General features: G+C 45.2%; 2 protein-coding genes across 2 annotated transcripts; one reads left to right on the top strand and one right to left on the bottom strand.

Moving 5' to 3' along the window:
- Positions 1-23,058: 23,058 nt before the first annotated feature.
- On the top strand, positions 23,059-27,614 carry CAPSL (calcyphosine like). The gene is made up of 4 exons (XM_068423718.1): positions 23,059-23,195; positions 24,046-24,223; positions 25,052-25,261; positions 27,513-27,614. The coding sequence occupies exons 1-4, from the start codon at positions 23,059-23,061 to the stop codon at positions 27,612-27,614; spliced, it is 627 nt and encodes a 208-aa protein (XP_068279819.1).
- Positions 27,615-38,287: 10,673 nt separating this feature from the next.
- IL7R (interleukin 7 receptor) lies at positions 38,288-53,437 on the bottom strand. The gene is made up of 8 exons (XM_068423917.1): positions 53,338-53,437; positions 47,623-47,761; positions 46,128-46,282; positions 44,390-44,544; positions 43,108-43,285; positions 42,165-42,255; positions 40,179-40,254; positions 38,288-38,791 (listed from the first exon to the last, which is right to left on the bottom strand). Exons 1-8 carry the CDS (start codon positions 53,435-53,437, stop codon positions 38,288-38,290), a joined length of 1,398 nt encoding a protein of 465 aa, XP_068280018.1.
- Between the last annotated feature and the right edge of the window lie 2,340 nt (positions 53,438-55,777).

The raw sequence follows: 55,777 nt of genomic DNA, 5'->3' as shown, positions 1-55,777 counted from the left end.
AAAAGGAAAGAGTGAGCTGGGGGGAGAGATTGAGAATGTGAGTAAGCATGGTGCAATTCAGAGCACCAAAATAAAACAAAGATGCATCTTGTGTTATTGTTTCCGAGAGACAGTTCAGTGGTGGGTTGGGAAGACGTAGACAGTTGGAGTCAGGCTTTCTGGACTAATGTTTAAAACATATCAGCTGAATCTTGTCAGCTCTGAACCATAAACATTGCAGAGACAGGCTGCAGGCTTGAGCAGGTTTGAACGCTGATGTGTACTGTAGAGCGATAGCCAAGCTGATGCAGAACAGCACAACCAGAGTCTGCAGGCTCAGGGGAGCGGGTGGGTAGGCAGGGTCTGTCCCAGGTACCCACAGAGCTGGGAGACCCCTGCTAAAGCGGGCAACAGCATGAACTTTGGTCAGTATCCCCTCCTGTGGTTTCTGAGTGATTTGGAACAAATTTAGAGCTAGAAACCTTAAAAACACTTCCAGAAAATGGTATGGACTTGCTTGCTGTTTAAGCAGGCATCTGTTGAAATGCTACAGCAATGTAATCAGAAGTTCAGTCATCATTTGTCAGGAACAATAATTACTGTTGAGCCTTAGGAGTTAAGAGCTTTATTCTACTCTCATTGACATGAAGACAACCTTTGTCACTAGCAGTACCAGACCATGGCTGGTAATCACCAGACCATGGTTATTTCTCTGGGAACTGTTACAGAGATTGTCTGAATGCACTAGTGTATTTGAATGAAGAATATGAAACCAGTCTTTAGATTAGCTATATATTCTAGCTATTGGGAGTCCAGAGCCAGTCGATCCTCCTGGGGGATCCAAGCTGTAATTTTCACAGTGTGGTAACTTGAGCTCATCAACCACAGGGCAAAGTGACACTTTCTTTTACTTCGGGCTAGATAAGCCAAACCAGTATTCTTCCAGAAGAGTATGTTCAGCAACAAGGCTGAGAGTAACTGGCCCAATGTCATGGTTAAAAAACCTGAGCTTTTGATTTTTGCTATGAAGTCTTTTACCACCGGCAGAGAGCAATAAAACATGTCAGTGAAACAATTCTTTGCTTCTAACCGCACCAATGTTGGATTCAAGTTATTTCCTTGGATGTTTACACTCTTGGGGTATTTTTTCATATGTCTATTACTTTGAAAACAAGAGCTCCAAAAGCCTCTGCTATCTGCCACTTTGACTTCTGTCACACAGTCAAGAAGGACAGGGTAGCAAGCGTTACCCTACTTAAGATTCAGAGGATTTTTAATGCCTTTTTAGAAAAAAAAAATAGAAAATCAGATTTGCATTGGATTTTATTTTGCTTCTTTGCTGATACTCCCAAATTTGATCTGTTCCCAACTTTCTACTATTACTGATCAGAAAGGCACAAAACTCTTCTTGACATGAATCCAGAAGCGCACAGCTAAGTGGGAGTGAAATACTGAGACATGAGACACAGGGCTGTCCATCCCAGCTTGTGGCCTGCTAGCCTAATTTTTCTACAGCAGAGCAGGAAGCATTAAAAGCATCAGCCATGGTATGCCAAACTTCAAGGAATTGAGGTCTTTGCATATAATATTGGTATGCCAGTTGATTCATAAAACTCAGGTAAGGGCTGAACATCATCTATTTGTATGGGAGGAAAAGCAAGACTCTTTAACTGGATGCTATTGTTTTTGAGCATTTTAATTGCTACTTCCTCATCAGGACTACAGATGGTGAATTCTTTAAATTTTAATGGTTTAGAAGTTCACAAATTTGGTTAACTTTTCAATTAATCCAGTTGAAAAGAATAACAAAGTGTATTAAAAAATCAACCACACGTTAATACTTCTGGATTGAAAAAAATCCTCGATGCTTGTCACTACTGAAATCCATACTTGTAAGACTGGCTTACTTTCAGAGCATCCTTAAAAAGAAGGAGCATGTACCTTGTTTCAGCAGCATCCGTGTCAGCTATATGTATGACTGTCCCACTGGAAAGCTGCCTCTTCCCATCCTGCACCACAGCATGCTCTTCTGGACTGCTTGCTGCTTTGCTCATGAGGACAGGAAACCATGGGTTGCTTTTCAAGAGACCAGAGTTAAGATAAGCATTGCAGTGCCTGAAGTAGCCTCAGCATTTGAGTGAGGCCAAGTCCTGCTGCCCAGGAAACCATGAGCAGTGTCAAAAAAATGTAGACAACAAATTATGCCAGTAGGCAAAACCTATTTAAGTATCTATGTAGCTAGCTAGCTAGCTATCCACACCAGCCAAAAACACGTAATGACACGATTGTTCATCGTAGCTCCAAACTCATCAAATCACTGAGCTCGGTGTAATGATCCTTTCATCCTCCTCATCAACTGAAGAGCATGTCCCCAGAGTAATCTCCTGGGTTTTACACTGACTCTGGAACAAGGTTTGGGGAGGACTAGAGCAGAATTCATCAAGAGGATTCCCCCCCTCTCCCCTTACCTTGCAACAGTGAAGGACTGGATTGAGCTCTTAGTGTGGGCAGGAGTTCAGTGTTTGTTCTTATTTGGGTCCGAGTTGTGACAGTTCAGAAGAGCCAGACATCAGGAAACCCTGACTCAACACTTCATCTCTTTCCAGGAAACTTCTCTGCTGGGAAAGTCCCTGGGCTAAAGTTGATGAATTTAAGTGCTCTTTAAACTTTGCAAAGGAAACCTTGTACCACCCAAGACTTCCTCCAGTGCACTCTCTGACTTCTCAGTTGAACATTAAGGTAGGGAACTGATGCCTTACCCACACCACCCACAGAAGATTTCTGACACTGATGACCAGAGATGTCCCAACCAAAAATGCAAAACATTGAGAGAAAATGTCACACCGCCTAAATAAGAGATGCATTGTGTTTTGTGCTTCCTTTTGTTTCCACATGCCTCAGTTTGGGCAACAGCCCTATGTTGTAGTGTTGGTGGCAAATAGAGAACTACACTGACCTGAGTTTCGTGCCTAGAAGTGTTTTGTATTTTATTCAAAGCACAAGATCCACTAGGGAAATCTCTGGACCTGAAACTGCAGGACTTAGTTCTATGAATGTGTTTATCTAAAGACTGTTTTATCTCGCAGCATTAACTTTGCCTAGGTATAACGTGGTAAAGAACTGTACGTGCATGGGGAAGGGAGAGAGAACTTCCACTGAATGACTTTTTCAGCCTTACGTCATTATCTAAAGCCTAGTATTTAAGAAGCCACTCTCTGGGACTGAGGAATGCTGATGGGCTTTGCAGATAATGCAAGCTGCTTAAGGAACTGTACACAGAAATCACCAAGAGTGTGTACCTGCCCTGCTCAAACCTGTCTGTTGCTGGCAAACCCTTCTTTATATTAATCAGTGCAGTCCTGGCCACCAGAGTACTTGGTACCTTGGTAGGGATTGGACTACTCCTATTTTAACACACGTTATTTCCAGTATGTTCAAAGTAAAGACATTTTAACATACTGCCTTTAACTCAGCCTCCGTTTCTTTTTGCTTTGGGCTCTTCCGAGGTCAAAATTAACCTTTTCTTCAAAAATGAGGAATGAGTAACACTTGCTTTTTTCACAGCTCTGGGACAGGAGATGACAAAGAGTTCACAGTTTATTCTGATTTGGATCCCAGTTGTGACGATGACAGAGAACAGCTAGATGTCAGGCACCAAACCTCTCGGAAAGATAAATGTGTCCTCATCCTCCCAATTTACCCACTCTGTCCCCAACTAAGAAACAGGCACTTATTTGTGCCATGTAATGACAAATCCTCCAAGATAAGCTTGGAGCCCCAAATTTTCCAAAGGTCCAGTGCCCTCTGTTTTTCTTTTGTCTAGAGCAGGTCTGGTTCCTTATCAGTGTCCGGGCATTGGGGTGATAGTGCAGTTAGGAGTGTTTACTTGACATTTGTGTAAAAACATTGCTGAAAGCAGCCTAAGCAGCCTCAGGACTCTGTTCCTGCCTTCTTTCTTGATGCTATGTGCCATGTTGGTGATGGCTGGACAGGGCTGTGCCAGGTCAGGCAGTGCAGGCAGGGAGTGACACCGGGCAATGTCAAATGAAGATCTGGACTTGCCTGCTGAAGGTGCTGCTCAGCAGAGCCTCTTATGGTCAAGGAAGCTGCAGTGAGTAACATGCCATGGACTGCAGCATAGCACTGCAGCCTCTGTCCTTGGCAGAGGCAACTGATGGTGGACTAAACATACCATTATTAGAGCTTACATAATATTTACAGTAGTAGTATAATTAGGATTCACATTATTCTTGTAATATTCTAAGAAAAGTTTTGTTACTTTTTGTTGTTACTATGTGAACTGGTGGGGGTTTTTTTGTTTTTGTTTTTGGTTTTTTTTTTTGCTTAGCATCATCAAAACAGCCATCTTTGGTGACATCTGGATTGTTTGACTGTTTGTACAAAAACTTGTGATAGTGACTTCCTCCTGTAGATAGCAAACATGTCAGATTATGCAATTTCTGGGTAGATAATTTTAACAAATTCTTGTTAGCATTGTCTGGCCTCAAATGCAGGAATGGTCTATGAGAAACATGGCAGTATTTGTAGTCTAGTTGCTTGTTCATATGGCTGAGCTACATTTTTCAGTAGCATAAGTCCATTTGAGACAATTTGACCAACTTGGTTTTATAAAGGACAAGTCTTCAGGCAGAAATACTAGTTTACAAACATTTAAATGCTGACTCGTGCCAGTATCCTAGCCTTGATGCTGTGTAAATGACTGGTTCCTGCTAGTGGTTTGTACTGTGGCAGGGTCCCCATCAACATCAGTGTCCGTAGTGGAGCTACACAGTGAGACACAAGAGTAAGAATATTAGCTAGTGTAAATGGTCATGGCCCAGATGACTAACTTCAGAGAGAAGTATCAATACTGGATGCTTCATCTGTATTGCATCAGGTGTAACTGCACGTGTTAGATGCCGCAGTTCTAAAATCAGCAGGAACGGTGCTAGGGAGTGAATTTATGACTAGTGGAGAAGGTCTCGAAACTAAGGAGGGTCTGTAACACGTTGTAACTTGTCCTGTGGAGCTCAAGAAGTTTTGGGAATCCTGCTGCCATTTCTGCAGCATTGTGCTGGCCTACTTCTCTGCATTTCCCTGTTGGGTGTCCTCTCCAACATGTGCCCGCAGAACTGTGCCACCATGCAATGCTTCTCGGTCCCTTTCTGCACAAGCCACGTAGATCTCTACTGCACTGTGCAAGGTGGGGTCGTGAATGCTGCCTGGGAGCTGTGGTCTCCTGCTCCTGGTGGCACTCCCACCTAACCTGCAGCCGGGCAAAAGCACCTGGGTTACAGAAGAAAAGCTTGTGTGTGTTTTGGGGGAGTTTAACATAGATTTTTTTCCCAGCAGGAGGGCAGACAGAAGGAGAACAAATCTTGCTGGTGTGAAGGAAAGAGCATGTCGCAGCCGGGGCATATTTCTTCCCAAGTTGGACAGGAGGATCTTTGCTGGAAGATCTGAATAACTGATGCCAAATCTGCTGGGCATAACCAACACATGTTTTCACCTCTATTTAAAATCGTTCTTAATCATATGCTAAACAGGGATCAAGAGTCAAGTGAGTGACATGCACAAAGACAACACTACCCTGCAGCCAGTGAGAGACATCACCTGCTTAACTTCCCAGCTAAGAAAAAACCCACCATCTCATTCCAAGCGAAATACTCAGAAAGGGGCAAAGCAATCTCACTGCTGGGGCAGACCTCAGCTCTGTGGGTGTGAAAATAACCACACAGAACATACCAGTAAAACTTCCCATTAATGCAGTTCGCAGCTAGTAACATGCATAACATACCTCGGAAAGAACAGGAGTGATGTTACGGAGTGCCTTTTTGCTCCTTGCTAGGAGCTGAATTTGAAAAAGCCCCCATGATCATCTTTCCTCCCTTCTGTTATTCTCAAGGTCTTGTGTATGGGCAAAAAGAAAGAACACCTTACATCTAAGTAAAGCCAAGAATGTATTGTTAATTGAAATCTGAAGGGTCTATTATTGCTAGTCCAAAACTAATTGTTATAGAAAAGGATTAATAATAATGCAGTTAAAATACTTCAATACAGGCAAAAGTGTCAGTAATAATACAATTACAATTTTAACACACACGTCCTAGTTTTTAATCAATTTTCTGAGCTGACAGCGGCGGCAGCAGCGAAAGCGGTGGCAGCGACTTGAGGTTAGTGCGGGGGCGAGGGCGACATCGGGCTTAACCGGGCGGTTTTTCGTACTCTGGGCCCCCCCTGAGCCTCCCGCGAGCATCAGCCCCGAGCTGCTTCCCTGTGACCCCGGACCCGGACCCGGAGGTTCCCGGCAACGAATCAGGAGAGGAGGGGGCGTAGCCGGAGGCACCGCGGAGGCACCGCAGGCGATTTAAACGCTCCACCCCCTGTTATCGTTGATAAAGAGCCTCCTGGAGGGCAGGGACTAGTCCCTGGCCAGAGGGGAGAGGGAGATTCAGCTGTGACTGTGTGAGTCAGCAGTGACTGGGTGTGTCCCAGGGCAGGAGAGGCTGCAGTTGTTTGCAGCTCGTTGGGGAGGGCGCTGACTCCCTCCCAGTGCACAAGGCGAGGAAGGTGCCAAGGAGCTGTGAACCAGGGGTGTCACCAACAGGTATTTCCCAGTTCAGTGAAAGAACAATGGTATCTACCCGGTGGAAGAAGACCAAAATGGATGTGGGAACCCAGACAGAGCTCCCACGGAAGGAGGCGATGGTGCAGGTTGCGGGCTGCAGGGAATGCTATACCGTCTCTGTGGTATCAGGGGGCTGTGTGCGCTGTGAGCAAGTAGATGATCTGCTCGGCCGAGCGGCACAGCTGCAAAGCCAGGTTGAAAGGCTTCAAGCCGAAGTAGAAAGGCTTAGGAGCATTCGGGAGGCTGAAATGGAGATAGACTGGTGGAGCCAGGCTCTGCCCTCCCTGCAACAAAAATGGGAGCACCTGCCGGAGAGCTCCCAGGATCGAGGGACCCCTGTACTCTGCCCCTCTCAGGTGGAAAACAATAACCTAGAGGAGAGGAGTGAGTGGAGGCAAGTCTATGGCCGTGGCAAAAGACGAGTGTCCTCCTTGCCTGCCTCGCCTCCACAGGTGCCTCTGAGCAATAGATATGAAGCCCTAGTGGAATACAGCCGGTCCAATGGGGATGTGGTGGAGAGGCAACCTATATCAGAGGTCCCACCACAGTCAGAAAAACCTGACAGGCGTATAGCTACCTCCTCCACAAGGAAGAAGAGAAGAGTTTTAGTGGTTGGAGACTCCTTCCTAAAGGGATCTGAGGGCCCAATATGCAGAGCTGACCCCCACCACAGGGAGGTCTGCAGCCTGCCTGGAGCCTGAATCAGGGATATCACCAGGCAACTCCCCAACCTGGTGCAGGCCACAGACTACTACCCCCTGCTGATCTTCCAGACAGGTGGGGAAGAAGCTGCATCCCGTAGTCTGAGGGGGATGAAGAAAGACTACAAGGCCCTAGGGCGGTTGGTGAAAGAGTCTGGAGCACAAGTTGTTTTCTCCTCCCTCCTTCCATTTTCAGGTGATGACGTTGTTTGGAATAGTAGGATTCTCTCTATTAACGCCTGGCTACGAGACTGGTGCTACAGGCAGGGCTTTGGGTTCTTTGATAATGGCTGGTTTTATAAGACAACAGGCGTGACAGTGATACATGGGAAAGGTTTATGTCATAGGGGCAAAAGTGTTCTGGGACAGGAATTAGCAGGGCTCATTCGGAGAGCTTTAAACTAGATTCGAAGGGGGATGGGGTGGTAGCTGGGCTTGCACCACTGGGGCAACGCTCTAGTGTTGAGGTAGACCAGGAGGCCTCCCATCCCCCTGGGGTGAAATCAGGGGGTGAATCTGGGATGAAATCGGTGTGCCCAGCTCGCTCCCTGAAATGCCTGTACACCAATGCACGCAGCATGGGGAATAAGCAGGAGGAGTTAGAAATCCGTGTTCGGTCAGGGGGCTATGATCTAGTGGCAATTACAGAGACTTGGTGGGACGCCTCGCATGACTGGAATGTGGTCATGGATGGCTATGTCCTGTTCAGGAAAGACAGGCCGCTAAGGAGAGGTGGTGGAGTTGCTCTTTATGTGAGTGAGCAGCTAGAATGTATTGAGTTCTGTCCAGAGGCGGATCAGGAGCGAGTTGAGAGTTTGTGGGTGCGAATTAAGGGGCAGGCTGGCAGGGGTGATACTGTTGTGGGTGTCTATTACAGGCCACCGGATCAGGATGAGGACGGTGATGAGGCCTTCTACAGGCAGCTGAGAGCAGTCTCGCAATTACAGGGCCTGGTTGTTGTGGGGGATTTCAACTACCCTGATATTTGCTGGGAGGCCTACTCAGCCAGCCATCCCCAGTCCAGGAGGTTCCTCCAGTGCGTTGATGATAACTTTCTGATGCAAATGGTGGATGAGCCAACTAGGAGAGGAGCGCTGCTGGATCTGATCCTCACTAACAAGGAGGGTCTGGTTGAAGAGGTGAAGGTTGAGGGCAGCCTTGGTTGTAGCGACCATGAGATGGTAGAGTTCAGGATCTCATGTGGCAGGAACAGAATAGCTAGCAGAATCACAACCCTGAACTTCAGGAGGGCCAACTTTGGCCTTTTGAAGCAATTGCTAGGGGAAATCCCATGGGACAGGGTACTAGAAGGTAAGGGGGCCCAAGATAGTTGGTTAGCATTCAAGGACTGCTTGTTCCGAGCTCAAGATCAGAGCATCCCAGCAGGCAGGAAGTCAAGGAAGAGTACTGGGAGACCTGCATGGTTAAACAGGGAACTGCTGGGCAAACTCAAGTGGAAGAAGAGGGTGTACAGATCGTGGAAGGAGGGGCTGGCCACTTGGGAGGAATATAAGTCTGTTGTCAGAGGATGTAGGGAGGCAACTAGGAAAGCTAAGGCCTCCTTGGAATTAAACCTTGCGAGAGAGGTCAAGGACAACAGAAAGGGCTTCTTCAAATACATTGCAGATAAAGCCAACACTAGAGGCAATGTAGGCCCACTGATGAATGAGGTGGGGGCCCTGGAGACAGAGGATAAAAAGAAGGCGGAGTTACTGAATGCCTTCTTTGCCTCTGTCTATACTGCTGGAGGCTGTCCTGAGGAGCCCCGGACCCCTGCGGCCTCAGAAGAAGTCAGGATAGAGGAGGAATCTGTCTTGGTTGATGAGGGCTGGGTCAGGGACCAATTAAGCAACCTGGACATCCATAAATCCATGGGCCCTGATGGGATGCACCCGCGGGTGTTGAGGGAGCTGGCGGAAGTCATTGCTAGGCCACTCTCCATCATCTTTGCTAAGTCGTGGGCAATGGGAGAGGTGCCTGAGGACTGGAGAAAAGCGAATGTCACTCCAGTCTTCAAAAAGGGCAAGAAGGAGGACGCGGGTAACTATAGACCAGTCAGCCTCACCTCCATCCCCAGAAAGGTGATGGAGCAACTTGTTCTTGGTGCTGTCTCTAGGCACATCAAGGATAGGGGGATCATTAGGGGCACTCAGCATGGCTTCACCAACGGGAAGTCTTGCTCAACCAACTTGATAGCCTTTTATGAGGATGTTACCCGGTGGATAGATGATGGTAAAGCTGTGGATGTGGTCTATCTCGATTTCAGTAAAGCGTTTGACACAATCTCCCACAGCATCCTCGCAGCTAAACTGGGGAAGTGTGGTCTGGATGATCGGGTAGTGAGGTGGATTGTAAACTGGCTGAAGGAAAGAAGCCAGAGAGTAGTGGTCAGCGGGACAGAGTCCAGTTGGAGGTCTGTGTCTAGCGGAGTTCCGCAAGGGTCGGTTCTGGGACCAGTTCTATTCAATATATTCATTAATGACTTGGATGAGGGATTAGAGTGCGCTGTCAGCAAGTTCGCTGATGACACAAAACTGGGAGGAGTGGCTGATGTGCCGGAAGGCTGCACAGCCATTCAGAGAGGCCTAGACAGGCTGGAGAGTTGGGCGGGGAGAAATTTAATGAAATATAACAAGGGCAAGTGTAGAGTCCTGCATCTGGGCAAGAACAACCCCATGTACCAGTACAAGTTGGGGACAGAGCTGTTGGAGACCAGCGTAGGGAAAAGGGACCTGGGGGTCCTAGTGGACAATAGGATGACCATGAGCCAGCAGTGTGCCCTTGTGGCCAAGAAGGCCAATGGCATCCTGGGGTGGATTAGAAGGGGTGTGGTCAGCAGGTCAAGAGAGGTTCTCCTCCCCCTCTACTCTGGCCTGGTGAGGCCGCATCTGGAGTATTGTGTCCAGTTCTGGGCCCCTCAGTTCAAGAACGACAGGGAACTGCTAGAGAGAGTCCAGCGCAGAGCCACGAAGATGATTAAGGGAGTGGAACATCTCCCTTATGAGGAGAGGCTGAGGGAGCTGGGTCTCTTTAGCTTAGAGAAGAGGAGACTGAGGGGTGACCTCATTAATGTTTATAAATATGTAAAGGGCAAGTGTCGTGAGGATGGAGCCAGGCTCTTCTCAGTGACATCCCTTGACAGGACAAGGGGCAATGGGTGCAAGCTGGAACACAGGAGGTTCTGCATAAATATGAGGAAAAACTTCTTTACGGTGAGGGTGACCGAACACTGGAACAGGCTGCCCAGAGAGGTTGTGGAGTCTCCTTCTCTGGAGACATTCAAAACCCGCCTGGACGCGTTCCTGTGTGATATGGTCTAGGCAATCCTGCCCCGGCAGGGGGATTGGACTAGATGATCTTTCGAGGTCCCTTCCAATCCCTAACATTCTGTGATTCTGTGATTCTGTGATTCTGTGATTCTGGGGATTACGTTGTTCCCTTCTGTTGTTGCTCTGGGTCTTAAAGTCAGCATCTTCAGCGTGCAGAATGACTTAACACTGTAAATCTTCAGCTTCTGATGTCCTTTGTTGGGAATATTATCACGCTGATGTCCTAGGATCTACTTGAAGTAATTTACCTGTGTTTCCTAACATGTATCTACACTTTTTCTCTTTTTTCACTGGTCTGCAGCTCCATGTTACAGCTGAATTTACTGTACGTGGCATATTTCACCTACGTCAGAGACTATTTCTTTGTTCTCTTTTCTACCACTAAATTGAGTTTTGTCCAGGTCAGCATTTCTCTAACTGACCGTTGATGAAGGTCTGTGGGGTCTCCAACACCAAGCCTGTGCCCAGCTTTTATCATTTCATGCCTGTACTTGTCTATGCTGCATGCTGGGTCTCCACTTCTCAAGGCCTCTGCAGTGGTACAAGTATTTCTCAACCCTGTATTGTGTTAGTCATAAACATCTCATTATGCATAGAATTAATATTTTTAACTGCTATCTATCTGTATAAAACTGCACCATACAAAGATAAACAAAATTAAAACAAATTACCATGGGCAGCTGGTCAGTTAGAGAAATTGCTGTCACAGGAAGAAACGAAAGAAAGTTACAGGTAGAGCAAGAAACGCTCAGACAGAGCATCCCTGGTTAGGCTGTCATTCTGAAGCTCTACAAACTCACTACAAAGCTGGTGGCCTGTTGACGGCAATGGCAACGCCAGGTCACAGGGCTACACTGCTGCACTTCCCCGCGTTTGTTGCCTGCCTCTCAGGGAATAAGGCATGCTATGGTGTTGAGTCCTCCTTTAAATTTTTATGATGCAGTGCATCTTCGGCAAGTCCATACCTCTCTAGCTGAGTGTTTACTGATAGAAGAGATTATGCAGATTTTGGAAATTTTAAAGATCAGGAACAGCTCTTGGTTTTTTTTAACCTCCCATATCATCCTGCGCCAGATCAAGCTTCCAGTGCACAAATATATATTTCAGGACCTTTCCTACCACTAGTACTGTGCTGCCTATCTGAATTGTTTGTGTCAAAGGCATGAGAAAATCTTGCTTGTAAAATAATGCTGGAGCCTTTAATGCCGTCATAACAGAAAGAGACAGAACAGCATAGAAAGACAACTCTAATTTGGTTCCCAAAACTGCTGTGTGGGAGAAAGGAGTCTGTAAGATTGAGAACATGTGCACTGCTGAAAGGAATTATCTGTGTTTCATTCAATGTTAAGAAGCATGAAAAAAACCCAGAATTTTAAAACTAAGGTAGATGTTTTGTTTTGTTTTTAATTTTGCATATCAAAACCTAGAGGGAAAAGAGAAGCACCCTTGTGTTTCATCATTTTAACAATGGCTGGCTGGTGATGTACGGTAAGATCCACGCCAGAACCAAAGCACTTCAGGTTTATCAGAACTGAACATTACGATTTACCTGAAACTGTGTTGCAGAAAGCTTTTTCACCAAAAATTTCAAATGTGTTTTTGCCTTAATTTACAGTGAAACGCAAACACAGGATTGCCTTTGAAAGGGAAATTCCATGATACGCTTCTCCTCACATGCCAGCAGACATGCTGCCCCCCGTCACCTCGAAGTGGCAGTCATAAGGATGTGATTTTTGCTTATACGGAAATGAGCTCCGAGTTACAAGGGCTGCAGCATCTGAGCCTGTTATTTAGGTCTTGCTGATATCTGACAAGCACTAGTTTTGCTGCCAAACCCCAGAGAAACTGGGGTTTGGCAGTTTCTCCTAGTCAGCGTTTACAAAGCCGCAGAAGTTCACAAGCTGTAGCTGGAGTCTCCTGTCCCAGTGATCTGCTTCCTCCAGTAATGAAGAGCATGCCCAGACTGGATGCTGGAGGTTGATACTGGAAAAAACAATCCAAAAACCAAACTATAGGAGCCAGGAGATAGTGGAGAAGGAATCTGTTCTCATCTTTATCCCATATACATGCCCTGTGACAGCTGTGGGCTCTGGGCAGGACTCCAGGCTGTGATAGCAGATCCCCTATCTCTCTGCTGAGTGAAGACTTTCGCTTGGTTGAGGAGGATCAAGTTAGAGATCATTTAGGCAAACTGGACACCCACAAATCCATGGGCCCCGGTGGGATGCACCCACAAATGCTGAGGGAACTGGCAGATGTTATTGCCGAGCCACTCTCCATCATCTTTGAAAGGTCATGGAGAACAGGAGAGGTGCCTGAGGACTGGAGGAAAGTGAATGTCACTCCAGTCTTCCAAAAGGGTAAGAAGGAGGATGTAGGAAACTACAGGCCAGTCAGCCTCACCTACATCCCTGGAAAGGTGATGGAACAGCTCAGTCTGGATGTCATGTTTAAGCATGTGGAGAAAAAGGAGGTTATCAGGAGTAGTCAACGTGGATTCACCAAGGGGAAATCATGCTTGACCAATCTGATGGCCTTCTATGATGGCATAACTGGCTGGGTAGATGAGGGGAGAGCAGTGGATGTTGTCTACCTTGACTTCAGCAAGGCTTTTGACACTGTCTCCCATAACATCCTCATAGGAAAGCTCAGGAAATGTGTGTTAGGTGAGTGGACAGTGAGGTGGATTGAGAACTGGCTGAATGGCAGAGCTCAGAGGGTTGTGAACAGCGGTGCTGAGTCTAGTTGGAGGCCTGTAGCTAGTGGTGTTCCCCAGGGGTCAGTACTGAGTCCAGTCCTGTTCAACTTATTCATCAATGATCTGGATGAAAGGACAGAGTGCACCCTCAGCAAGTTTGCTGATGACACAAAACTGGGAGGAGTGGCTGATACACGAGAAGGCTGTGCTGCCATTCAGCGAGACCTGGACAGGCTGGAGAGTTGGGCGGAGAGAAACATAATGAAGTTAAACAAAGGCAAGTGTAGGGTCCTGCACCTAGGGAGGAATAACCCCATGCGCCAGTACAGGCTGGGGGTTGACCTACTGGGAAACAGCTCTGCAGAGAAAGACCTGGGAGTCCTGGTGGACAAGTTCACCATGAGCCAGCATGTGCCCTTGTGACCGAGGCCAATGGTATCCTGGGGTGCATTAGGTAGAGTGTGGCCAGCAGGTCAAGGGAGGTTATCCTCCCCCTCTACACTGCCCTAGTGAGGCCGCACCTGGAGTACTGTGTCCAGTTCTGCCTCCCCCAGTTCAAGAAAGACAAGGAACTACTGGAGAGAGTCCAGCGGAGGGCTACAAAGATGATGAGGGGACTGGAGCATCTCTCTTATAAGGAAAGGGTGAGGGAGCTGGGTCTGTTTAGCCTGGAGAAGAGAAGACCGAGGGGGGATCTTATCAATGCTAACAAATACCGTAAGAGTGGGTGTTAAGAGGATGGGGCCAGACTCTTCTCAGTGGTGCCCGGTGACAGGACAAGGGGCAATGGGCATAAACTGAAACATGGGAAGTTTCACCAGAATATGAGGAAAAGCTTCTTTGCTTTGAGGGTGACAGAGCATTGGAACAGGCTGCCCAGGGAGGGTGGGGAATCTCCCTCTCTGGAGATATTCAAAACCCACCTGGACATGACCCCGTGCAATGTGCTCTAGGTGAACCTGCTTTGGTAGGGGATTGGACTAGATGATCTCCAGAGGTCCCTTCCAACCCCAACTATTCTGTGGTTCTGTGATTCTGTGAGTATGTTGCCAGAAGTGCTGCTTTCAGCTGGAAGGCATTAGGGCCACCACATGCCTGTCCTTCTCCTCAGGCTTTGGTCACGAGTCCCAGCAAACCTGCATTAAAGCCCTCATCACAAGTCTGGCGAGCCTGTTCGCAGAGACACTCTTGCTGGACTTTACCAACCATGTCACCTCTTGCCTTCCAGTCCTCATTCATCCGTGAGGGAGGGAAGATGCGGAAGGAGAACTCTACAGGCATGTCCAGTGCTTATACCCTAACAGTGGCAGCTGGCCACTGTGGGGATTAAGAAATTGGGCCAGACCTTTGGGCTGACCCAAACAAACTGTTTTTTAACTTCAAATGTTCTTACCATGCTGTAATTCCATAGCAGGGGCAGCTAGAGGGTGATTCAGTCGTCCAAATGCCAGCATCTGGTACCATTGGGTGTTCTGCCATCCCTTCAGCTTCTCTCCTAGGAGACCTCAAGTAAGTCCTGTGTAGCTCTATGCAGATACCAGGGGTGTCCTTGATGGCTAAAATGGCCCTAAGTACATATGGTTGGACTCTCCCTGTTTCTGGAACCAGGGCAGAATTTTGGGAGGACCCTCTCTGAACAGTGGTACTTTTGAAGGATTTGAATGTTCAGGTTCTGGTGGTCACAAGACATGAGATTATGGGCACTGCAGCATCAGGAGAGGGTAAATGCCAGTACTTGGCATTAGTCTGTTTTGAGATCTGGCCCTGGGACTTTAGTCTGCTGACTCATCCCTGTAAGAATCTGCTCTTCGCAGCCAGAGAAACGAGATGTAGCTGAGGCTACAGCAGCTCATATGCTAAGGTGGCACCATCTCAGGGCTCAGCATGTGCAGAGGAGCCCAACAATAGCTAATCCTTCGGGGTGTTAAAAGTCAATTCTAAAGTGAGCCAGCCATGGAGAGAAGGGAATCTGGGACATCACTAAGCTCGCTAGACCTATGGTGTATCACCAGTGTGTTGATGAGTAGAGCGAATGAGAAGGTGGCTGTTGGGGTAGGTAGGCCTGTGCTGAATCGTGCTGCCGTGTCAAGTGTGCCCTGATAGGGAAAAGCATCTGACTCACATGCCACCAGCAAGTTTCTGGAGACAGGAACCAAAACAGTCCCTGGTTATTTGGAGAGGAATCTCCAGAGAACAAGAAATAAAAACACATCCTATTTGTTGTTATTTTAGGAATGGTACCGCACAGACTGAAGTAATAGCTGCAGCCAGACAGGATCCATGGGCTGACAAGCGAAGCACTCCCCTCACTGACAGCTAATACAGCTTCTCCTCACCGCAGCCTCCAGCTACTCCTGCAGCCAATGCTTTGCCCGTGTCCTAGAAGAAAGAGCCTCTGCCCTCTCCTGTACAACTACCGAGATTGCTTCCTTAGCACCTTTTCCCCTCTCCTCTAATAGTGACTGCATGATCCCATATACCTGTAAAAATCCACATTTCAGAGGACTGGGACATCAAAAAATGATCAAGACCTCCCCTTTTGTCATGTGCCTGTGCCAAAAGCAGAGCCTTCACAACCACTCTTCTTTCTCCAGCCTGTTCCACCACTTTGTTACAATGGTCTTTAGGGAGCCTCTTTGAGGAGCAGCTAACCAGCTAACCAAAATCTCCTCTCCCATTTTGTCTCCCTTCTCAAATTTAAATAAAAAGATTTTTTTTTCCACCTTGCATAAAATCTTTTAAACTTAAAGTTTTATTATTTCAAGATGCATGACAAAAATAATTGATTTTTGATAAACATTTGTTGCTGAACTTCTTAAAAAGCTGAAGCATCTAGTGTTTTCCTTTTTCATTCTCCAACTGAAAACAGATTTGTGGTAGATCCCTTTTAGCCCAACCAGCAGGCAGGTTGGGTGTGACCACCCTCTTTGGAAGGAGTTCGGTAACATGGGCATGGTTTGCCCTATGCTGGCTGATCTCAGATTTGGAGAACAATCATAAGCACAATTGATTTCAGCTGGATAACTCAAACCACACAGGGAGACAGCATTTTTGAATGTAAAATCATTTTATTAGGATCAGGAGTTCAATTTAATTGGATTATAGCTTGGTTTAAAATGGGAATACTTTTCCCTTGACAATATTACTTACTGTCAGGGTTTCTTTTTTGGTGTATGTGAAAAGATCTCGGTTTTAATGGCAGGAAAAAACCCAAAGGTTTAGCCTGTAAAATTAGTCTTCTTTGGTGTATGGTGTTCTGATACATCATGCTTTTTTTTTTTTTAAAGCCTGCTAATTTAATTGTATTGACAATTAAACATCATGCTGATTCCCCTACCAAGTGTGAGTGGACATGTTCGTACCTGCATTTCTCACTGCTGGAGACCTTCTCGACAGTGGTGGTCACAGGTAGCACATTAAGAAACAATGCTAGTGCATGCAGACAATGGCAAAATACACGGTGGCTTCTCTCTTTTCTTTGAGTCGCTGTGCATTTCTTTTAACTTCCCTCCTGCCTAAATTCAATAAGATATCAGAATTTTTGGAAACTGAAATTGACAAGATCTCAGTCTCTGTTGTGGGTGTATAGATCATGTTAGATCTCACCGGTTTCTTTTTCTTAGTAGATTCAGTCCAGTGCTGAACCACCAGTTGAACAGACAGTTCGGGATGTTCAGTCTGAACAAAACCAAAAGTAAAACAGGTGTGTATTCAGAGCTAGTTAGAAAATGAGGAGGAAAAACTCCAGAGTTCTGATGAAATCTCTGTCTTCTTTCTGATAAATTCTGAATTCACTGGGCTCTGCTTACAGCCTTGTGCACAGTAACAGAGCAGGTACAATCAAATAAATGTAATCACAGCCTGTTGCAATCTGAGACACCTGAAAGCACATTAATAATTGTTCAGATTCGTAAGTCATTAACCAGCTCAGACATGGCACGGTCCATTTTTCAGAGGAGGTTGCTAAAGGCGGACTGAACACCCGCACGCATAGGTGTGTGCGTGGGCTCACTGGCAGAGGGCACGAAAGGCAGCAGAAGGCAGCCGAGTATCCAGACGTTAAATTAACTTATTCTTTTGCTTTCAAGAGCCTGTCCTTGCTGTTCCGACCTACATGCACCCCTCTGAAAGTGAATGCAAATCCTGCATCTGAAGAATTGCTTTACTCAGCTGGGATGCTCAGTTTCCAGCACCAAGTTGTGGTTTAGTGAAAATTATTTCTCCAGTCTCAGTGTCTCGTTTTTGCCTTTGCAGTGTGTGGTGGCAGGCGGCAGGGGCTGCTCCTCCTGCGCCGGCAGCCCAGGTCACATTCGGAGCCCCTTATCTCTTCTGGATTCCCAGGAGGCCTCTGGAGATTGATTCACAAAACAAAGACAGCAGATGGGGGACGTCTCGTCGTCACAAAGTCAATATTTTTCAATCACTGAATGATTAAATAAGCTTTGTTTCCTGCTTGTGCATTAATGTACAGTCAGTTGCCAGATGGGAGTTATAAAGCACATACAAAGTCTTGCACAAGCTACGGTTTGGTACCAGGAAGTACCTGTCGATGAAAGATAAGCAGCCCGCCAGGATGCAAATGTTATTACTCTAGTAATTGCCTAAAATAATCTTCTGCTCTTGTCAGGAAACGATGCACTTATTCATTCTTGCTCAGTGTCTTATCCACAGGCAGAACCGGGCTCTCCCTCCATTTCCCGTGCGCTCTCTTGTAGGAGCTGCCGTTGCCATCAGCCCTGATCCCGTGTGCTCAACTTGCTGCTACCGGAGGGGGCCAGGGAGCGTCAGGCAGGCTATTTTTTATCCCTAAGGAGTCTATCAATACACCGATTACTTCTCCAAGTGTTACACTATGTCACTGATAATGCTCGTGACCTTCTGCAGACAGAGTTGTTAATAACTGTGTCTAGACAGAGAGCAATTTTTCCTCATCATATGGGTGTTTAACCTTTTCAGTTTTCTTCTTGCTGCAAATGAACACAATCTCAGCCTCTCCGCAGAGGTTCTCGCTACCAGCAGGTCTTCAAAATGGCGATTAATCAGCAGGAAAAAAAAGTACAGCAGCACTTTTTTTTTTTGTGAAACACAATCGACAGGCTTTTATATATTTTCTCCTATTGTGTTTTGAGTAAAGGATTGAACCAGCAAGTTTTTTCAACCCTAACAACTATGGAGCAGAGAAACGTGTTATCAAAACATAGCCATGCCCAACGCTGGCACAGCGATGTTGCACCCTCCTGCAGGCATCCCTGGGGCATCTCGGTAAGGGGCAGTGTGAGACGTCTCCCACTCTCCCCCACGCAGCCCATGTGGGCAGAGAGGAGAAGACATTGATTTAAAAAGAGGTTAAATAAAAGGACTCTTGCAACCCAGTGGCAATCACCCAGAGAAGCAGTGTAATAGCAGGTTGGGCCAGCCACAGCCGCCCGTGTCACCTTGGAGATCAGCTGGTAAACTCCAGGCCTCCCAAAAAAGGGGGGGCCAAGACAGCCGGGTGTGTAAACAAGTAAAACGAGATGAACAAGGAAGCTCTGCAGTGAGCCCACGGCCCTGCATCCCCTCCGCTTCCCGCCTGAGCCCGGCGAGAGCCTGGGAGCGGGGAGACAGGTGGGGCACGACGCTGTGCCAGCCCCCGACACCTCCCAAGTCCTGGGTGGAAACCCCAGGTGCAGGAGAGCGTTGCAGGTAAAGGACTTTCTCTCGTTTTGCTAGCTCGCAGTGAGCTTCTCTCATCAGTTGAGCTTGCAGCTCATCCAGGAGTAGGGTTTTTTTCATATACATATATCATTACATATATGTTTTGCAATATATATATATGCAAAATGTAGATATGTGCAAAGCAGCAAGAGCCATAATGCCCCACCTGCCAGATGATGGGAGCTGGATGATGCTGGGGATGGTGGAGAGGCAGAGGGGAGGCTGCAGACTGCTACAGAGGGGTCAGCGGGGCTGGGAAACCAGATTTTTAGGGAGGTGTTTAGGTGGTTGTCAAATACTGATGCATTTTTCATACTTTTAATAATTTAATGAAATTATTAGGGAAAAAAAAAAAGGTGGCATGCAATTGGTTTAGGCCACTTAATCAATTCCCGGACTCTCAGATCTTCTGTGTAAGGGTGGTGGATGACACGTGTGTGTGGCCAGGACAGGGGCTTTCAGGAGCCTACGGTAATCCAGAGGGTAGTGTGGGTTTCCATCAGCCTCATTGGGGTGTTTTTCAGGGTTTTCTTGGGCTCGGCTGAAGGATAATATGTAAACAAATGGTGCTGAGCAGTAACATGGCTTAGATTAAATCTGGCTCTTTCCAGGTTTAAGCCTCAGGCTTAAAGGGATGTAAAGGGATCTGGTTGCTGAACTGCCTAAGGTTTTTTTTTCTGGAAAAACCCAACCCAAAATTTCAGGTTTTATATTTGTTAAGAAGAAATGCAATCATTTCTCTTCAACCTGCACAACACAACATTGCCCACAGAAACAAACAATCATGAGAACGTGGGGTATTGGATTGCTTATAGCCTAGGCTGTTACGCAAAACAAAACTCTCTAGTGTTCAGAATTAAATTAACCAGCCCCTTTTTCATTTCACTGTGGGAGACATCTGATGATCTCAGAAGAGGTATAAGAATTAAAACCATACAAAATTATACTTATGACCTTTTCTTGTTTTGCTAATGATTATTAATACATAACAACTTCGTAAGGTATGCAGAGAACTGTTACATTCAGCAAACTCTGCTGTAACTCTAATTACTTCACATTATCCAAAAATGGGCAAAAGCAAAATGAAAGGAGAGAAGAGAGTAAGTGAATCACTGTGATTCCTCCATCATTGCTCTGATTCAGAATCTGTTTTCTTACAGATATTTTCTTACAGTACAGTATAGTCTTTTACAGCCTGGGAAGGGTTTACCTCTAGCTTAAACTAGCAGCCAACAGAAATAGGGAAGTGGTAGATATGTTACTATGGACCAGTCTCACATGTACTGGGGTTTATATTTAATTGGTTTCCTGTACTTATTGAATGTATAGAAAGGACTCTCAAATGCCTGCTGCTGTGTGACACAGGAACCCAGGTCATGTTTAAGAGGATTTAGTGTAATGTGTCATTTAAGTGCAATCTCTTTACAAACAAACTTTAATTGCTCAGTTTTGTGTAACACCATGGTGTTGGTATTTTATTATTGAACATTTTAGAGAATGTAGATTTGCAAAGAGCAGCAGAAATATTTACTGTTAGTGTTTTTAACCATGATGCATGGGGAAAACCAGACTTTATCTCTGTCTGTGACATTAATGAGATTATTAGAGAGCTCTGTCCCCCCTCAGAATGAATATTGGAAAAAACTGGAAAAGTTCAGGAGCAACAGCAGAATTATCTAACATCTGGAAACTCATTTTGTAGCAAGAGTACTAAGCTCTGTCTAATTACCTAGCCAAAGAGGGTTTAAATGGGGCCTTCAAGTGTTTGCATCTAGACAAACGCAAATTACTCTTTCATCTAGTAAAAGAAAGTAAAACAGCACCTAAAGATGGGGGAAATTCACACTAGGAACAAAAACCGTGTTTTTAAAAGAAAATTATTCAATACTGGAACAACTTAGCCTAGAGATTGTGAGTTCTCAGCTGGAAATGGTTCTAGGTGTGGATGCAAACTGTACTTACTGCAGAGATAACTGAGGATTGGCCAGTTTCAGTGGCTTTTATTGAAGTACAGATCATAATAGATATCATATTACATGGTTCCTGCCTAGCCTCAATTCATGAATGTCACTGCAACAATTATTTGATGTGCATTGCAGTATACTGGAAGTGCCTCCCTTGAACCCGAGACAAAGAGCTCCTGCCATCTTTGCATGGCGTGTGTTTGTGTAGATTTTTGCAGCGTGCAGTGGAGATGAATTATGTCATCACTGGTCTTGGGTTGTGTTTGCGTAGTATTTGTAGATCTATATAAATACATAACATAGTATACAGACATACTGCACAGTGCTATGCGTGCGTTGTGCACTGTACATAGATACATAAGCATTTTATATATATAATTTATAGTCCATAATTATATAATGTAAATATAGTTTGCACTGTGTTTGTGTAACCTCCCTGTATTTTATATTCTTGCTAGCTAAACGTCTCCCCTTAGTGACAGCTCATTGTTTGCAGAAAACATTTTTGACTGCTGATCTCACATAGCTGTAAGGTCTTTTTGGTCACTCATTAATGAGTTCCCAGAAGAACCTTGCTCATTCTGGCTGAAGCAAAAGTTGAAATGGTCTCTTTTATACCATGCTGGACTTCTGCAATATGCTAGTTCTGAAACCATTTTGGGGAAACAAAAACATTTTATTTTTCTGTTTTTCCAAGCCCAGCTGGTGTTGTCTGAAGGGGTTGCAAAAGTCAACTCGTGACGTTACCAGTTGCCATAGCCAATGCTCTGTAGACTGGAGAAGAGTAGTCAAAATGAAACAGTTTAATTCCATGTTTCTCAGAAGTTTTCTCTGACCATTTCAATTCACACTACTGCATGTGCAATGATAACGATATTGAAAGTGCAACGTGCACTGACGGTGCCTCCTCACACAGCTGCCCATCTTCTTTGTCTTCCCATCCCTGCGTGCCCTCAGCAGAGCACCGAGTGCCCTCTGAGTCAGGGCTCTGCTGTAACTCAGCCCAGCCCTTACATGGCTCACACACTGTGGCCTGGTCCTCTGATGCTTTAGAGGTTGGAAGATATTTTGTGGGCCGTTATGATCTGCAGACCCAGCAGCCGAGCCAGGGAGTGGCAGTTCTGGCCCTGAGCATGTGCCCAGAGGCGAGGATCTGACGTGCCCCTAAAACGTCAGTATGGGCACAGGCAGCCCTGGTGCTCTTGGCACTAGGCACAAATAATCCCTGTGTGAGAAGGAGCGACCCTCTGCCAGCCCATGTGTGCTGCTCTTGGTGGTGCTATCACAGTGCTGCAAGTCCATGGGCTGTTTTTCCCACTTTTTATTCAACTGTCTTCTTCTGAGGAAAGCTGGTAGGCTTATGTCCCTATTGGCAGAGTCCTGAAACCCTGAGGAACTAAATGCTAAATTAATTTGTTCTCCAGTTGTGTTAAAACAGCACAAGTTGTTGTCTGTACACGAGGTCAGGTCTGACGATGATCACCGTTGCTCAGAGGCGCAATGGCATCTCCCTGCTCTGAAGGACTAGGACTACAGGGGAGCAAAAGCAAGCATAAGGAAAAGGTCCTCATTTGGGACAATTTTTACTCTCACAGCTAAACCTGTGGGGGAATGCTAACTGCAAACCTGGTCAGGCTGAGGAGGCTCGGTGGGGCTGCTGCGGATGCAGAGACAGCAGTGTTCTCCTGAGTGCATCCACCAGTTTTCATCGTGTTTGTACACTGTTGGCAGCAAATTCTTACCCACACTTTGATATTTGTGTTTGGGTTAATCACAGGGTGGTTGGCTGAGCTCTCCTTTCAGGGTTGATGGCCCATATTGGCATTTTCCCCTTCTAATAGAAGGATTTAAGGAAAAGGAAATAGAGAGTCAAAACAAGTCCTCATGAGACTTGATTTAAGGATTTAAGGAAAAGGAAATAGAGAGTCAAAACAAGTCCTCATGAGAGAGTTGCCAGCACCTTGCAAGTGAGGGATTTGGGATGCTGCATACACAAAGGCAGGTTTCAGCACTCTGCCTTGTGTACGTGTATCTACACCGTATGAGAGCTTTGGTCTTCCAGATGCCGGGCACAGCAAGGCATGACCGAGAGATGGCAATCCAGGCCAAAAGAAACCTGTCCAAAACCACCGACCCTGTAGAAAGACTTCGCCTGCAGTGTTTAGCAAGGGGATCTGCAGGCATCAAAGGACTTGGCAGGTGAGTCTAAGAAGTCAAATCCATTATTCAACCTAATAATTTCAGCTGCAAGAGGCTCACAGGCTAAGCAGTGACCAAAACTTGCGTTTCCCAGTTCCAATGCAATCCACAGAGCCTGGGCTTGGGACTCCTGTGTTTTGGGAGACAGGACTGACCTGCTTGCCTGTTGAAGAACCAAGGACTGTGAATCCCTCAGAGGAAGGTGCTTCCTGGAGACCCAGAACAACTACTGCCAGGGAGAGAGGGAGAACATAAAACATCTCTCTCTCTGGTATTTTCTGTAATTAACTTAAGTATCTCAATACTAGGGATTTTGTGCTTCCTTTCCTTTGGGGTGTGATTCCCTTGTGTGTAGCGTTCTATTAGCTATCTAGTTTATGGGAGGTGTCTAGACTCCTTCTGCAGTCACCTCGAGAGTGTGGGTCACCCCATCCCTAGGAAAGGGGAACTGCACCACAGCCTGAATGCCCTTCTGGGCCCCATAAACCACAGAGGGACCCTAGGTGACCAGCTGGAACTTCATCTATGTGCCCAACTTCTAGACGGCTCAATGTATAATGAATAGGAAGACTCCTTCAGTTAAGGCAGCCTTCCCCTCATTTAACTTCAGCTGTGTAATATTCAAGCACCCAATCTAATCAAGTCATCTCTGCTATCAGTAAGTGTGGGGGGTTTTTTTGTTTTGTTTTTTTTTTCCCCTCTCTCTTTTTTTTTTTGTTATCTCAGAAGACTGTACAGGGGAGAAATATTATCTCAGTAAGGTGACCCTGTGCTCTGGCACTGTGCTAAACCACTGCAGCATTCTCCAAGTTTTCCTATGCATTCTCCTCAAATTGCACATTTTCCACAGAGTATTTCGTGTTATGGATGATGACAACAGCAGGACCCTTGATTTCAAAGAGTTTGTGAAAGGATTAAATGATTATGCTGTGATGATAGACAAGGAAGAAGCACAGGAGATTTTCCGGATATTTGATAAAGATGGCAGTGGAACAATTGATTTTGATGAATTTCTTGTTACACTGAGAGTAAGTCTGGAAATTTATGTTGTGTTAAAAAGCCTTGATTCATCATTAGCTGAAGATGAAACACTCTTGTTCACCTTAGTAATTAGCAAAATCTACAGTTCTATTTAAAAAGTCAGTAACTATTGAGAAGTTAAAATATTCTATTTCTATTTAAATATGCTAAAGGAGAAAATCACCCTAAACAAGACCTTTGTGGATGAGAGAGCTCAGAAGCCAACGTCTCTGCCATTTATTGGCAAGGCATAAGGCTCCTTGCAAACAGAATAGAATTGAATAGTTGCAAATAAATTGTTGTGGGTTTTTTTAATGAATTGCTGCCTTGATTTAGGTATCTAAATTCCTATATTGCAGTCCATTAGGTTCAGCCCAATTATGTCACTTCTTTGTCCGTCATTTTATGACACATCTTCTTATAACATGAAGTAATCCAGTGGTGACTTTCTCTGATCAACCACAGTGTGACTGATTTTGGTTGGAGCCTCTTTGCTCTGCTGAAGTCTAAACAATTAAGAAAGAAAATAATTAGTGCTTAGAGTAATTAGTAATTTCTTCTTAGAAACACTTAAAATGAATAGAATAGAAAAGTGTTCTGGGCATTACTTTCTCTCTTATTCTCCGTTTACTATCGTATTGATAGACACTGAATAGTCTTGATCACACTACATTTTTGGTGATATATTGCCCTTCCTAGCTCATGGACAGTGTAGACAGTTCGTTATCCCAAGTACCTTGAAATAGATTTACTATTAACAGCAGCAGTTACTTGAATATGGAACTGGGGCGAGTAGTTGGCAGAAATAAAGTTATTCTGTTAACTTTTCTTTACAGCCTCCCATGTCGAATGCAAGAAAAGAGATCATCATGCAGGCATTTAGGAAGTTAGATAAGACTGGAGATGGTGTCATAACAATTGAAGACTTACGGGGGGTGTATAACGCAAAGCACCATCCCAAATACCAAAATGGAGACTGGACAGAAGATCAAGTTTTTAGGGCCTTTCTGGATAATTTTGATTCACCCTATGACAAAGATGGGAAGGTAAGTGAAACACCTAATGTCAAGCCATGAAATCATCACACGACTCAGCATTTGACTGAAATTATTAAATGTGAGAGTGATCGCAGCACCAAACATGCATTTGCATCACATTTATGGGAACAGTAAAATGGATGCATAACCTCTGTGTGAGACTGTTGGCGCAGCTTGATTATGCATTCGGAGGCAAAGGGGCTCTGCAGGATGTGCAAGGGTAGACGTGAGATTGCATTTACAGGCTTGTAGACTTAATGCTCTGCTTTCATAGGTTACTCTAAGCATACCTTCAGACTAACCCACATGATTGCTGATTTTCAAGATCCACATAAATTGGAGGATTTTTTACTTCTTAGGAGAATAAATACCAGGATCCAGTGCAAAAGCAGGTTCCCTAGTACGTGAAATACTTTACAGTTAGTGCTTCTTCATTGTGTGCAATTACTGAGACACTTGACTTGGAAAACACTCCATGATAGAGACAGATTTATCCACAGAGAGTTGCAGGAATGGTGGGGTTAGGGAGGGCTGCCACCAGCCGTGTGCCCTGAGTTTCTCCTGGGCTAAGGCAGGGCTGGGAGCCCTTCCTGCCCTCCACCTCAACTCTGCGGTGCAGGTGGAAAGCTTGGGCACCCTCTGTGATGGACTTCTTATGCATCAGCTTTGTAACCATCTCCAATCCAGCCATGCTTTTTTTCCCCTTGTTATGTGGCTGCAAACTTATTTGGTCTGAACTTACACATCTGACCAACTCAGAGCAATCGTGGATCTCTGCTGTTTGTATGGTGACATTCTCAGTCCAAGCTGTTAGTAATAACAAACTAGATAAGGTTTCATCATCGCTTTGTGGAATGTCTTTAACACTTTGCACTTCTGAGGTTGCACGTGGGTTTTCATGGCAGCACTATACTGGTGACTCCTACCTGTCTAATGGCTGGCTGCTACACCCAAATCCTCTGCTTGCTTTGTTTCCAGCAGGCAGGCTCTCAGTTTGTAGGGAGGTGATGGCTTTTCTTTCCCTTGGGCATGACTTTGCACTTGGTAAAGCTAAATTTCATCCCTTTTTCTGTTGTGTCATCCTGAGAGGTACCAGTTGCGTGAGTTGTCCCCTTCCTTCTCTGCAGCAGTGGTGACGTCCAGCAAACCTCAAGCAAAATATTCCTGCTTTTTGTGCTGAGGTCATACATAAACAAATAATATGAGTTCCCAAAATGATCCTTGACAAGTTCAGTGCCCTGTACCTCATAAACGCTGAAGTGTTTGAGTTTGAAGAAAGGTTACTCTGAGCACCCACATCTTGTTCAGCAATCCTAATGTTAGCCCATCCAATTGCAGTTTCTTCTGAGAACTGACTGTGACTTTCCTGTGCCTGAATCAGAGGTCACTAGTGACGCTGGTATGAGCTAAAGACCTAAAATGGTTTTAACAGAAAAGCCTCAAGGCTAAGCATCTACCACAAAGGTCCTCTTCACTGTGATCTTGCTGGGTGCCTCTGAAATAGGCAGGGTCAGCGAAGATTATAATCAGTTCCTGATGATAGGACAGGCTACAGGGTTCACTTCCCCATGTTGTAGCATTTTATTTTTCTCTCAAATGCACAATGCAGTAGGACAAAATATTTTTCTGTGTGATGTTTATTCAAAGAATGAGGTATACAGTTCAAGAGTTAAGGCGTCACAAGAAACGTTTCTATCTGCTAATCTGATTTTTTTTAAATGGTCATTTTAAAACTGATTCAACCTCAGAATACCCATGAAAGATATTCAAAACTCGTAGGTTACTTGAAAGAATGTTTGCTTCTTTAAGTGAGATACGTTTAGAGCAATGATATTTTCTCTCTAGTGAATGGATATAAAACTCCTAGATGTCTTTGAGCTGCACCAGAAACGCCGTCCACTTTTATTAAAATGCAAAGAACCACATTATAGCATCCCTGGAAAAAAATGCATTAAAATATTTGTCTTCTTAGCAGCACTGATTTTAACTTCAGTTCCTGGTAAGGTTAGTTTAACTCTGCATGTTTCATTTCTCTCCAAGCATTCCTGGAGGACAAGAGCTCTTATTTCTAGTGAAGAAGTGAACTTACGCAAATTTTCCATGTCTTCGTTCTTCTTGTTGGATTCCTTTTCACTAGCAACAACATGAAACAGCAGGTGTTGAATTTCATTTAGAGTTCTTGTCAATGTGTCGTTTTGAATTACCATAGCATTAAACAAAATAAAAGTTCATTTTCATATTTTAAATCCTTCTGTCTCAGGTCACAACAGAAGAATTCATGAACTACTATGCAGGAGTCAGCGCTTCAATAGACACAGATGTCTATTTTATCATCATGATGAAGAACGCTTGGAAACTCTGATCATAATGATTAAAGGAGCAAGACTTTCCTTCTACCTTTTGTAGGTTCCCGTGATTAAGTGTATGCACAGCAACACGGTTGTTTTCCATAACAACAGCTTCCAGTAACTCTGCCAATTACAGTCAATCTGCAGAAATAATTCCCAGATGCTTCGGTAGGCTCAGCCTCAGGAGATCGGAGCATAATCAGAGAGCAAAACTGGCATCCAACCACTCAGCATGTCTGTCCCTTTTCTCCCTGCAGCCCTGTCACATCTTTTCTTTTCTGAGACAAGCTGCTCTTTTCTTCTCCGACATCTGCAGTAGGTCCCTGTGGCTCCTGAACGTATCCCCTCCTCCAGCATTAGACAGAGCTCTGTCCGACAGAGGATGCAAGAGGAGGAAATCGAAATATTCTGGAATGGTGGTGGTCTGGGGAAGACTGCTACAACAATGAGGAAGCCTGTCCTAGGAGGGTCACGTAGCCCTCTCGCCTGTAGCACTCCAGCATCTCTTGGCTTCTTGGGTCTCACTTGTGGGATGGAGCAACTGCCCAGATCACTGCTGGGAACACGTGAGTTCCCAGTGCCAGGAGGCTGGAGAGGGAAACAAATCAAGAAGGGAAGACATGGACTGGAATAAGTGCAAAACGCTCTTTAAAGCCCTGTTTTCTCCCTGTCTTACAACTCAGCATACAGGCATCTTTCCTGTGCATGCCTTGTTTCAAACCTCTGTGGGCCTGCTTATAGCTTTTTTTCCCCCGCCTTGAGATCTTTCTTTTTGTACTGTGAGATCATCTCACTAATATTTTTCTTTAAAGGGCATATGTGTGTTACAGTATTTTCTGTTCCTGGAACATTTACTGGTCTGATAGCTGTTGTCTGTACACACCTACACCGAAAGTTGCTTGCTACTTTTTGTATTTATACTGGTTTATGAGCAAGCTATGACTTCAGGGAACTTTCTGGGAACTCAAGAACTTGCAACATTCTTGTCTTGTCATCGTATTTTTCTGAAGCTGAAAAAAGGATGGGAACCTGCCCTCCTGGTCACACCAATGAGGCTGTCTCAGTTCTGAGATCTTCTGTCCTTTCCCCATACAGAGAGCGGGGAAATGGTGCACAAAAGAAACTGTAAAAGAAAAAAAAAAAGGAAAAAAAAAAAGGGAGGGTGGGGTGTTCCTGCCTTGTTTTCTTTCCATTTTGTCTTTTTCTTTCTGCTTCTCTCGTGTCGTTGAGCTGCTCTCCCAGACTGAGATGCTCCTGCAGCAGCAAAGATTAAATGGCTTGTGTATGGCAGCATTTGCTCCATTTCAGGCTGGCAGCCAGCTAAAAGCAGTATAGGCTTACAGACTGGACTTTCAAAAGAGCTTGACTGATGAAGTGTCAGCTGTTACTTAGCCTGGGCTGCTAACAGTTCAGACACTGAGGTCCTGAGTTCTTGCTGCTCTGGTCCTGTGCAAACTCTGCTTTTGCTTTGTGCAGCCATGATCGCAGTACGAGTGATAGCAGCTTGCAATTCCTTAGTCAAGGCTGTGCAAACTCAATTATTTTCTTTGTTCTGTAAGCCTCCAGAAACTTACATACTGGCTGACGCTGGAAACTGGTGGAAAGAGTCTCTTTGTGGTTGCCGTCGATCACAAGAGGAGCCTTTACTTACTGCAATGCTACTGAAGTGCCAACATACCTTATATGAAAAACAAACTTACTATCAAATAGAGGCTGTACATGTCCTGGCAGCTTGGGTATAATCTTTATTAATTGGCTCCACAACAGGGTGTCATGTTATCTGTCTTCTATGTTTCAAATAAAAATAAAGTAATGTGAATGGACTGTGGGAATCACAAAACGAAAAAACTATTTCCTTCTGACACACTATCTCACTTCTTCAGACCCCACAGAGATCTGCTGTGCTGACATTTAATCAAGTGCGGTGGAAGTTTTAATCTGAATAACTGCAACCAGTTTGTCTTTTCAGTGCTAACCCTTTCCAATTTTACTTAATCCCAAATGGAATATACCTTTTTCAGGAGGTAGGAGTGGTACTGGAAGCAGCTATGCTTTTTTAAAACAAGCAGAATCTTGGACACCGTCCTCTGGGAGCCTTGGACGGAGCCTGTGACGGCCGGGGAAAGCTCAGTGCTCTAGGGTGAGATATCTGCACTGAGCTTGACTAACGGGGTTGTGTGTGGGGACCTGAAGGACGTGAGCCAGGAGAACTCAAACACTCTTGTCCTGGTGGGAGGTCTCCGTGCCCACCCTGCGGATGAGAACCGCAGCCAATGCACCCCGGCACCCTCAGAGCAGCTGCTGGCTCCTTGGGTCTGCCTGTGTGCGGACCTCATCGCTCTCTGGGTACGTTTCTCAGCATCAGGAGGACATTTTTCACAATGTAGTCGTTTCGAAATTTGTACGGAACATGTTTCCAAGGGCTGGTTTGAGATTCCTCCAAAGCCAATGGCAAAATTTCCTTTCCCTTCTGTGGGAACAGCGTTGCTGCTGGAGCAATCTGAGTAAAAAATGGTAACTGCAGTAAAGGTATAGTGCTTTCAAGAAAAAGAAGCAATCTGGGAAAGAATAATGTGAATTTTGTAATCAGATGCTGTAGAACACAAATTGAAATCTGTGCTGTAAGAAATGTCATTTCATTAATATGTGTGCAAATTCATGGAACAAACACAGGCATCGCATCGACTGCTAGGCAGGAAAATCCCTACTAGGAGATACGCAGCCATAATGACACGCTGGGCACACACACCTGAGATTCAGTGGAAGCACTTTGCAGAGGTTAAAGGCAAGTTAAAGGGATTTGAACCAGACAAGAAGGAATATCAGGGCTAACAGCAGATGCCCAGAGCCACCCTTTAGCACTTCACTGTCCCTGTCTGCTGGGGCTGCTGCACTGCAACATGGGAGAGCCAAAAAGGGAGCTCAAGCACCCGTGTTCAGCTGCAGGCTGCTGTGTGCTGGTTACAGACCAGCAGATGCTGGAGATAGATGGTGATGCAGGCTGTCCTGCCAGTCTGTGGTTGCGCAGCATGCGCGGCAGATACTGGGAGATAGGTGGCAATGCATGCGATCATATCTGGTGCTAGCATCAAGATTGTCAGATCTTGGTGCTTCATGTTCGAAGCACTATTTCTTCTTTCTGATTGCGCAACAGATGCTAAACAGGATGGCACAAACCATAGGAACATCTGAGTCTGCAGGGCTGCGGACCGATACGAGAGGCGCAGGTTTCGCCTGCCCCTGGAGCTCCAGCCTGCCCCGTGGCACAGCACCTTGCCAGGGTGAGCTCTGCCCTCCCCGCCGGGCAGCACTGGAGCGTGGTCCAAAAATGCTGGTGGAGCCCTGTGGTCCCTCGTAAACGGGAAAGGCTCCCTTTAACTCTGCTCCCACTCTGCTCCCACTCCCTCCCCCAAAACTCTGCTGCCCCTCCCTGCCTCTACCTGAGCCATCAGAGCATCTCTATGACAGCCCCACTCCCTGTAAAAGCACAAGATGTGGGGCGGAGAGGCAGGGCACAGCCTCTCCCTCTCGTGTGTTCCCTGGGGAAAGGCAGCACTCCTGCAGCATCCTTTACTGCATTTTGGGTTTGCCCCCTGTGTGCTTTTTGTGGCTTCATGTTTTTGTCCCGGAGGGGAAATTTTTGGCTTGATATCATCTAGAATTGTTGTTTGGCTGATGCTCTCTCCTGCAGAATAAATTTCTGGTTCAAGCAACTGAGATTTAATGCAAGCCCTACTCAGTGGCATATATTCTGAAATTACACCACAAGGTATATTCAGTGATCTGATTCATTTTGTTGGTCTCCTGGCACAAAGCTGTCTTGGCAGAGGCAGATGGAAGCAGCTGAGGTTTTTGCAGATGAAACCACCTGCGCACATCACTGTGTAAAAGCCAACTTGCCTTTATGTAACTGCTTTTACACCGTGCTGCCTCACGCCTCTGCAGCCGCGTGGGCAGAGCAGAGTTTTGCCATCCTGGAGCTGGGCTCATGGCCTCCGCTGTCACCGTCTGGCAGAAGGAGCGAGCCCCGTGATTTTGATTATTTTCTCCTCTCAGCTGCCGTACCCCACACTGGGAGCAGCAGCAGCAGCACCATGCTCAGCTTTCCATGGTAAAACAGGTAACGCCGAGAGCATCCTGCCACCACCTGCAGCTGCCCACTTTCTATGACTTTCACTATGAGTATAGCCTGTCATGTTTCTCTAGAAATCCTTTCTCACAGCCAGCTCAGGAGGACAGGGTGAGCAGAAAGCAGGTTTCCGAGTGGGCTGTGCTGAATGCCAACTCCTCAGGCAGCTGAGAGCAGCCTTGGTATTTGAAGCAGCCCCCGGCCATCCTGGTTTGCCCCAGCTGAGTTTGAAGTCTCTGTGATTTCAAAGCGAACACCGGTTTTGGCTCTAGCACCTCTTCGGCTCTCACGCCAACAGGGCTGCAGGAGCCAGGAGCACCGTAGGATGCAAAAGCTCCAGCTCCACTGGTTTGCAACAGACCCTGGGTACGGCAGCCCCGGCTCTGCCGAAACCTGGACCCAGGCTTTCCTCCCAGCTTACAACGTTGCCGTTGATGCCACAAGGAGCTGCAGCTGGAGGGTGGGGATGGGATCTGACTTTGTCGAACACCTTGGCAAGTGGAAAATTGAGAAAGAAAGGAAGTGCAATGTTCTGTGAAAGTTAACTCAGGCCTGGTTTTCTGTGGGAAAGCAGAGGTTGAGGTAAAACATGACCAGTGTTTATTTTCCAGAGATAAATCTGTTCTTTTTTTCATTGAAAACATGATATTTTTGCCAAAAGCTGCAATTTTTTTTTTTTAATTTCAGCTGATACTTTAGCATTCAAAATTTACTGATTTTTTTTTTTTAGCTTATATACATTTTCTGGAAAAAAAATAGCAGACTGCTTTAGAGAAACTCTGACTTTGTGACATAGATTTATTCCTCTAGATGTTTCCACCAATGCATTTCTGCTTTGCTTCTCATTTTTTATTGCTTGACTAACCTTTGGGGCTTTTAGCATTCATTTGGTGATGGTGCTAATGTTGGACTAATCTAATTTCATTGTGACATCTAAGTAAGTTCTGCAGTCAGTATTTACCAATAACCGGAATAACATTTCTTATATTCATTTTTCAGGACACAGCAACAGCTCTGTCTCCCCATGCAAGAAGCTCAGTCCATTGACCTCAGTGTCATTGGACCAAACACTGTGTGAGAACTTGCTGCAGCAACATATCCTAAAAATCAGACTTCTCTGGAAGATGCAAAAGAATTATTTGGAAAATATGAGGATGTGTTACATAAACATCTTGTTTTAGGCCACGGTGTATAACCATCACACATTGTAAACACTGTTTTTCTCATTTTTAGGTTACAAAGGACGAATTTTTGAATTACTACTCTGGAGTTAGTGCTTCTGTGGACAGTGATGCCTACTTCATTTTAATGATGAAGAAATCCTGGAAACTCTGACTTTTGCTTTCATTTGCCCCAACTTCGTTGGGACCAGAGACTGTAAAGAAGTGAAACACTCTTCAGTCTGTTGCGGGTTTGATTTTTTTCCGCAGTTCCCGTTTGAGCAACGTTTTCAGAACTTCATGATTTGATGACACCAGCAAGTGTCCCAGTGCTGGACTGTGACATGTGGCTTCGTGTTTCAACAGGTGGCGCCTGAAAGCCAAGGAATGGCCATCCTTACTGAAATGTAGAGCTGCCGAGTGAGCAAAGGGATGGGCTAGACGGTGTAAGTTAGCAATTGCATTTCCTGGCATCACCAGTTGTTTTCTTGTGCGTCTGTACATCAGATTTGTTTTGCCAATGTCCCATTACACACAGAAGTGCTAATCTGGGGGGGCTTCATGATCACAGTAGTAAGGAACTGTTTGACCTTAAAATAATTCTTCACAGATACGGTAAGTCCTCTTTATGTTACATTGTAGTTGATTTTAAAGGATAGCTTCAGAAAGCCACAACCAAAGAGATAACTAGCTTGAGCTGAAGGCATACTAACTAAAAACCTGCTGCTGTTCCCCCAGGGCTGCGGCACTGCAGTACTGCTGTATAAATACAGGCATTCAAGTCAATAAACACTTTTGCTGAGAAGCCTAGAAGGGGCTGAACTTCTGCCCTGCAGAAATACCCTGCCAGCATCGCCAGGTCCCTTGCTGCCAGAAAGGATGGCTTCGTGGTCAGCTTGTGCCTCCCTGAAACCGCTCCAAATTCAGCCATGCGTCCCTGCGGCAGCGGTGGCCGGGACACCCCTTCACTGTTTATTTCATAGAATATAATCATTTTGGTTGGAAAGGACTGTTAAGACCATCAAGTCCAACCATTAACCTAGCACTGCCAAAGAATTTCATGGCACATACTTCACTGCACATCACATGCATTTAAACATCCCTTTGCCCTGGCAGAAGCAGTTCTCCTGCCTCCTCCCTGCCCCGCTGAGCTGGTCTTCTACCACCCCACTGACCCACACAGCATTTTTGTGTGTTTTATCAGCCTGTCTAATGAACGTGCACAAGAGGAGGAGATTTGGTAAACAAACTAATAAATTCAGTAGGGGACAGGTATCACCTTGAGAGGTAATTAGCTTTTTTCAGCATCGTTAAGATTAGACTATGACTCAGTATTGTAACTGACAAGAGAATTATGTTATTTCATGAATTATCATTTGTGTGCCACTAGATGTTTGCATCATGCAAATGAGCTGCACATAGATGAGGGGAGAAATGAAGCTGGGAGAGTGGCTGTGTTGTACCACAGGTGCAGAAGAGGTGGCGGAGCCTGACGGGTATGTGCAGAGAGAGGAGCAGGCATCTCCTAGCTCCAGGCATGGTGTCATAAAGCAGCTACGTACAGGGTCACCAAGCCCTTTATGTGTGTGCAGCTGAGCATAAGCACAGGAGGCAGAAAGTGGAGGAGGAAGGTTATGCTGAACTAAGGAAGCTGCATGGAGTGTGTGAAAGCTGAGCTACAACCCTGTGCAGATGTTGAGTCGGATGGGAATTTGTGAACAGCTATTGGGGAACCTCTGTCTTGTAGAGTAAGGAAACTACTCAGTCCTGATCCAGTGACGTGTTGTCAAAATATAGCCATGGCTGTATCTTCATATGTGTAACTATGCATCTAAAAGCTGGCCGTGGACCAGAAATGCCTGTGGTCCTTCTTGCTTTGGTGCATATTTGGATTTCTTTTTCTCCAAAAGGAAGCTGAAAGTTGTTATATCAAATTTACGTTGATGGCTATAAAATCACACATGATGTTCAGGGATGCTGATACTAAGACTGCTCGAATATTGGTACTCAGCACCTACAAAATAGTTGGGGACCAATTTTTCCAAAAGATTTGCCTTTCACTGTTCAGGCAATATTGTCAAAGCTGAAGGAGTCTGCTAGCCTCTGCATGCTTCAGAGCAGCCTAATCCCCAGAGTTATCTCAGAGGAACTTAGCTCTTGTGGAAGTTCAGCCAGACAGGACTTGACTGAACACCACTGTAATGACCACACTGTTGGCACCGGCTTGGTAGCAGTTGGATGTTGTTCAATGAACAGGTTTCATGGCCATTTCTGGGTGCCAGGGACCTTCAGAAACCTTAATGCTGACCTTTAACCCCTCTCAATTTGTCTGTGCTCACTCCTCCTCTCCTGGAAAGATAGTCTTCTAGATAGGCTTCATCATACATCCAGGTGCACGCCTGGAATAAGGTAACTCCCATGTCTGGCATGAGTTAGCCTATATGCTCCACTAAGAAAAGCTACACTGGGATGAACATAATTAACAAAAGGCTGCTTTGTTTTCTATCAATCAATCAGTTGCATATTTGTCAGCATTCAGCAGTGTATTAATGAAGTACCATCTCTGAGGACACAGCCTATACAGGACTTTGCCTTACTGTATATGCTATCACAAGCCTGAGGTATTTTTTTTTCTAGTGCTTGTGGTGCCAACTCACAGCTGCACATGGGGACTTTGGCAAAGCTTCTGGCTCACCTGAGCAAGTACAAGCCATTGGCAGGACACTGGCTTCACCCGCCTGATTCCCAGAGCTGTTACCTCCATGTTTTCTGGGTAACAAGGGCTGGATGGCAATCGGAGTCAGGATGAACAAAGGCATGCCTACTTCAAAACATAGGGACTGGAGTTACAGAGAGGCTTCCCTGGCTCGCAGGGTGGTGGTGATGAAGGGAAGGTGATGTTTGCTGTTATCCTAGGGTGCTTTCAGTCCTCTGAGCTGTCTGGATTTATTTGGGATTTATCCTGCCTGAAGCTAGGCAGAGCCCATGGAGTTATCCTCATTTCTGTGAGAGCAGAGTAAGTCCTATCCTCACAGATGTATATTAGAAGACTGAATTAGAGCAGCATAAATAGGTCATGCAAATAGCCGTGTGCTTTTAATACGGTAAAAACATTACAAAACCAAGGTTACATGTTATCTAATTAAATAAGGTAATAAGACATAGAAAATAGAATGAATGCTTAAACATTAGCAGCTATGCAAACATGTGAGTACTACATAGGAAAAATATAACTATTTCAGAGTGATTAAAGTAAAGAAACATCAGGTTTCTCATACTTTTCCTGTATTAAAGAGTAGTATACCTTTCCGGACAAACAGAAAGACTGTTACATATAGGTGCCTTACTGCTTAAATAGTGCAAATAGACATTTGTGATGTCCCTTTTAATCCTTAAAAATGTGTGTATGAGTCTGAAACAAGCATAGCACATACTGTACAGGATTTTTCTGATGCGCTTTTGCTTCTTCCTCTATCCCCTTTTTTGTTTGTCACTGTGTTACTGGAAGAGGCTATCTTTCCAGCACAGTCTGCATCCACAAACGCACTGTGCAAGTCAGCACAGTCTGAGCATTACCAGCAGCTCTTTTTAAAAAGAAATGCGAGCATCATGAAGCAAATTAATGTCCAGGGCTTTCATCTTTTTCTGCTGCATTAATCAATGTTTCATTCGTTGAGAAACAGCAATAAAAGCTATCCTGCAAAATGTCACTGGAATGCCTTGAGCCACATCCTCTGTACACAGGGACCGTAAGGTTGTTCCCATTTGAAAGTTTCCCTGGCAGCAGGTGGAGGTGGAGAAGGTGGAGTGCTGCCTTGGGACTGCTGTTTTTCTCCAGCAGGCTACATCAAATATAGCGACATCTCAGCGATCATTACCAGTCAGAACAAATTCGAGCAGCTCTGAGGATGAGAGAGGACTCTTTTTACCCTTAGACTCTGGGAATGAGAATACGTTTCCCTAAAGAATTTCAAGCAGCTAGAGGAACTGAGACTGCACAAGGGGGTGAACCCCAGTCCCAGAGCGCAGCAAAAGCAGCTTGGATTTCCCATGGCCACACTGCTTGGCTGTCATGCAACCACGTGGCTGTAGCAGCTTTATCTCCAAGCTTGTGCTCTGCCATGCGCAGCATCCCAGAGGGACTCCCAAGTGCCTCAGCCATCTCTGCATGACAGCATGTGAGGAACCCCTCAGAGCTGGGCACAGAGTCCAGAGAAAGGTGAATGGAAAGGGATAGGATGCCTTCCTCTGTCATAATGTAAAAAAACAAATTGTTGTGTCCAGGCAATTTACAAGGTATTTTTTAAAAAATATATGTCTTCTGATCAATGGCAGGATCCATGACACTCCATCCATCTTCCTAGGTCAGATGTTGCATTAGAGGATTGCTTGGCCAAAGTCAAAGTATTTTCATGCAGCCACAGCCATTGGGAATAATGCTAGTAAACAAACATGATCTGCTCAGCCCTTCTGTCCTGGAAAGTACTTACGTGCAGCACTAATGCTTGCACAAGAGCTGCAGAGAAAGAAAGCATCATGCATTTTACAGCCCCGATTCAGTTTATAGGAAGAGATGGGACTTTGCTTTTCATTGGTTTTTGCTTTGTTTTCTTAGCTAAACATTGCTAGTACATGAAATATTGAAGATCTTTAAAATACAGCATTAGCAGAAGTACCTGTGGATCCTAAAATTGGCTCCAGGGCAGATCTTTACCAACAGCAAAAAGTAATGGCATGTGGCGTTTCGCTTTGCTTTAATCTCTCTCTCAAAAAAAAAAATCAGTCTGAGAAAACATCTTCCTAAAGTGAGTCCGTGTGCCCTTTTTCCTGGGGTCTCAGCAACCTCACTTTGCAGTGACCAAGCTCCCGAATCCCCAGGCAACTAATGCTTGATAACAACTCTAATTTACTGGTGTCTTGCAAACTTGTGGACTTCCACCAACTACAGAGGAGTTACTCTTGACCTACTGCTATTTAAAAGAGATTGGATTTTATTTAATTTGAATTTGTTGCCGTATTTCTTGCTTAGGCATTAATAAGAGCTTAACTCTGCAACCAAGAGGTTAACAGGAGAGTGCATTAACTTTTATGAGACACGCTGTGATCTTCAGCTAGGACTGCAGTGTCGGGGCTCTGCATTAATCAGATCTGAGAATTAAAGTCAGGTTGAATTAATTTCTGCTGCAGTGGAGATTGCTACTGGCATACTGAGAGCTGAGGTTAGGCCATTTATCACTGGAACGTGGGAAAACCTGCTTCCTTGCAGGTGTAGCATTGCACTGTGAGCAGGGTGCGTTGTGAGGGTGGGAACCCACAGGATGCAGGGAAACACAACAGAAAGCTTCAGTGTCCTGTTTGTGTCAGAGAAAAAAACGGTATGCTGTCATTCCTGTAAGGTTTACTGAATTTTGTAGAAGCTAGACATTGTGACATAGGCTTCCTCGTTGTTCGGTGACCTTGTTTCACTGGCAGGCAGCATCTGGGATACGGTGTCACCATTTAGGGGCTCTGCTCCGGGCTGGTCCGAGGGAGCCATGGGAGGAGCAGTGGAAAGGTTGAAGCCATCATCGCACAGGGGCACCCCATTGCTGTGGCACACCTCGTATGTGCTGGAGCTGTAGTTTCCATCGGTGACTGCAAACTGGCGGGTGCCCAGGAGACCGTGCAGGGCTTCAGCCGGCCAGATGCCTCCGTAAGTCTCAGACGGGTTTAGGTTGCTTTTGTCTGTCATTGCAGGGATCGTCTTCAGGTCTGATCCACTCCTAAATTTTTCTGGAAGGTTTGTCTCTGGAGCAGTTGACGGCTGCAGAAAATTTTCCAGTTCAGCTTTTGCTTGAATGCCATCCACTTTATGGATATGAACGTAACCAAAACTCTCTGGGTTAAAGCTTATATCAAAATTCTGCATGGCAAAGGGAATAGCACAGTCAGTTAACAGTGGGTATTAGCTTAACAGAAAAGGTACTTCAATAACTGATTTGATTTTAAAAGGATATTTATTATTTCTTTAACTCTGAAAGTAACCCTGAGCAAACTGAAAAATAGGTTAGCAGAGAATAAACTGTCACGTGGCTTAAAATCCTTTTCCCTATTAATCTGAATCTATCCAGTGGTGTCCTGCAGGCAGTGCCACTGGAGAGCATTTTATGCTCTACGCAGTGTAGTGGGAACTGGTGTTTTGGAGGCTTTTCTGAGCCACGCATTTATTGCACATCTGCCATTTCACAGGAACGAGTGTGCCAACCAGGCGGTCCCTTTCAGTTTTACTTTCCTAATTTAGCAGTGAGGGAAGTAAAAATCTTGCCATGACTTCCTGAAACACATTAGGAATCCCTGCACTGGGGAGCACAGAGGGTAGGAGAGTCATCTTAGAGCTCTTATTAAATTAAGAACATGCTAATAATGTACCAACTGGAGACAACAGCACTGATGAGTTTCTTTGTGAAAAAATGCACTAGACACATAGTTTTAAGCAATGGGTTAATCCCACACCTTACAGTTTGTAACATTTGTCCATCTGGCTTTTGTCTGGCAGAGCAGTTCATGTACTGCATGGTGTATGAGCAATTCTGCTGGCCGTGTACAGATACACGGGCGTCACCAGGGATGTTAGCAAAGGGTCCACATCCAGCCCCATGATCGGTTTCATAGAATCACTGAAACATCTCAGTTGGAAAGGACCTCTGGAGTCTGACTAGTCCAATCTTCTGCCAGAAGCAGAACCTGGATTGGGTTATCCAGAGCCCTAACAAGCCAAGTCTTGAACATTTCCAGCACAGGAGAACCTACCTCTTCTTTGGGCAACTTACACAATGTTTAATTGTTCTCACAAAGATGTTTTTCTTATATCCAGATGATGTTTGCCCTGAAGCAACATGTGCGTGTTGCCTCTGGTCCTGTCACCATGCAGCCTTGTGATGAGAGTGCCTCCACCACCTCTCTACCTACACTTTAAGTATTGGAAGGTTGTGATTAGTACTCCCCACCCCAAGGTTCCTCTTTTCTATAAACAAACTCAATTCCTTCAACCTTTCTTCATACATCAAGTTCTCCAGCCCCCTTTAGTTACTTTGCACAAGTCAAACTCAGGCACTAGTTGAGTTTCTGTTATTTCCATAACCTTGGCTAGCATCTGCCTGTGCAAATGTGGGCTCTCTTCAGTGAAACGTAGAAGTCGTTTCTGAAAGATGCCCCGGTTCATGCAGCAAATGCACGTACTGTGTCTCATGAGTGTTAGTTTTGTTCCAAATAGTCTATATTCAGGTGAAAACAACAGTGGAAGTACATACATTTTTTGGCTTCTTGCATAGTTGCTCCAGTGTTTTTTTATGATCAGGAAGGTTTGGCCACACAGCAGGCTTGATCCTGAAACAGCAACCATAGACAAAAAGGGGTTCAACAGCAGCAAAAGAGGGACAAGTTGAGATATCAGAGGTTCATATAGCAACATTTTTACTCGTTCCTACAAAGCCTTAGGGCTGGCTACATTACCCAGAATAATGACAGAGAAGTCTCAGAATAAAACAAAGGCAGGAGACAAGGAGTTATAAAGGTCACTGAATAGTTGTTGTTCTTTTGGGTGCGCAAATTGTCACAGTTAAAAGAAGACGCTTCACCGAGTACTGGAAAAGCAGCAAATTATGCTGGTGAAGAGCTCATTTACGTCTAGCTGTGTTAACAGGGTTTTGCATGGTGAAACCAATTTCTGCAAGTGAAAAAATATCCTGTGTTTAAAGTGCAAATTTGCTGATATTTGCCTCTGCATGTTTACATAAGTCAAAGAACTGTGTATTGTCCCACTTCTTGGCCAGCCATCTGTGTTTCAGGTGTCTGTATTGTAGCCTTGTCCCAAAGGTCTCATTTTTACTGCCTTGATTAGCAAAGTTGTCATGTTGTGCTGCAAACCCTCAGCTATGATGCATCTAGAGAATATTGCCTGACTGATATTCAATGTTGCAGTGATATAAGTATAGCTATAGATGTATATGAATATATATTTCATTTTATATATGTGTCTGTATATGTGGTTATATATACACACACGTATAAAACCCTCTTCTTTTTAAAAGGGAAATCTCTGGATTCAAAAAGTCTCACCATCTAAAACCCTGTTTTTTCATCAGTTTCATGTATGCAGAACTTCTAGCAAGGTTAGAGAACTGCAGGTGCGCAGCAACAGTAAAAAAGCAAGAACTAGAAATCTCAAGCCACATCTATACTTGCAAATAAAACAGCACCAGGGAGCATTCCCTGGCAGATAACTCCAGTGTCTAAAATGTTTAATTATTAAAATTGTTCTTGGCATGGTTTGACTGGGGCCAACTAGCCCGTTCCCAGGCAATCCCCATGTGTAATTCAGGAGCTAACACAGCCCAAGCATTTTCCCCAAAAAGCAACTTGATGCAGACGTCTCTCTGGATGTCAGTGGAGTTGGATGTCATGGACGAGCTGCTCTGAATGCCACCGAACAGCCCTGGGCTTTCTGCCTTGCAAGGGGTTCATCTCCTATGGTTAAACCTCACTTCAGATCCTGGTTTCACCAGATTATCTACATTTACATAAATTATCTGTTCATTTTCTTAAAGTTGTCAACTATCTATTCTATATAAGCTATCTATCTACTGTTGTGTAGCCAATATATGAAAAAAACTACTGCAGACAAAGGACTGCCTGTGTAATGAATGTATCTCCAGTCTCACCTCTGCCATGACTGCTTTCGTGGGGGATGTAGAGCCTGGTTTCACCACATGGCTGGCTGGATGTGGACCCAGCTGGCCTGGTGGCTGACGCCATCAAGCCCTTGTTGCAGAGAGGTCTGCCCTGCTGCTTCTGAAAGCGCTGCAGAGCTAGCACCCTGCTGACTCAGCCTGTGAAAGGGAAAGAGGCAATCTCCCCACTATACTGTTTCCATACCTCTTGGGACTTTACTAAAACCAGCAATTCGCTTTCTTTTCTGGTTCTTGCTTGAAGCTTTTGAATCAAATTTGCCTCCAGTGACACACTGACTCTGTAAGTGTTTCGTGATGGCTTCAGCTCCCCAAAGGTCCCAGTGTTTCGAGACCAAGACTGAAGGCTGCTCAAAGTGGCAGGTCATCTTCTGCCTGCCAACACGCTCTCTTGTGTTGCCCTCTTCAACTCTGTGCCTGCCTTTGGCTTGGTACAGAGGTCCAGAAATGGAAAGAGAATAGTTCACAAGTATAGCAGGGAAAGCAATAAGACTGTCAGAAGAGGATTGGCTTCCAACACTTTTTCTGATACGAAGAGACTTAGGTTACCTGTTTTCCCAAAAAGTTACGAGCAGAACAATCATGACAATGGACAGCATGAATCCCAGGATGGAGAGTATAACCACGACCACGCTACTATCTAGAGAAAGACGAAAAACATCAGCCAATGCATGTAAATGTCTCACTGTTAAGCCACCGTAACTATAACGTCCCTTCAGACAATAAATAAGGAATTAATGCCAAGCATTGCACTTGCCTATCATTGGACTGGTACAGTGGTGCATTTCTTCTTCCTCTCTGAAGGAAGAAAGAGGTAGGCTGCCAGAGCATCAGCACCTGGCTGAGCTCTGGCCTGGGTTCCCAGGCTGGATTAAAGCAGCTCGAAGTCTGCTATCACATCCAGCGAGCTGAAGACGCCACTCATCACGTCCTTACAGCAGCACTGAAGTGACTTCGAACACACGTAATTCTGAGATGCCCCCGGGGACTGAAGGGACCCCAAGGACCAGAAGGGTTATTCACATTTACAAGTGCAGTGATGAGATTTTATCCTGTATTGCATTTGTGATTGAAGCGCCATGTTCGCTCACAAACCCAGGCCCTGGGTCCTGTTTCACCATTCTTTGTGCCTTACCTAAAACGCTCAGTGCAAGCTGTCCTCCCTTCATGCCAGCAGGCAGCAAGTGGGAATGAGTCAGCCTTCACCTCCCTTTGCAACCCCCTCGTGCCCTTACAGCAGCATTTCGTCTGATCTTATCGCCCTTGAGTGAGATTAAGTTCACAGGGAGAGGTAGCCCCAGACCAAAGTGATACACTGCTTTCTGGGTCATCTCCTCTGGGGTGCCTGGTGTCTGTGAGGGCTGACCCCACTGTGGCCGCAGGCTCTTCCCTCCCCATGCTCTCATCACTGCTGCTGCTCGGACTGCCTGGGGAGCCGAGGGCCCTTAGCTCTGCTTTATTCCAGGTGGACCAAAGTGGTTTCTGCCCTTACAGCTCTCTGTGGACTGCTGCTCCCTTGCGGTCCTGAAGCTCTTGGAAGCGCTCCATTCACTCCACGTGCCCTTAAAATAATCTCCGTTGGGATGCGAACGAACTTTCACCTCGTATGATGCATCATTTTTGAGGTTTTTCCCAAGTAATTTTACCTGAAGGTATGGTGACTCTATTGTCTAAAAACACACAAAAAAATCCAATTAGTTTTCTAGAAGACACAGGAAAAGTATCTTTGAGTTTCAGTAAAATGTGCAAGATCAGGTGCATCCCTGCAGTACCATGCTGTTTGCTCGGTGTCTTTGGTTATTACAAAGGTGGTCGTCACAGCGTCAGCCTAGTTTAACAGCAAGGCAGTCCAGACAGTATCAAGAAGAGAGACTAGCACTGGGTAAAAGCTCTTTGGGAAACAGCTGGAAGTATTAACTGTGCTTTGCTACTGCTGTCACTGCTGTGGGAAACATATGCTTGCCTGGGAAGGCTCAGAAGAGAGAGGGGAAAAAAAATACATTTGTGTGGCATAAAAAAGACAACTTCTGAAAGAGTGGCTGCAGGAAAGAAGCTGGAATTGCACAGTGCAGCTCTGGTGCTCTTCATTTCGCTGTATATGGTTGCCTGAATCCTTCTTCTAGTTACAGTTCTCCTGTGTCCCCTCTGTAAAAAAACAGGTACTGTCCACACTTTCAAACACCCCCCATCTGGACTAATGTTTGTACAGCTGCTCCTGTGACAGGTGACAGAGAGGTCCCATCAGCTGGGCAGCCCAGACCAGATCCAGTTCACAGGCAGCTGCAGCCCAAGATGTGGTCTGAGGGTGGGAGAGCTGTGGGGCTGTACCCAGAGCCTGGAGAGGTCAGTGAAAAAGGGACATGAAGAAACTGTTGCTAAATAAGAAAAGGGGTCTTATGATTTACTGGCTGTTGAGCGCAGAAAATAAGAACAAAACCACCCTAGCAAAGAGCAAGCCATCCAGACACTTAGGATGGTTTGTTACATTACGTCTTCTCTTCCCACTGTAAAGCCCAAATGAATGAAACTTGTTAGCCCAGAGGAGTGTCTAACAGACATCGGTGCTACCAGGCTGGAATTGCTTCCACTGATGAAATTTCCAAATGCCAAATATTGTACCTTTCCAAGTTTTCAGCTGGAGGGCAGTAGAAATGCAGATTTGAGGGTTTTTACGTGATACTGGTATTTCTGATAACATTTAATTTTGGAAATTAGTGTAAGCTCACCAATACATCATCACTTACCTTCCAAGCACCTTCTACATCATCACTTACCTTCCAAGTACCTTCTTCCTGCCGATAGGCTATTTGGTGTATTAATTTGTCCTTTAAGTATTTCTTCCATGAGTGTGGTGTACTGTAATGAATAAGATACTCATTTGCCTCCTTTTGGTATGTGATATTTATATCGAATGGTACTTCAGGCTTAACTGCAAATGATAACAAACCAGGATATAACAGGAGTAGAATAACAGGAATGTTACTGCAAAATAAACAGGTTTGGAAAAGTGAATTAAAAAAAAGTCCACTTCAAGTTACAGCCTTGTGCTGAGCCCCAGCTCATCCTTAAGCCTTGGTCCTGAGAGGCGCTTGTTTTTGACCTGCTGGAGCAGCAGTGTGACCAGCAAGGATGGCGTTTCCTAGGAATGTGACATTTAGTCTTGGAAAGCAATTCCAGAGCATGCCCACCCCTGCGGTAGCACTGCTTGAAGACTTCTAATCAGTCCCTCTAACCAGTGCTCTGAGATGGAGGATCCATGGCAAAACCCATCGCTACTCTAGGAGGAAGGCACTGGAGAGCAAACTGGGTATGGATACAACTGCCAGTGACCGTCAGGCCATGGGGCAGAGGAAGGGACAAAGTATGACCGCATTAGCAGAGGGGGCTGTGGCTCCAGGCCGTCACTATGAACCCATGCCTGACCTGGTCTGCAGAAGGAGACTGTGCCAAATGACCACCCGTACAAGTACATCAAGTCCAAAATGCAGCCCGTGGGACTCTTCCTAAGCCGTGCCTGAGCTGGATGTGCCTGAGGTCTGCAGGGACCTGTGTCTGTGATGCTGAGGCTTCCTGAATGCACCATGTAAAGTACATCAGGTCTCCCAGGAACAGAGAACCTACAGTTGTCTCCTCTCAGGAAAATGCATATAGCCAGAAATTATGCCCACTCCTGCAGCCCTCAAATACTTAATCCTTCCACGCAGAACCCACAGTTTCCAGAGGAGAAACCACCAGAGAAGGTCCAGGCTGGCCCATAAACTGAGAGGTAATGTAAGATTATTACAAAACTATTGGACTGGAGCAGAAATGTTTCATAAGAGAGGGATGTCGCAGTGCCTATTGCCAAAAGAAGGCAAAGCAATGTGGCACCAGAGCAGAACAGGGCTGCCCTACACAGGCTTCTCTGCAGCCCTTGAATGAGGACACCCTCTTCCCCTGAGTTCCCTATTTTTTGAGTCAGGCAGGTCCCTAACATGGCTTTGACGAACCCATTCATGGGCTTTCAGTGTCCCTCTGTGCTGCAGGATGCCTGAGTACCTTGTTCAGACAACAGGCTCCACCAAGAAGCAAGGTGTGAAAAAGTGAGATCTTGAACATTGCGGTCCCTGTGCTACTGAGCTCACATTAGACTTGGAGTGGTCAGTCCTGAAACAGCGCAATCCCTAGTAAGAGGTGAACAAAATGTCCCTGCTTGGCAGTTCATCCACGCTCAGGAACAGCTTCTTCGCCCACATGTGTGATTCGGTCTATGTACATGTCTGGGCAAGAGTGTTACAATAAGCCAGAATTCAACTGCACAGTTTCAATGGAGATTAATCATGTTTGGCTTTCAAGCATGGGGAACACCACACTCTGCCAACACCCCAAACCAGGCTTCATGCCCTGCTAGGACACTATTTTCTACTGCCTCTATGTCATCCAGATTGATGCTTAGGCTTTGTGCTGGGCTATTTTTTTCCCCCATAACCCCTAGGAATATCTTAAAAATATCCAAAATGTTAAGTGTCTTACCAATGTCAGTTACAACTAGACTCCTGCAGACCCTTCTTTTCATCTCAGAGTCCATGCATATATGTTTATTTGAGAGTATATCAGTGAATTGTAAGAAATACGCATCCTCCTGTTTCTCCATGTTGAAGCACATGTAATTGCTGTCTTCCTTGGTACTGTTGACCAAAGTGACACAATGTTAGTTTCTTCTCAGTCTTACTATAACATAGTAAGGGATGAATCCTCGTTGCTCATTTCACATTAACTGAAGTGAGACTCCACTTAAAATAAGAAAAAATGCCATGCAAATAGGGAGTTTGAAAGATTGATAGTGTTTTTCCTTGTGGTCTTTGAGCACAACAATCACGTGACGTGAGTCACAGTAAGAGTCCTCGAGCTCTCCAAGACAAAAAAAAAGCAATTATTAAATTGGAGATGCATGTGTTGAAAACCTTTGTATCTTTAAAAATGATCTTACTGCTGCCATTTTTAAATATAAGGCAATAGGTTTGGATGCTCACTGAAGATAAAGAGAAATTTCTTATTGGCTGAAGTGGTAGCAAATATAAGGTCAACAGTTAGCCAGGCCATGAAGGAGTCAGATGGCACAGTTTCAGAGGTGGAAAAATATCTGTGTGTTCCTCCATCTGTGCGACTCCCGTGTTTGAGGACTGTCATAAAATTTCGGTCAAAATCCAGAATAAACCTCATGAAAATAGAAAAATTCTAATAAACTAGGTGGAAAAAAATTAAGTGATGATTAGCATAGCAAGATAAAAAAATCCACTTCTTTTGCTGGCTGCCACAGAACTTTCAGTTTCAGGAAAAACAGGCAAAGGGAAAAGCAGAAGTATGCTAAAGAGACTACATCTGAGCTTCTTCAGCTAGGTGCATCAGTTAAAAAGTTGAGCAGAGTTTCAAGGCCTCGACAAGAAGTGGAAATGACTGATGTGTTTGGTAACTGTTGGGTTTTTGTATACTCATTCTAGTGTGTTTTTTGTGTGTCTGTGTGTGTGAAGACAATTGCTTAATTTTTGTCTTGACCTAGATAAAGACCTTTTCCCTTCAGTGGAAAATCAGCCTTCTTGCCAAAGAATTTTCTGTAGAAAGGATCTGCCTTTTCAAAAACATTTTTACTTTTCACTTGATGAAATCTAGGTTTGGGTTTTTTTTAATAGTGTTTAATTTAAAGGAAAAACCCTCTCAGTTCATGCTGGGCTATGTCTGTAATAGCAGGTGTTCCAGAGCAACAGAGGCAAGATCAGGACAATTGGACATGTTATAATGCCCTTTACAGACCCTTCCAGCTGTTTTTTTTCTTATTAGCGAGTTATGTTCTGTTTCAGTAAACTCTTCTTCTTTGCTGAATATAGTATTCAAGCTTGGTAAAACACTCTGAAACAGAATTTTGTCTAGCTTTGCTGCTCCTGATTCCCAGCATATGTCAGCGTGACTCACTGGTGCTTAGCATTTTGCTTCCCAGAAGTTTACCAAATGATGGATGGACAACACTTACCACAGGGCCAGGGTATAGTTAGTGTTGTGAGGAGGCAGCTCGGTAAAATTGCAGGTCAGGCTGCTATAGGAATCCTTAAATTCCAGCTGGCTGAAGCAATCGATGTCAAAATTGTCTGGTTCATCATCTCCAAAAGTCCCTAAGGAGAGATTCACAGGATATTACTGAAGCAAACCCGTGAGTGTATTTGATTTGCAGCTCCATTGTATAGGAGGTTGTTTCTTTATGTGGTTGCCTGAAAGGAAGAGGATCAACCCACCTGTTTTGCAAGAAGCAAAGAAAGCTTGTTCAAAATGAAATTAAAAGCCACTTGCACCTTTCAAGGTTACTCTCCCTGCACACCAGTGAAGCCCACCCACTTACCATGTGTGAAGTTACATTCTGCATCATAGGTCTGTGAACTACAAAAAGACATAGTGTTCAGATGGTTTGGTCAGACGAGACACCCTGTGTCTGTTCTTTTCTGTTAACCGTGGCCAAAGAGGGGTGCTGACGTCTACCTGGAAACCTCGGTGAAAAAGCCCCTGTGTCAAGTGCAAAACAGAGAAAATATGTTGTCCCCTGCAGTTAAATTCCTCTTAAGTTTGAGCCAGGGACAGGGGAATTTTCGTTTTAAAAGTTACAAATGAACTTTATACCAAGACAAAAGCAAGACCTACTCCATATGAAAATTGTCTCAGAACTTTCTCAAACAGGTTTTCCTATTAGGAACCACAAAATGCTGCTATCCTTGGACACGTGAAGGAGAGCAAGACATGTCCATGATGCCTGTTGAAAAGCAGAATATTCAAGTCAACGACCAAAACACTCTTGAAAATAACTGGAACAGAAACATGCACTGGGGGATGTTCTCTGCACAGTTACTGCCAGAGGTGTCTGGGGCTGATGCTCGGGGCTAATATCTGCTCAAAAGCAAGGGCTAGTTTCAATGGGAGTTACTAGTATGGGAATTTCAGCTCAAGACAGCCTGCAGGTATGTCAAACACCTTGTAGCTCTGAAGTGGCAGACCCACAGCTGAGGATGCACACTCGGCAGTTGCCATTGCTGCATCTGCATCAGGACCAGCCACGTTACAGATGGTTGAGAGCACCCGAGCAGCGTCCTCCTGCCCCTGCTCTGGCCCTGCCCATGCTGTGAACGTCTGACCTGTCACCAGGTTCCTGAGAAGACTGGAAAATGTTATGCTGTTTTAGGAAAGCAAAAGTATTTTGGTGTCATGAGGCAATGAAGCCCCATTTTGATTGTACTGCAAAGTTTTCTGAAATGTCACAAACTTGGGCTCAGGAGGGAAAGCTCAGACTTTCTGCCAGAATGTGTGGCTTCCTGCAAATTTGCTTTGATGACTCATAAAACAATTGTGATTTGACTAAGAGCATATGTCTCAAGTCCTACACTTGGCATGTATGAGGTCACTGAAGCAAAACCTGATGCTTCTGAGAGGAGTCCTCTCCGGCGGAAACTGCCAGTTCAGCCTCATTTTGTGAAATCTCAGCCTCATTTTGTGAAATCTCACCCACCATAGCCGAGCAGACAGGGAAAGGGTTATTGCCATGACCCCTTGAGTGGATCCTTGGGGCAGGAACGCCTCTGTCTCCTTATACTGGTGGTTAAGGGTAGCTGTGATGATACATAACCCTCTTCCCAGCATCCAGGGACTATTCCCGATTGTCTGCTTGGTCCTCTCCTACCCACCCCTCAGACGTGCCCTTGGCATGCGAGGCACCTGCCGCAGCGAGAGCAAGACCTTGGCTGCTCTGGGTATGTCAGTGACTCACACTCACAAACAGTGCGGGGAAATGCCCGAGGAAACATTTCCAATGGAAAATCCATCCCAGAGAAAATGATGGTCATCTCTGCTGTCGCCCAGGTGAATCAGATCACTGAGGGGTGACCAGCTACTTGGATACCATGATTCATAGTCCTGCCGGTGATGTCCTATGATCCCTGGCCAATCCTGCCAGGGTACAGGGAGACCCAGACCTTGTCCAGCATGGGAGCCCATCTGAAGGTCCAAAACAGTCATGATTTAACAGCAGGGAGAAAGCAGGGGAGAGTTTTTTGATTGCTTTAAACTGTAAGTAAAGAGCACCACTCCCCAGGGTTGCTATCAGCAGTGCTGGCAGGGACTAGGAAGGGGTCTGCTGCCACCAGCACCCGTGGTGGGGGGCATCTGATGATACACTAGTCCAGGACCCAGAGGCAAATTTCACCCCCAAGCTAAGATTCAGTGGCCATTTGCCACCATGGACAACCGGTGCTAAGAAGCAATTACTGATCTTCCCTTCTCACCACAGACCCTGGTGGGGTCTGTCTCAAGGGGAGCCCAGCTCTCCCTGAAGGACAGCAAAATGCGATGTCTTCCACCAGTGCTGCTGCTTTGAGGGAATGACCCGTGCAGCACAGACATGGACAAAGCAGGTGCTGTACAAAGCCACGCTCTTTGACCATCACATTCAAGACAGAGACACAGAGGTCAGCGCAACTCTAGAACAAGCCCTGCAGCAGTTTCACACACGTGAGAGTCCTGACCAACCCAGCCCTGAGCCAACTGGGCAGATATACATGTACAGAAATGTATATTACATAAAGGTACATATTTGTGAGTAAAAGTGTGTACATATAGATATAAATATCTTCAAAATTCAGGGGATAACAAGTAAGCTGAAATGAATCTGCGTAAAATGGAAAAAACCCCATGTTTTATACAGGTAGATACACCCAAAGCTCACATGCATGGATATGTCACATTTTATGCCTCTAAGACTTTACTTGCAACTACCAGGAGACTGACTTATTTATACTCATAGACAGCATTAAAACTTATGAATTAGGATAACTGATCTTCCTTGACATGAGAGAGAGAGATTGCTTGATTCTCTCTGTATATGCAACTAACATATACCAGATTTTGCATAAACATACAAAACTGATAATCAGCATATTAATAAATGGCATATCAGAAAAAATCTTTCAGCTGTCCACTACTGCTTTGCTGACTGCAAAATGAAAAGAAAGAAAAAGGTTTTGTCTTGCAGTTCAACCAGCCATTTAATGTTTAACCAGCATAGTGCACCTTTGGTGCCGCACTGGAAGGAAAGATGACTTTACCTCTTTGACACTGAACTTTCACATTGTGATTACGTGCTTCCTTATTCATGGAAACAAGATTCTAACCATAGAATACATTATAATTAAACCTCATGAATGGTGTTAAGTAAGCAGTTTGAAATGCTTTTTCTGGTTCCTCCACGGGCTGACAGTAATCTTTGTGTCTGACATAAATATGCATGTAGCCTCAGTTACACTTCCCTAAACCTCAGAACCACCACGCATGAATGTGTTTGCTGTGTAAATGGTTTTGATGACTGCGGTGTGACTCACAAAAAGTTTACAAGATTATAATTTTTATCTTGAGAAGCCCAAACCAGGCAGAGGCTGAGCCTGGCTCTGCTGAAATCAAGGCAGGCTTGAGATGGGGTGATTCTAGCTGGAGAAAAACTGCTCTCGTAGCTACAGCCATAGCAGGTCCTTCACAGAAATGGTTGTCTCTTGGGTTTGGACAACTCCCAGCAGGATAGTTCAAATTACATCAGGAATCTCACAGGCCTTTACCAAGAGCAGAGTGTTAGCAGAGGTTATGGATATGCTTCAGCTTTAAGCTCTGAAGCCATCGGGACTAGTCACAACACGTGAAACCAAAGGCACTGCTAAGAACCCGCAGGATCAGTGACCTAATTTCCAATGTCAGTGAAGTGACTGTCTCCATGGACAGAGTCATGAGAAATCTTTAGCGCTGATCTGATTCAAGTAGAACTCATTTTAATCACAACAGTTTTGATGTGGGTTGGACAAACCACACGAGTCTGGGTAGGAGGCCCACTGAAGCCAATGGTCCTGCCCATGAGACCCCTCGGCCTGCTGCCTCCTGCTCCCCTTGCCTGTGCCCTACTGTGTCTTCATGGCTGCCCCTTCTTAGTTCTGCTTGTAGCTCTCTTAGGGCTTTTGGGGATCTCCACCACCTCTGCCGGTCTCGGGGACAGCACTTGGGAGGCAGTCTGCCACTCAGAAAAGAGGAGAAGATGAAGGCAAGTGCTGCAATGAGCTCTTCCCTCCTCTGCCCTTAAGAAGGGGTGAGCTCATGCCAGTGTCAGCTGGTGGCACTTTGCCACGAGGCAGGGCGAGTCGGAAAGGCAAAGAGTGAAACCCAAACATCCATCACGGGTGATTTTATCCTGGATTGTTTAATTTGTTGGCCAAGCCCATGAGACTCATAAAGAAATCATAAAAGCTGCTAATTGCTCAGTGGGGATTTTCTGAAACTGTTTGTCTTTAATTCTAAGCAAATTATGGTTTACTGGAAGTTAGTGACGAAATAAGGAAAGGTCTGGTCATATCTACTTTTGGGAAGCCCTGAAGATTTCAGAGACACAAGCGATAAATCACTAACATTGACTTTTCATCACTGTAGCTGCTTGCCAAAGCTGGCTCTAAACAACAGAAGATTGTATAAATAAAAGGCAAATAAAGAAAACAAGGTTGTTAGATGCAGTTTTGAGCCACTCCCTGTTTTCTTCTAACTAGAAACCTTATCATACCTATCCTATCTATGTATATATGTATGTATGTGTGTACATACATGTACATATGTATGTATATATATACATAGATAGGATATACATACATACATGTTATAATGCACAACACAGGGGGAAATGAGATTCCCTGTCTGTGAGATAGCATAGGAACACAGCCATTATCTTCCTAAAAAACAAAACCTCTTTTGCTCCCAAATGATGAAGCCCTAAAACTACCAGCAACTGAGCAACTGCCCGTGTCTTTCAGGCACAGTGCAACAAGCTCTGTCACTGCTGTTTGTTTAGTATTAGACAAGTAAGAGTTTAACAGATCTGGGACTGAATCTGTAAATCCAGTTTTTCAACTCCCTTTTGAGAAAAGGGACAGCAGACTGAAACAGTGGTTTTATTGCTGCTCTCTCTGTTTTGAGTTTTGATTTTGATGCTGCTAAATAACTTTCACTTCTTTAAATGAGAGAATGAGAACTGCAATAAGCCCAAATTTAAGATGTTGAATTAATTTATAATTATTAGCTGAGTAGGGGACGAATGTTTTTAGTGACTGGCTGTGAGAATCCCCTGGTTGAGTTGCTGCTTCAGCCATACTACGAGGGAGACTGGGACTATCCTCCAGATATACCTGATTCAATTGCTTAAAGAAAAACAGAAAAAGGCTGGCTTTTGAAGTTAACAGTTTGGGCCAAGTTTGAGGTACATTGAAACATTCTCTTTGGAGGAAACTGTCAAGAGTGAGAGAAGCCGGAACCTGACCCCTCTATGATGGCAGCTCAGAGTGACCATGGACTGCAGAACACCGAAGCTGTTCCCCGCTCCCAGGCATAATTCCTCACATGAACACTAGATATAACAAGAGATGATTAACAGCTCTAATCTTGCATACCCTCTGCATACAGCTGTGGTCTCCTTCATTTCTGGAAATTTGGATGTTACAAGGACAGCAGATCTGGGAATTAAACAACTATCATCCGGCTCCACATCTCTCTCAGGTACTGGCACTAAAAGAAAGAGACCAGAGGCTAAAACACTAACACATTGAACCCAGCAGTTACATTTTGGAGTTCTTAACTTAGTTTTTTCAAGATCAGACACAAGTGGAAAGATGAAGATGAAATGACTCACCATCACCATCTGCTGAGGTGCAACCACTTTCCCCAAAAGTGGTGTGAAGAAACAAGACGAAAATGCTCAATACTGTACTCATCTGTGTCATCCTGAGCATGCTGCATGTGTGCAGTGCATGTGTGTGCGAAACCTGCGCTCACTTACTTTATACTAGACACAGAACAAACCCATTGCCTGATAAGAGACCGCAGGCAAGGGGAAATGTAAACATGCCGACAAGGATGACTAGTGGTGGAGAGCAGGAAACCAGTGTGAAGATATTTGCAGAGCTTTTACTTTGAAACATGCTTCCCACTTCAAAACTAAGGACTTTCTGAATCAGGCCCATTGACACATCAGGCCATATCTGCTGAAGTCCAGTGGCTCAGGAGCACGTGTCATAGATGGTGGTCCTCTCTTGGCTAGTGGGATTTTTGCTGCTGATTTCCCTAAGAGCACAGTTTAGTTGTCTCACCAGCTTTCCTCTCAATGGAGCTACACAGGTCCAGGGGAGAAAAATCTTCCAGCTATGAAACACTAAATGTAATTGCTGTTATTTATTCTTTAAGTGTTGGCATCAAAAACAGTGTGACCAGCAGGTCGAGGGAGGTGATTCTGCCCATCTTCTCTGCTCTGATGAGACCCCACCTGCAGTACTGCGTCCAGCTCTGGAGTCCTCAGCACAGGAAAGACATGGACCTGTTGGAGCGAGTCCAGAGGAGGGCCATGAACATGATCAGGGCTAGAGCACCTCTCCTATGAAGACAGGCTGAGAGAGTTGGGGTTGTTCAGCCTGGAGAAGGGAAGGCTATGTGGACACCTTATTATGGCATTTCAATATATAAAGGGGGCTTATAAGAAAGATGGCGAGAAACTTTTTACCAAGGCCTGTAATGATAGGACAAGGGGCAATGGTTTTAAGCTCAAAGAGAGTATATTTAAATTGGACATAAGGAAGAAATTTTTTACAATGAGGGTGGTGAGACACTGGAACAGGTTACCCAGAGAGGTTGTGGATGCCTCCTGCCTTGAAGTCTTCAAGGTAAGGCTGGATGGAGCTGTGAGCAACCTGATCTAGAGAACGATGTCCCTGCCCATGGCAGGGCAGTTGTACCAGGTGATCTTTAAAGGTCCCTTCCAACCCAAACCATTCTACGATTCTATGAAGTCCCACATACGGCAATGCTGACCCAGAAAAGCCGTGATTTAAAAGATTAATCCTGAAAAATCCAGTTCCTGAGAACAAAGTGGTACAGCTCACATTTTTTCAGGCTTTGGACAAAGCAGAGGCAGAAAGAGGAAGATAAAGAGGTGGTAAATATTTCCTTTGCACACTTTCTGTGGCTGTATACACCAACGCACTCTAGAGCATAATGCAGAGCCATGTACACAGCTGACTGATGTGGCTATGTGAGATGAAGACCTGAAAGAGAAGAACAAGCTCTGGTACAACACCAGCTGCACCAAAAAAAGCTTTATGTTGGAGGCGAAAAGGAAACCAAAGGCAAAGTTGGTAGCAATGCCCGAGCAAACAGAAAAAAGATGACACTATAATAAGGAGACTCAATATGGAAGCCACAGCAGCTTTTTCATTCGCAAGGAAATAATTTAAACCACTCACCGAAATGGTGAAAGCTCATCCCTTATGTCTAGAAAGGTGTCCTTCTTGCCAGGATGTCAGGGACTATCCTCTGGTGTCACATGCTGCCCTGAGCAGGGGTCAGTGGGTAGCCAAGGGGGTGTTTCTGGGCTCCCTTGCCCTGTTTTAATGGGAAGAAATGACCCCCTTTCCATGAGAGCTCAGTGAGGCTACCCAGAAGACAGAAATCTCCCATACCTGTGCCAAGTCCCTCCTTATGGTACGACCCTGAGGCTCTCCACCAAAGCGTTCCCTGAAGGTACACTAAGTCTAGGTAGACAGTTTGGACTCATCGGTCAAAATGTAGGTATTTACAGTGTATATTCCTGTGTGAGATCTTCTCATGCTTTACTCCCATCTAGCCAGCAGAGAGCATAATTCATCTCATCCTAACACGGACATTCCAAAGATGAAACCTAAACCCTTAAATAAATTTCTTTCTCTCCATTGAATATAAAAATAGACCAAGGTGAGGTGAGGGTTAGAAGTCTGCTTGGCGGACCTCTATGATACCTCCCACCCATGAACAAGAGAGGGACATGACAGGCCACAGTGACCACCTGTACAAAGCAGAGCAGGAGCTGGACATAGCACCTGCACCAAGGAGCCACTGGAGATGGCGGTGCCCTGGCCTGACCAGCCCTCACACAAGATCTTTATTTCACTTTCAGCAGTATTTGGGGCACTGCCCTATTCATATGATATCGCTTCAAGAAATACCCTCTTTCAGATGTCCAAGTCAGCTGTGGGGCTTTAGGAGTATTTAGTCCTCATTTCTCCCTCCTGAGTTTCCTATGCTTGACCCAAGCTCAATGAAGG

This window comes from Nyctibius grandis, chromosome Z (assembly GCF_013368605.1).
Source record: "Nyctibius grandis isolate bNycGra1 chromosome Z, bNycGra1.pri, whole genome shotgun sequence".
Taxonomy (NCBI): Eukaryota; Metazoa; Chordata; class Aves; order Nyctibiiformes; family Nyctibiidae; genus Nyctibius; species Nyctibius grandis.
This window is presented reverse-complemented; position numbering and strand designations above follow the sequence as displayed.

Coding starts and splice junctions, on each gene's coding strand:
- CAPSL (XM_068423718.1), top strand. CDS start 23,059: ATGCCGGGCACAGCAAGGCATGACCGAGAGATGGCAATCCAGGCCAAA. Junction 24,224..25,051: donor AATTTCTTGTTACACTGAGA/GTAAGTCTGGAA, acceptor TTTTCTTTACAG/CCTCCCATGTCGAATGCAAG. Junction 25,262..27,512: donor CCTATGACAAAGATGGGAAG/GTAAGTGAAACA, acceptor CTTCTGTCTCAG/GTCACAACAGAAGAATTCAT.
- IL7R (XM_068423917.1), bottom strand. CDS start 53,437: ATGCTCAGGATGACACAGATGAGTACAGTATTGAGCATTTTCGTCTTG. Junction 46,283..47,622: donor AACTATACCCTGGCCCTGTG/GTAAGTGTTGTC, acceptor TTTGGTCAACAG/TACCAAGGAAGACAGCAATT. Junction 44,545..46,127: donor TCTAGTTGTAACTGACATTG/GTAAGACACTTA, acceptor TATCATTTGCAG/TTAAGCCTGAAGTACCATTC.